Source organism: Chenopodium quinoa, unplaced genomic scaffold, assembly GCF_001683475.1.
Source record: "Chenopodium quinoa cultivar QQ74 unplaced genomic scaffold, ASM168347v1, whole genome shotgun sequence".
Lineage (NCBI taxonomy): Eukaryota > Viridiplantae > Streptophyta > Magnoliopsida > Caryophyllales > Amaranthaceae > Chenopodium > Chenopodium quinoa.
Window position 1 is genome coordinate 1674387 of NW_018745395.1, and position 72089 is coordinate 1746475.

General features: G+C 36.6%; 2 long non-coding RNA genes across 3 annotated transcripts; one reads left to right on the forward strand and one right to left on the reverse strand.

Annotated features, from left to right (window-relative positions):
- The first annotated feature begins 28651 nt into the window (after nucleotides 1–28651).
- On the forward strand, nucleotides 28652–29974 carry LOC110712909. 2 transcript variants are annotated; one of them, XR_002509725.1, is made up of 3 exons: nucleotides 28652–28924; nucleotides 29236–29294; nucleotides 29710–29974. It is a non-coding gene; the product is annotated as an uncharacterized LOC110712909 (long non-coding RNA). The 2 variants fall into 2 exon arrangements; XR_002509724.1 differs by lacking the exon at nucleotides 28652–28924 and having other exon boundaries at nucleotides 29187–29294.
- A 6732-nt stretch (nucleotides 29975–36706) lies between these two features.
- On the reverse strand, nucleotides 36707–38213 carry LOC110712923. Its single transcript, XR_002509731.1, has 2 exons — nucleotides 37051–38213; nucleotides 36707–36938 (listed from the first exon to the last, which is right to left on the reverse strand). It is a non-coding gene; the product is annotated as an uncharacterized LOC110712923 (long non-coding RNA).
- Nucleotides 38214–72089: the final 33876 nt, after the last annotated feature.

A 72089-nucleotide genomic window follows, 5' to 3' on the forward strand; every position in this document is an offset into this window, starting at 1 on the left:
GTGGAAAGTAAGGACGGAAAGTTTGGCCCCTTACGAAACCTATCTGGAAACCCTTACTAATTAGTTAGAGAAGGTAGAATACACATACCTACCTAGAGAAGAAAATCAATTTGCTAATTCCTTGGCAAGACTAGCCTCAATGGTTAGGATTCCTACGGAAATCGAGCAAATGCCTCTAACTATAGAAAAAAGGGACAAACCAGCATATATATTCAGGCTATAGAAGATGATGAAATAATCCAAGACGAAGAAGAAGAAGAAGAATAACCGTGGTACACGGATATACTCTTGGCTTCCCAATATGTACTCATAGACAACGAGCTACATAAAGGGTACCTAAGGGTTGAGCTCTCTTATGTGTAGGAAAAAAGGATGCCTAAAGAGAAATGAGGTTAGTCCACGAAGGAATCTGTGGCACTCACATAAATGGCAAAATGTTAGTCCAAAAGATAATGTGAGAAAGATATTATTGGACTGCAATGAATAGGGATTGCCATCAATACGTAAAAAGATGCCCTAAGTGCCAAATCTACGCCAATTTACAACATGTTCCTCCATCCTTGCTCTACACCTACACATCACCATGGCCATTCTCTACATGGGGAATTGACGTCATCAGCAAAATCACTCCCCCAAGAACAGGAGGACACGAATATATCCTAGTAGCAATTGATTACTTCACAAAGTGGGTCGAAGCGCAATTATACGCTAAACTCACTACAAAACATGTAGCACTCTTTATCGAGAGAAATATTATTTGTCGATACGGAGTCCCACATGAAATGATAAGTGACAATGGAACTCACTTTCAAGCCGAATGTGAAGAATTGCTACAAAAATATGGCATTCAACATCATCATTCTTTGCCTTATAGGCCTCAAGCAAATGGAGCAGTCGAGGCAGCTAATAAAAATCTAAAGACTATCATCGAAAATATGACGGAAAATTATAAGGATTGGCCTGACAAACTTCACTTAGCATTGTGGGGTTATCACACGTCAATTCGCACATCAACAAGAAATACGCCATTTTCCTTGGTATACGGAATGGATGTCATACAACCTGTCGAACTAGAGATTCCATCTCTACGCATCGTGTTACAGAGAAAACTCGATGAAGTTGAATGGACTAGGGTAAGATATAAAGAATTAATTCTACTCGATGAAAAACGACTAGAAGATCTACATCACACTCAGTGTTATCAAACTCGTATGGCTAGGCATTTTAATAAGAAGGTCAAGATAAGAAACATCAAAGTAGGAGACTTGGTGTTAAAAGCATTAAGGAAGAATGTTTTAGATCCGAGGGGAAAATTTAGACCTAATTGGTTTGGACCCTACATTGTCAAAACAATTCTGTCAGGAGGTGCAGCAAAATTAACTGATATGGATGGAAATGAGTTCTCGAACATGACAAATCTTAACCAACTTAAGAAATACTACTATAGACACCCATTTGTGTCTCCCCAAAACTAAACCCAGTGATGAGTACCTTTTGCGTCGAATCATAATTGAATGAAGTGAAAGTGTGGAAAGTTTAGTGTTGCGGATAGTTTTAATTTCTTTTCTCTTCTCTTTGTTTTTGAAAACCTATTTTAAGAAAACAGTCAATCTAGTTTGGTTGGTCCATGATATGGGTCCAATAGTGATGTAGTTGGATGGGGCTTGAAAAGAGCTTTTCAATGATATATTGTAAGCCTAACTCCAATGATATTGAGGAGGTTATGGCCAAATTACTAAACTGGGCCCGGTTTGAGTCTTATATGCGGCCCAATGATCTAGAGGAGGGCCTAATATGAATTTATCATTCCTAATGCAATTAGGAATGGTTTTAGTCTTCTAGATTCTTCTAGAAGGTTCTTTTCATTCATAATTCAATTTGCATTGATAAATTGACTTTTGTTGACTTTTTAGAGTTTTAATCAGAATAAAAGAACGTTTTGAGGAAAATACGGTTTTATCCTCCTGTACGGCAATTTCTGTCTGATTTTAAGAAAATGCATCAATTTATTAGTCAGCGCCAAACGCCAGCTTTAGCGCCTGACGCTACGCTTGGCGCCTGGCGCTAGCCTTAGCGCCTGGAGCTAACGCCAACATTTGGCGCTAACTCGGGTTTTCGCGCCAGATCTCTGTTTTTGATGTTTTATCTTTTTGGCTGATTTTTTCTATAAATAGCTTTCTAAAAACTCCGTTTTGATTCACCAATTCTCACCAACTCTCATCAAGATTTTCTTGATTACTCTCTCTCTCTTTTTTCTAAACTAGCCTTCTCTCAAATATAAAAATTCCGCATTCGCAAGACTTAGATACACCTAGCCATATTTGAAGTTGCCTTCGCCCTAGACGTGAAAGGTTTAATTTCTGAGGGTTTGGTCCCAATTTTCTCTTTCAATTATTTAATTTAATTGTTCTGTTTATTATTTTCCTTGAAGTTACTAACGTGTGTATTTTGTTATTAGAAAGAGGTACGAGGGAATTGGTACTTGTAATCACGCTTAATTAGATAATTAATAATCTTGTTTAGGGTTAATTTGATTATAATTCAAGTGATCGCCAATAATAGATTTATTTGTGCATTAATATTCAACCAATATAGATTAAACGGGTTTAGGGTTAATCCTATTGATTTCATGTTAGTTAGAAAGCGCACATGAATACGATCTGAATAAAGTAGAGGCCTATTATTAGGGCAGGTTCAATCTCTTTTAGGTTGGATTTGTACCTTCATCCCCGAACCCTATTTGGTTCAAGACCTCATGGAGTTGACGATCTCTTGGATCGTTAAGGGGTGTAACCTTCGCCCTATGAACGGTTTACAAGTTCCTAAAACTTGTTGGCGACTCTTATGCTCTATCTTCTTTCCCTTCGGACGCCACCGTACTTTAGTGTATGATCACAGTGGGGTTCAAGCTAGGGGATTAATTCTTGAAATATTCCCTACAGTTTTTTGGCGACTCCACCGGGGAGGATTTCTATTTCAATTCCTGAATTTATTTCGGCAATGATTTAGAATGAGTGGATGAGGCTCGAAACGTTCTAAGTATTTCATGTGCGTAATTTTGATTAACATTATTGTCATATGCATAAAAAAGATCTCATTGGAAAGACCATCCGTAATTAGTTAAAACATAGGATTTTACACGTAGGAAATTTGAGGAATATCTTTCACAACTAGGACCGAAATAACATTGCGCGAAAACTGAAAATTTTTATCGAGCACAGAAAGCTGCTGAGGCATGTAGGAATTAGCGTCAGCGAACAGAAAATTAGCGCCAGAATTTTGACTGTAGCGCCAGACGACAGTTCTGTCTCCAGGTGCTACAGCCAAAATCCGGCGCCAATCTATGTTTGCTGGCGCCAAAATCTTTCAATACCGAGCCAGAAATATGCGTTCTAATTTCGACCAGTTTTTCGCATTGTTTGCTCGATCCTACTCCCTGATTGAGTTTTACTCACTTTTCTGAAACCCATATGTGTTCTACATATGGACATAACCCTCTGGGAATTCATGCCCCATCTAACTGATTGAACTCTTTGAGCAACAAAGGGTACATCCGAGATTGTTGAATTCACCAAACCATGGAAGCGAGTTTTTTCTAAAAGCCGCGGTGTCCCATCCATTCGCGTCAACCCTTCACGGTTAGGCTTCTGCGCGGTGCATTCGGACAATTAACCATGGACCCTCTATTGACTAACCCATATCCCGAACTTTAGAGAACTAGAGCCATGGTTAGGTTGCAAACTCATTGCATCATATCGTGCCTAATTGACTAATTGTGCATTATTTGTTGTGCATATACTATGTTTTCTTAACCGTTTGTTGACTTGTGTTAAGATTAAATAAATTAATGACTAAAAGAACTTGGCCTAATTAATTAATTAATTAATTAATTAATTAATTTGAGTAAATAAAGTCTAATATTTTAACCAGAATTGACCTAGTACGACTTTAGGCATACCCCTGTTGATTAATAACACCGAAAACAGTTTCAGATCGAAGCTCCAGCAATGGCGCCAAAGTCTGAACTTTAGCGCCACTTAGTGGAGTGTGGCGCCTGGTGACAGCTCTGTCGTCTGGCGCTACACTGCAAAGAGAGGCGCCAGTCCTGTCGTTTTGACGACAGTTCGGATTATTGATCGATTCATCACCTTATGTCTAATTAACCTGTTTACTAATTAATTCGGTTAAATTTTACTGTCAGTAATACTTTGTCAAGTCATTAATTGAGTCTAGGCACCAAGTCCCATGGTCTTACACAAGAGTCCAAGCATGTCACTTACACTCAACGCACACACCAATACATACTTTGATCATGTCTAAAGAGTCTTGTATGCGCGTTTTTTCCGTCATTTTTTTAGGGGGGTAAGTCAGATATTAATCCTCTAATTTAAACACCCTACTTGCTTCCTAAAAAATATATACAATATTTTTGCCAACATATGCACCAATTTTTTTATTTTTTCCTCTTTAAAACCGTAAAGTCAAGTCGATTTGAGTCAAGTAATTAAAACGCAAAATGGTTTAAATAACAGCGCGTGGTCAAGAAAGGAAGGACGGTTAATCAAAGACAATCTTTTCGTACAAGTCCAACTTTTCGACAAACCCATTGCTCGTAAGAGGAAATCTAGGACAGTAATGGCAACACAAGAAGAAGACAATGAGCTTAGGAACCAACTGGTTACCGTGACTAAGGCACTGAAGCTCCTAACACTTAAGATTGATGATCCCGTGAAACAACAACAGATGGACCTCATGCAAGAGAGTCTAAGCAAGTTATCTAGCGACTACAAATTTCAAGAGATTAGTTCACAAGGGGTCTCAGTGGACAAAGATCTTCTTCCGCAGAAGTTCAATGCCAACAACATCCCGAAATTCAAAGCAACCGATAACCCTTATTTTCATTTAAAAGCCTTCGAAACAATAATGAGTATTAAGGGTATCGACAAAAAGGTGTTCCCCTCTCTGTTCTCACTATCTCTCGAGACCGTTTTCCAATAATGGTTCTTTTCTCTCGAGAAAGAAAAGACCTCCACCTGGGAGTCCATAGCAAACGCTTTCGTTGATAGATACAAATGCAACATTCAAGTTGAGACTGACCATAGGGAACTTGAAATCCTCAAGCAGAAGGAGAACGAAGGCTTCACCTCCTTCTTTAACAAATGGAGAGAAACCTCAGCTAAGATGATTGAGGTACCGAGCGAAAAAGAGTCTGTAAGGTTATTCATCAAAAACCTTCAAGAAAAATACTCCAAGCATCTCAAGTATTAAAATAATCTCCATACCTTCAAGGCTGTCTACAACATTGGAATTAATATTGAAGACGACTTGGCTTAGTTAAAAGCTGCTAACAATAAATCCAACAGTGGTTGGAAAGGAAAGAAGAACGACAATCCTTCTTCTTCCAAAACCACCCACTCAAACAACGTTAGCAATTTTAACCTAGGTGAAGTCCTTGCTATGAATAATCAAGGACAAAAGAAACCATTTAGGAGGAACTTTACTCCTATTGGCATGAGTTATGACACCGCATTTGATCGATTAAATGCAAAAGGTCTTATAACTCCCGTTGGACCATTTGGGGACCCACCAGTCGAAAAGAGGTCGGCTAACTGGAACCCCAATGCACATTGCAAGTATCACCAAGGTAGGGGCCATCTCACCGAAAATTGTTGGAAGCTTAAAGAAGTTATCCAAGACTTAATCGACAACAACAAGCTACCACTGCCCCCTGCCAGTAAAAAGCCAAGTATTGATAACGCGCCTCTCGCTCATTCCTTGGCTATATCTGATGAGGAAAATGAGGTCGACCCCTCGTCTCTCATCAAACCCATTAAAGAAATCCATGCCATTGAAGAAGAGGAGGAGATCTTTTTCGATGCCATGGATAACCTTCCAGAACCAGCAAGTAAGGAAGACATACAATCGCTCACACTGTCTATGATGGAAGGATCGCATTTGCTACGTGAAACTCTCAAGGCTATAAAGGAAATTTAGAAGAAATATGACAAGGTTCCACTCTCGAAAGATGAACCCAAGAGAGAATTCACACCCATGGGAACGACTTATGAGGCAAAGCGTTTTCCTTTACAAGTCACCGAAAAACCCAAGAAGAGTAATAGACTTTACACTCCAATTTGGATCCCATATATACAAATGTTCGAAATGCTCTCCGAGAATGGAGAGATCAAACCTCTCGAACCAAGACCATTCGAATCATTGAAAAGGACAGATAGATATTACTGTCAGTATCATCAATCAGGGGGTCACACTATCGAAAACTGTTTTAAATTTAAGGATTTAATTCAGAAGATGATTGATGAAAAGAAACTAGTCCAAGTTCCACAAGTAGATGATGCAAGTATTAATGGAGTTTGGGACAGTGATGAAGAAGACGTTTATTTAAAAGACGTGATAGGACCTCCACCTTCAGTATTAATCTCCATGGATGACTTTTGCGCTGAAGAAGATTCATCAATAGACGTCCTCACAAGATCCGGGAGAATGCAACCTCCCGTTTCAACACAACCCATGCCAACCAAACAACAAGTTCCCATACCTATCAATGAAGATAATGATATCGTCAAGCAGTTCAAGAAAACAAAAGTTGAAATGAACGTGTGGAAACTTCTGGCAACATCCCAAGAATATAGGGTGGCTGTAATGAATGCCTTGGACAAAATAGGGATAGATTCTGACACCACTCCTGAAGGGTTGGCTAACTTCCTCACGAATGATCTACCTAGTCCCATCAATTTGATCACCTTTACTGACAAGGATTTACCTCCAGAAGGTGACAAACACTATAAGGCATTAAACCTCACAATAGTTTGCAAGAGAATGAACGTCCCTATGACTCTTGTAGACAATGGATCAACCATTAACGTGTGTCCACTTAGAACTGCGAGGATGCTAGGTATAAGGGATTAAGATTTAACTTCGTCGACACAAGGAATAAGAGCCTACGACAACACTCGTCGTCAAGCTCTTGGTAAAATTACCATGAATGTAATGACAAGAGCAATAGAACATGCTACTACTTTCCAAGTAGTAGACATTAAAGCTTCATTCAATATACTGTTGGGACGCCCTTGGCTTCATGACCTAAAGGTCGTCCCCTCATCTCTCCACCAACAAGTAAAAACCATAGTTGGGGGAATTCCTATCACCATCGATGCTTCACCTATGAGGATCAAGTCTATAGAAAATCCAATAATTAATGTGGAGCACGATGAGGATGATGAAGATTTAGGGGGCTTTAACGAAGAGGTCTCCTTAATCAAGGAGGATGAAAGGACCCCTCTTTGCCATGACCCTCATTCCAACATGATTGTAAATGCTATTCTAAAGAAACAAGGACATTTTCCTGGGATGACCCTAGGAAAGAAGAAAGGAATAGCAAAACCGCTGGAGTCACATGGCCTCCCTAAATTAGATACTTTCGGACTTGGTTTCGAACCGACTCGGAAAGATCTTAAGCGAGCCAAGGAAAAATCAAAGGCACGTAGGGACGCTCGCATTCAAAAGAAAGCAATCCCAATGGATCAGTACCCTCTTACACTTAATGGTCAATTCATAAAAGAAGGAGAGGACTATCCATGCCATGAATTTCCCAAACCATTTGTCGTAAACGGCATAAAGCAACCGGGATTTGAAATCTTCTTGAATTGTTATTTCACAGATGAAATCCCAACTCCTGTCCATAAGGAGAAAGCACCCCGATGCTTTGACTTTAACGTCATGGGATTATTATTTGGGCGAGAAAAGGATGAGCCAACTTACAAAGAGGATAACTCGTCGCTCATTCAAACAGTCCTACAAAGCGAAAGCTTCGATCCCTCGAAGCTAATCACTCCAGCGGAAGGATCACTACAAGGGTGGCGCAAGACCATCAAAGTGACTACTCTAAGTGGAAGAAATATCCATCACGACAGGGCAAGGACCGATGTTTGAAGAGTCGTCTGAGTCAAAGTCTGAGTCGGAGTCTCTCCCTATAGAGCCATCTAGGTCTTCAGTAGTAGCACCTTCCCCTTCTATCTCTTCTCCTAGAATAGTTAGTGATCAAGTCTCTGAGGACATATCACTCTTTGATGTAATGATCTCAGAGTACAATAATATATCTTCTTCTCCTTATTTCTTGTGTTCTTCTCTAACCCAAGATGACGAGCATTTCTTAATTAACAATGAAAAATACAAAGAATTTATTAAAGCAATGGAAACACTTGAAAAGAAAACACAGGTAATTGAAGAAACTAAGACGGTTGATATCTCAAATGACTCAACCAATAAAAGAGAAGTTAAAATCGGACTAACACTTAATGAACAAGAAAGAACCAATTTAATTAACTTATTTAAAGAATTTATCGATGTATTTGCTTAGTCATACGAAGATATGCCAGGCATTAACAGAGAAATAGCTCAACACACTATACCACTAATTCCAGGAATGAAACCAGTAAAACAAAAGTTACGTCGAATGAAACCCGACGTAGCACTTAAAATAAAAGAAGAGGCCCAAAAACAAATAACTGTAGGTTTCATCAAGGTATCTAAATACCTTGAATGGGTCGCTAACGTCGTCCCAGTTCCAAAAAAAGATGAAAGGGTAAGAATGTGAGTCGAATATCGAGATCTAAATAAGGCAAGTCCAAAGGACGACTTCCCTTTACCACACATCGATATTCTGGTGGACAACACGACAAATCACGCACTACTCTCGTTCATGGACGGATATGCAGGTTATGATCAGATTCTCATGGCAGAAGAAGATATGGAGAAAACAACCTTCATAACACCATGGGGCACTTACTACTACACGTTAAATGCCATTCGGGTTGAAAAACGCGGGTGCTACTTACCAACGTGCACCGACTGCCTTACTCCATGACATGATGCACAAAGAAGTCGAAGTATATGTCGACGACATGATTTTAAAATCAAAAGACCGCCTAGGCCATCAAGTAGCCTTAAGGAAATTTTTCGAAAGGCTAAGAAAATACAACATGAGGTTGAACCCATCTAAGTGTGCTTTTGGAGTCACCTCAGGCAAGCTTTTGGGTTATGTCATAAGCTCTAGAGGAATAGAGATAGACCCAACAAAAATCAAAGCAATCATGTTAATGCCACCGCCCAAAACCGAGAAACAGATTCGAGGATTTATTGGCCGGTTGCAATACATAAGTAGGTTCATATCAAAATTGCAGACAATATGTGAACCGATCTTTAAGAAACTTAAGAAGAATGTACCTGTAATATGGGATGACAAGTGTCAAAAAGCCTTTGAAAATATCAAAGCCTATCTTGCAAATCCCCCCGTATTAGCACCAGCACTTCCCGGAATACCTCTTAGGTTGTACTTAACAGTTACCAAAGAGACAATGGGAGCTATGCTAGCACAAGAAGTAGAAGGCAAATAAAACGCGATCTACTATCTAAGCAAGAAAATGCTCGAATATGAAGCACGTTATACACCACTTGAGAAGTTGTGCCTCGCCTTGGTGTGGGCCACAACCAAGTTAAGACATTACATGCTAGTGCATACCGTTTTTGTAGTCTCCTGATTAGATCCACTCAAGTATCTATTCGAGAAATCTACACTCAATGGAAGCATATCGAGATGGATAGTCAATTTAGCCCAATTTGATGTAAGGTTTACGCCGCAAAAAGCTATCAAAGGATCTGCGGTGTTAGACTTTCTAGCGGACTTTCCAATAGAAGACTCGACGCCGACACAAGACAATGAATTTCCAGATGAAGACTTGATGGTCACTGAAGATGATACTTGGACTTTATACTTCGACAAAGCCTCAAACCAAAAGGGATGTGGCGTTGGAGTATTACCAGTGTCACCTAAAGAAGAGCATGCCCCAATCTCCATAAAGCTTGACTTCGACGTTACCAACAACGCTGTTGAATACGAAGCATGCGTGGTAGGCCTTGAAACAGCTTTGGCATTGGGAGTAAAAAACTTACGAATATTCGGAGACTCTTCATTAATCATCAATCAAATATCCAAAAGGTGGAAAGTAAGGAGTGAAAGTCTAGCCCCTTACCAAACCTATCTGGAAACTCTTACTAATCAGTTAGAGAAGGTAGAATACTCATATCTACCTAGAGAAGAAAATCAATTTGCTGATGCCTTGGTAAGACTAGCCTCAATGGTTAGGATTCCCACGGAAATCGAGCAAATGCCTCTAACTATAGAAAAAAGGCACAAACCAGCATACATCCAGGCTATAGAAGATGATGAAGTAATCCAAGACGAAGAAGAAGAAGAAGAATAAGAAGAACCGTGGTACACGGATATACTCAATTATGTCACCAAAGGAGAATACCCTCCCCATGCGACAAAAGAGCAAAACGAGCCTTAAAACTCTTGGCTTCCCAATATGTACTCATAGACAACGAGCTACATAAAGGGTACCTAAGGGTTGAGCTTTCTTATGTGTAGGAAAAAAGGATGCCCAAACAGCGATGAGGATAGTCCACGAAGGAGTTTGTGGCACTCACATAAATGGAAAAATGTTAGTTCAAAAGAAAATGCGAGAAGCATACTATTGGACTACAATGAATAGGGATTGCCATCAATACGTAAAAAGATGCCCTAAGTGCAAAATCTACGCCATTTATGTTCCTCTATCCTTGCTCTACACCTACACATCACCATGGCCATTCTCTACATGGGGAATTGACGTCATCGGCAAAATCACTCCAGGAACAGAAGGCCACAAATATATCCTAGTAGCAATTGATTACTTCACAAAGTGGGTCGAAGCGCAATCATACGCTAAACTCACTACAAAACATGTAGCACTCTTTATTGAGAGAAATATTATTTGTCGATACGGAGTCCCACATGAAATGATAAGTGACAATGGAACTCACTTTCAAGCCGTATGTGAGGAATTGCTACAAAAATATGGCATTCAACATCATCATTCTTCGCCTTATAGGCCTCAAGCAAATGGAGCAGCCGAGGAAGCTAATAAAAATCTAAAGACTATCATCGAAAATATGACGGAAAATTATAAGTATTGGCCTGACAAACTTCACTTCGCATTGTGGGGTTATCGCACGTCAATTCGCACATCAACAGGAAATACGCCATTTCCCTTGGTATACGGAATGGATGCCGTACAACCTGTCGAACTAGAGATTCCATCTCTACGCATCGCGTTAGAGAGCAAACTCGATGAAGTTGAATGGACTAGGGCAAGATATGAAGAATTAATTCTACTCGATGAAAAACGACTAGAAGATCTACATCACACTTAGTGTTATCAAACTCGTATGGATAGGCATTTTAATAAGAAGGTCAAGACAAGAAACATCAAAGTAGGAGACTTGGTGTTAAAAGCATTAAGGAAAAATGTTTAGATCCAAGGGGAAAATTTAGACCTAAGTGGTCTAGACCCTACATTGTCAAAACAATTCTGTCAGGAGGTGCAGCAAAATTAACTGATATGGATGGCAATGAGTTCTCGAACATGACAAATCTTGACCAACGTAAGAAATACTACCCATAATTATTTGAGTAGGATACTCAAGAGAGCTATGTTTGGCCTGTTTCCTTGAGAAAGATACGTAGGCAACCCTTTACGGGTGCGGCCACTCTAATTTTTAAAATCTCGCATCCCTGAAATAATTAATAATTTGACAGAAGATCGACGAAATATCGGTGTCACGGAAAACGTTCCAGCGCCAACTGTTGAATGTTGGCGCCAGCCGACGAACATCAGCGCCTGCCGACGGCACTGTCGCCTGACGCTAGACTGCCACAGCCGGCGCCAGTCTCGAAATCACGTCGCCAATTTACAGTTAAAATCCTGGGAATAATTCAGTGTTTTTTTGAAAATTTTCGACTTCTGTACTCGAAAAATTTCTGGAAAATTAATTTTTCGGTTTTCATTGCTTTAATAAAAAAAATTTAAAGTAAATAATTCAATTAAAAAGCTAGAATTTCATTAAAAAAATAAATTACATTATTGATGGAATTTAAATAAAGCTTAAATAAATTAACTTTAAATAAAAAAAATAAACTAAGTCTAATAATTGGAAATTAAGCAATGCTCTTAATCTTCCTTCTCTTTCTTAGCCCTTTTCCAATTTTTGTCTGCTTCTTCATCCTCATCCATAACCCTAGCTAGTAGGTACCCTTTAGAGGACCTACATTCAATCTTGGAGTAAATAGTTTCCCCCTCAGCTAGGACTCCATGCTTCTTTTCTACCCAAGCTTTCTTTTCTGTGGTGTCAGCTTTCCTTTTTCCCTTATCTTTTGCAGTACTCTTCTTCCTAGGCATTGTAGGTGTTTTGAACTCAACTCTTCCACCTAAGCGTTCCTTAGCAGGAACCACTTTTTCACCTAGACGACTCTTCACATCAGTTTTACTCTTATTTTTCTTCACGTCCTTTAAAGGTCTCTTCAGAAGCCACTTTTTCACATCATTGGGCAAGGAAGGAGGAACCTTTTGGGTAATTACTTCCCATAAAGTTCTAGCGCTCCAATAAGCATCAAACTTTTCTACTTCCTGGGAGACAGGGAACTCGTAAGGAGGACGAAGATCTACGGAAGGAATAGTCTGAAGTAGGCCGTATTGTCTTTTTTACCCTGCAGGGATAGTAAAAAGTCATACGGGACAAGCTTGGAAGACGGCAGAAAGGTTGCTTGTTGACACCAAACATCCTTTCTATTTTCCACCAAGGGATGACCCACTTGATGGCAAAATTGCAAGATTCGAAGACCTTCTTCCATTCATGGCGCCCCATCTTAGAGAAGCGTTTCTTCCTCCTCACGAAGCAATTTGGAGTGTACTTCTCAATGTTGTCTAGAGGGCTAATTAATTCCAGTCTTTCCATTAGCCACATCTGTAAAAAAATTACAATGCAAATAAATTATTATTACTATACAAAAATATATTTTTGATTTCTGTAATTAAAAATATTATTTTTCTACCTGTAATAAAATTGGAGAGCCCCGAAAAGGTGCTTTTGGATTCCTCTTTAATTCATCAAGACTAATCATAGTCTCTCCAACTATTAAAGGCATTGGATTTCTCCCTGATTCAATTTGTTCTAATACAGTGGTTATAATTGATTGACCCTCATTATTTTTACCACTAGTAAGAAAAAATTGATTGAGCATACAAAATAAGAAATCACTTCTTCTATAAACATGAAAAGATTCGGAGTAAGGTTTATCAAAATAATAGCGAGCAAATTCTTTCAAGTTAACTATGTTACCATCTACTATTTTTGATAGATCTGTGTCTTTTAAATGGAAGAGGCGTTCAAAATCCTTATAATAATATGCATCTATTCTAGGGATTACTACAAGATCTATTGCAGGGAAACCTAAAATAGCACCAAATTCTTCTGGCAAAGGGCTAATTTCATCATACCCTATTCTAAAGCAATGAGTATCTACATCCCAATATTCTAGAGCGGTATGAATAAAATCTGAGTCAAGATCTACCCCTTTGATACCATAAATACCCCCCAAGTGAAACACATCTAATTCTTTTCTTTCTTTGGCATTAAGAGATTGACACTATTCATGGGTGTAATTGGTAAAAGTTTTGGTGACTAGAGACATGATATTATTTTTCTAAAAGCTAAGAAATATTTTATCTGCTGAAATTATGAAGAGAATCAGCTGGGTAGGGGGCTATTTATGCACAAAATCGGAGCAGTTTTATTCTGGGAAGGATTCGGGATCAGCGCTCTTTAGCGCCAGACGCCAACTCTTGGCGCCTAACGCCAGAGCCTGGCGCCAAATGCTAAGTGTAGCGCCTGGCGCTACACCAAAACGCGTGGCGCCAGCTGGCGCCAATACGCCTCATTGTACGCGCTTTCTGCAAAACCACGTTTTCGACTTAATTCGAGTCTGCTAACGACTTTACGGTTTTCTTATCTTTTTCTAAATATTATTTTATTCCTCTCTTTTAATTAATATAACTATTATATTAATTTATATTATTTTTTTAGATTTTATTTATACTAATTTCCGAGTTTTTATAAATTCAATATTTTATTTGACTTTTTCCTTTTTTTTTCATTTTTTCTTTTTGGGGGAGAAAGTCGGATACCCTCCATCAATAATAAAAATGACGGAATTTTTGCGCAAAATTTTTTGTCACAATTCCTTGCACACACAAACATGCGCATAATAAAATAATAATAAAAAATGAAAAAACATGATAAATATAAAATAAACTCATAATAGTATGTATATACAAACATGTCTAAAAAATGAGTCTAACTAAAAGGCAAAGTTCTACACAAAGTCAAAATAAATAATAAAAAAAACTACGGCACCGGGGGACGTAAACCCATCATCGCATAAAACTCCGTTGTATGAGGAGTAACCTCTCCACCAGTTCCGGCTCCAGCTCCAGCATCAGCTCCAGTCTCCGCGAAAGGAGGAAAGCTCAACGTAGGACCCGTCCACCCGAGATCAACTTGAGGCTGAGGCTGTGGAGGCTGCTGCGATGACGAGCCAACCTCGTACATCCCACCACCTCTAAGAGCCAAGGTAGCCTCTCCCTGGCCTACCGGCGCAGCATGTGCACCCTCAGAGGAAGAACCTGAGCCCTATACCCGAGCAGCCTCAGAACGACCGCCCCTACCTCCCGAAGTAGTGCGGCGACGTCTCGAGCTAGACCTTGTCGGGTCCCTCCGCACCTCAGGTCTCGTGCGGGTACGAGAAGGAATGGGCTGATCCTGCAAAAGAAATTAAAACCAGAAACAGGCAAAATAAAAGCGGTAATACAAGAACATATGAAGGGAAGGCTACCTCCTGAACAGCGTCGTCTCGACGAGAGGTAGCCACGTTTCTCATCCAAACAAGCTGGCTCCGGAAGGCATCTATGCATCGTGCCATCGCCGAAACCACCTCGAGTGAGAATTGTCAAAGAAATAAGCAGTAAACATGCATAACATATATGGACAAAAGTTGCAAATAAACAATCTTACCCGAGTCTAGTGGCGAGGAATCGACCGCTCTACGAAGCGCTCGTCCTCAGGAGCCGGAGGAATCATCTCCTCAATCGGCCCATATGTCCCCTGATAATGGATAGACATACGAGGTGGCACGAACTCAGTAGTATCGTCCTGACAAAGCAAAACAAAATCAGTAAAGCATTACTTGGGGGCTACTTAACGAAAGGTAAAAGCTGAAAAATCGTACCGCCACATCCTCAGCAGGTACAGGAACTGGAGCTAACAACGGCAGTAGCTCCTCCGCATAGCATCGCCCAGGGATCGTGTAAGATCGCCAAGGGGTACCAGCTCCCTCTGACATGCTCAACAACCTCGTGGTGTTAAACATGTGACGTGGTGGAGGAGCAGGAACGACAAATGTATCGAAGGAATGCTGAATAGCAACCCTCTCTCCAAGATATGCAGTCGCTCCATAGGTCCCCAAGAAATAGCGACGCTCAGCAGAATACTGCGCGGCTAACCCAGGGACTGCCAGGTCGAACCACAATCGATGCAGCACCTTAGCTCCAGCAAAGAGCGCCAGTCAGGCAAGAGTCTATCTAAGGCATCACAAAATGTCAAATAAGAAAAGAATCATATCGAGATGAGCCAATCTCGGACATATGCAGTGGACATCCTCACACGGCGGCTGCCCCACGAAGCACTAACTAGAAGCCTGCGCGGCGACGGTCTCGCCGGCGCAGCTGAGGGGAAGTACTCGTAGAACCAGATCTATAAGAAACTAAGGTCATCAACAAATGCTAATTAAAATGTAGAGCTAAACTTTACAAGGAATAAGGTTTACCTCTACGACCCTCCAAAAGCTGGACAAAGAAACATTCGACCCAAAGGATCGATGTCGACACGAGTCCCTCAATGTTCGAATGAAATTAGCATAGGCCAAGCTGGCCCAGTCATAAGACCCGATCCGGTGTAGATCACCGACGGCAGGAAGGTAGTAAAGCAGCGCCCTACTACCCTTGCCAGGGGAGAACGTCCCTGACAGCAAGATGAGTGCAAAGATGCGTACCCGCTACTCTCGGGTAGTCGCACCATCGTCCAAAGCCGCAGCTAAAGTCGAGCGGCGAATCCCCCTAGCACTGAACTGAGTCGACTCAACCTCAGCTCGAGCTTGAATAGCAATCGGACCCAACAGCTCCTAGACCTCTGGAGAAAAGACGTCGATCCTGCTGTCGAACGGCTGTGGCACGGAGCTAAACTCCAATCCTGTGATGAGACTGAAGTCGGTAGGAGTGACCGTCATCTCACCCCAAGGAAAGTGGAAAGTGTTGGTGGTATCCCAAAAGAACTCCACCAGAGAACGAACTACATGGTGACCCCCACTGAAGGCAACCATGGCCTAGGAAGTCTCGTACAACGCATCAAGCCCTCACGACTCCTATAGAAGTCTCGTCTGATCATCTCTGGCGATGTACATCTTGTACAGATTGCCCAAGCCGTCACATCTGGAACCATGACAGCGCGTCCTCCCAACAGTGATACCCCGTCTCACCCTCTCAGAAATGTGGTGGACGGGAGAAAAGTACAAGGTCTTCTCATCCCACTCGGGGAGTCGGCCAAGTGAAGTGGACGGCTCGGTATCGTCCTCTACGGGCTCATGCTCCCGTCGAACGTCTCGGGACTGTGAACCCGAACCTCGCTGTCTAGCCATGCTACATTGTGCAGAATTTTCATAAATTAAGGTTTTATAGTATCTAAGGTTCGCTTAGCCGCATGATAATATGTTCGCAAAAAAACAGAGTACGTAGTACTAAAGCAGAGCACAAATTCAAATTGAGCATAGCGGCATTTTTCAAGCAATCAAACAATTTCTTGCAATACTATAGTAATTATTGTGACAAATTGGACAAGAATTGCTAGCAAAAACATCAAGAACAAGCCACATTGCATTCCCGACCTTAAGAGGTTCAACAATGACAATTCGTTCATTTCTTCACCAAATTGAGTCAAACAAGTCTCAAATTACTCCCCAGGCAATATATAAATATAATTAAGCAATTTCATGGCATAAAATTTGACAAACAAAGAGAATTAAGCATTCTAAATTTCGAATTTTCATGAAATTTAAGAATAAAAACATGCAAAATTCATTAAAACCGGTGTGAGTTTGAAGAAAACTTACATAGATCGGGAAAATGGATGGAATGAGCTTTGATTTGCAACAAATTTGAGCGAATTTGGTTGAAAAACGAGCAAGAACGAAGCAAATGAAGTTCTGAGAATTTTCGAGCAAGAAACGCGACGAGCAGCAGCAAAAATGAAGAAGAGAAGGGTATTTAAGGAATACCCAACTCTGGCACCAAGCGCCAGACCTTGGCGTCAATCGATGGTTTTAGCTCCTGGCGCTAACTCCAGCGTCTAGCGCTACATCCAGATTATTGGCGCTGATGTTATGTCAGCGGCGCCAGAATGTTCAGCCACTCAGTACGGTTATTCTAACCTTTTGCAACAGGTTTTGGGTTCCTTGGCGCCATTTAGCCCCTCTAAGAAATTAGACACGATTTTTAGTAATCGGCTTGATTACACAAAGTGATCGACCTGATGAAAGATCGTCTCACTTGGCTTAAAGCGCCTAAGCATTGGCTCATCGCGAAAGGCACCGACGTACTGGTTCATTCGCAAAAGGCACCGACATATTGGCTCATTCATTCAGCAAAAGGTACCGACATACAAGTTCAAAAGAAGAAAAAGCGCCGACGTACAGGCATAGCGGAAGCAAAGTTCAAGCGAACTTTTAAAGATCGACAAGCGGAGATCTTCGGTAATTTCCTTTGGAAAATTATCACAATAAATGAGGATAGCTTCAAGCGAGGATATCTTCGGCCAAGTTTCCTAGATTGTGGAAAGTTGTCACAAACAACTGAAGGTGATTTCAAGCGAAATTGTCTTCGATCATGTTCCCTTAGACGTGGAAGATTGTCATAAAGCGGAAGAAGGTCATTTCCAGCGAACAATCTTCAATATTGGAAGCAGTTACAAGCGTAGCGGTTTTCAAGCGGGATGGCATTCTCTTGGAAGAAGGTCATCAAAACAGGAAATACAGCAACAAATCGGTTACTTCAGAGACGTGTGCTCGACGGTGCAAGATACACGTTTCTTAACTCTTTTATCTGTTTAACTAACGCTAGTTTGCAGGTATCGGCGTTACAAGAGTGATTTAGGATCACAGAACGTTCTGAATCATTCTCCGTCCTTATTGATACTTTGACTTTTGTTTTGGAAACTTGCGTTTCTCCAAACTCAGTCAAAGTGGGGGCTTCTGTAGACACCCATTTGTGTCTCCCCAAAACTAAACCCAGTGATGAGTACCTTTTGCGTCGAATCATAATCGAATGAAGTGAAAGTGTGGAAAGTTTAGTGTTGCGGATAGTTTTAATTTCTTTTCTCTTCTCTCTGTTTTTGAAAATCTATTTTAAGAAAACAACCAATCCAGTTTGGTTGGTCCATGATATGGGTCCAATAGTGGTGTAGTTGGAAGGAATTTGAAAAGAGTTTTCCAACGATATATTATAAGCCCAATTCCGATGAATATTGAGGAGGTTATGGCCAAATTACTGAACTGGGCCCGATTTGAGTCTTATATGCGGCCCAATGATCTAGAGGAGGGCCTAATATGGATTTATCATTCTTAATGCAATTAGGAATGATTTTATTCTTCTAGATTCTTCTAGAAGGTTCTTTTCATTCCTAATTCAATTAGCATTGATAAATTGACTTTTGTTGACTTTTTAGAGTTTTAATCAGAATAAAAGAACGTTTTGAGGAAAATACGGTTTTATCCTCCTGTACGGCAATTTCTATCTGATTTTAAGAAAACGCGTTAATTTATTAGTCAGCGCCAAACGCCAGCTATAGCGCCTGACGCTACGCTTGGCACCTGGCACTAGCCTTAGCGTCTTGCGCTAACTCGGGTTTTCGCGTCAGAACTCTGTTTTTGATGTTTTATCTTTTTGGCTGATTTTTTTCTATAAATAGCTTCCTAAAAACTCCGTTTTGATTCACCAATTCTCACCAACTCTCATCAAGATTTTCTTAATTACTCTCTCTCTCTCTCTTTTCTAAACTAGCCTTCTCTCAAATATAAAAATTCTGCATTCGCAAGACTTAGATACACCTAGCCATATTCGAAGTTGCCTTCGCCCTAGACGTGAAAGGTTTAATTTCTGAGGGTTTGGTCCCAAATTTCTCTTTCAATTATTTAATTTAATTGTTCTGTTTATTATTTTCCTTGAATTTACTAACGTGTGTATTTTGTTATTAGAAAGAGGTACGAGGAATCCAAGTAAGTGTTTTAATTGTTTACATTATTATTATGTTATAGATATCATGCTTAGGTTGTTATTATGATATTCCTAGTATCATGTTTAGGATAAAGAATATAATGTCGATTATGATTTCTATGATGCCTCCTATGTTCTTCCTAATATTTATGATTGTTAGTATCATGTTAGGATTAAAGCTTTGATTTTTATTGCTTAGTGACATGCTAGGGTTTGTTATTAATCTTGTTAGTATCATGCCTAGGATCTTGATATCATTATGCTTTAACATGATTATGAATATTATTATTTTTATTATGATTCTTTATTATGTTGCTTGATATATATTTATTGTTATTGCTTGATTACGCCTTTTATGCATGTTTAAAGGGAATTGGTACTTGTAATCACGCTTAATTAGATAATTAATAATCTTGTTTAGGGTTAATTCGATTATAATTCAAGTGATCGCCAATAATAGATTTATTTTTGCATTAATATTCAACCAACATAGATTAAACGGATTTAGAATTAATCCTATTGATTGCATGTTAGTCAGAAAGCGCACATGAATACGATCTGAATAAAGTAGAGGCCTATTATTAGGGCAGGTTCAATTTCTTTTAGGTTGGATTTGTACCTTCATCCCCGAACCCTATTTGGTTCAAGACCTCATGGAGTTGACGATCTCTTGGATCGTTAAGGGGTGTAACCTTCGCCCTGTGAACGGTTTACAAGTTCCTAAAACTTGTTGGCGACTCTTTTGCTCTATCTTCTTTCCCTTTGGACGCCATCGTACTTTAGTGTATGATCACAGTGGGGTTCAAGCTAGGGGATTAATGCTTGAAATATTCCCTACAACTACCCATAATTACTTGAGTAGGGTACTCAAGAGAGCTACGTTTGGCCTAATTCCTTAAGAAAGGATACGTAGGCAACCCTTTACGGGTGCGGCCACTTTATTTTTTTAAAAATCTCGCATCCCAGAATTAATAAAAAATTCGACAGAAAATCGACGGAACATCGGCGTAATAGAAAAAGATCTGGCACCAACCGATGAACGTCAGCGCCAGACGATGGCAACCGTCGCCTGACGCCAGACCGCCGCAACCAGCGCCAGTCGTAGATCTGTGGCGCCAATTTACAGTTACAAGTCTGGGAATGTTTCGGTGTTTTTCGGAAAATTTTCGATGTCCGTACTCGAAAAATTTCTGAAAAATTAATTCTTCGGTTTTCATTGCTTTAATAATATAAATTTAAAGTAAATTAAAAAGCAGTAATTTCATTAATAAAATAAATTACATTATTTATGGAATTTAAATAAAGCTTAAATAAATTATTTTTAAATAAAAAATAAACCAAGTCTAATAATTGGAAATTAAGCAATGCTCTTAATCTTCTTTCTCTTTCTTAGCCCTTTTCCAATTTTTGTCTGCTTCTTCTTCCTCATCCATAACCTTAGCTAGTAGGCATCCTTTAGAGGACCTACATTCAATCTTGGAGTAAATAGTTTCCCCCTCATCTAGTACTCCATGCTTCTTTTCTACCCAGGCTTTCTTTTCTGTGGTGTTAGCTTTCCTTTTTCCCTTATCTTTTGCAGTACTTTTCTTCTTAGGTATTATAGGTGTTTTGAATTCGATCCTTTCACCCAGGCGTTCCTTAGCAGGAATCACCTTGTCACCTAGACGACTCTTCACATCAGCTTTACTCTGATTTTTCTTCACGTCCTTTGTGGGTTTCCTTAGAAGCCACTTTTTCACATCATTAGGCAAGGAAGGAGGAATCTTTTGGGTAATGACTTCCCATAAAGTTCTAGCGCTCCAATAAGCATCAAATTTGTCTATTTCCTGAGAGATAGGGAACTCGTAGGGACGACGAAGATCACCGGAAGGAATAGTCTGAAGTAGGCCGTATTGTCTTTTTACCATGCAGGGATAATAAAAAGTCATACGGGACAAGCTTGGAAGATGACAGAAAGGCTGCTTGTTGACACCAACCATCTTTTCTATTTTCCACCAAGGGATGACCCACTTGATGGCAAAATTACAAGACTCGAAGACCTTCTTCCATTCATGGCGCCCCATCTTAGAGAAGCGTTTCTTCCTTCTCACGAAGCAATTTGGGGTATACTTCTCAATGTTGTCCGGAGGGCTAATTAATTCCAGTCTTTTCATTAGCCACATCTGTAAAAAATTGCAATGCAAATAAATTATTACTATACAAAAATATATTTTTGATTTCTGTAATTAAAAATATTATTTTTCTACCTGTAATAAAATTGGAGACCCCCGAAAAGGTGCTTTTGGATTCCTCTTTAATTCATCAAGACTAAGCATGGTCTCTCCAACTATTAATGGCATTGGATTTCTCCCTGATTCAATTTGTTCTAAAACAGTGGATATAATTGATTGACCCTCATTACTTTTACCACTAGTAAGAAAAAATTGATTAAGCATGCAAAATAAGAAAGCCCTTCTTCTATAAACATGAAAAGATTCAGAATAAGGCCTATCAAAATAATGGCGAGCAAATTCTTTCAAATTAACTATGCTACCATCTACTATTTTTGATAGATCTTTGTCTTTTAAATTGAAGAAGCGTTCAAAATCCTTATAATAATATTCATTTATTCTAGGGATTACTACAAGATCTAGTGCGGGGAAGCCTAAAATAGCACCAAATTCTTCCGGCAAAGGGCTAATTTCATCATACCCTATTATAAAGCAATGAGTATCTACATGGTATGAATAAAATCTGAATCAAGATCTACCCCTTTGATACCATAAATACCCCCGAAGTGATAAACATCTAATTCTTTTCTCTCTTTGGCATTAAGTGACCGTCACCATTCATGGGTGTTGTTGGTAAAACTTTTGGAGACTAAAGACATGATTTTATTTTTCTAAAAGCTAAGAAATATTTTATCTGCCGAAATTATGAAGAGAATCGGCTGGGCAGGGGGTTATTTATACACAAAATCGGAGCAGTTTTAATCTACGAAGGATTCGGAGTCAGCGCTCATTAGCGCTAGACGCCAATATTGGCGCCTGACGCTAGAGCCTGGCGCCAAACGCTAAGTGTAGTGCCTGGCGCTACACCAAAACGCGTGGCGCCAGCTGGCGCCAATATGCCTCATCGTACGCGTTTTCTAAAAACCGTGTTTTTGCCTTGATTCGAGTCTGCTAACGACTTTACGGTTTCCTTATCTTTTTCTAAATATTCATTATTCTTCCCTTTTAATTAATATAGTTATTATATTAATTATATTATTTTTCTGATTTTATTTAAACTAATTTCCAAGTTTTTATAAATCCAATATTTTTTTTATTTGGCTTTTCCTTTTTGAGGGAGAAAGTCGGATACCCTCCATAAAAAATAATAAAATTGACGGTATTTTTGCGCAAAATTATTTTTTCACATTTTCCTTGCACACACAAACATGCACATAATAATAAAAAATGAAAAACATGATAAATAAAGAATAAACTCATAGAATGTATATACAAAACATGTCTAAATAATGAGTCTAACTAAAAGGCAATGTTCTATACAAAGTCAAAATAAAATAAATAAAAGCACAGGAACAAACTACGGCGCCGGGGGACGTAAACCCATCATCTCATAAAACTCTGTCGTACGAGGAGTAACCGCTCCACCAGCTCCAACACCAGCTCCAGTTCCCTCGGGAGGAGGAAAACTCAACACGGGACCCGTCCACCCAAGATCAACCTGAGGTTGAGGCTGCGGAGGCTGCTGCGATGACGAGCCGACCTCGTACATCCCACCACCTCTAAGAGCCGAGGTAGCTTCTCCTTGGCCTACCGGCGCAGCATGTGCACCCTCAGATGAAGAGCCTGAGCCCTCTACCGCCTCAGTACGAGCAGCCTTAGAACGACCGCCCCGACCTCCCGAAGTACTGCGGCGACGTCTCGAGCTAGACCTCGCCGGATCCCTCCGCACCTCAGGTCTCGTGCGGGTACGAGAAGGAATGGGCTGACCCTTCAAAAGAAATTAAAATCAGAAACAGGAAAAATAAAAGCGGTAATACAAGAACATATGAAGGGAAGACTACCTCCTGAACGGCGTCGTCTCGACGGCAGGTAGCCACGTACCTCATCCGGACAAGCTGGCTCCGGAAGGCATATATGCATCGTGCCATTGTCGAAACCACCTCGCGTGAGAACTGTCAGAGAAATAAAGTCAGTAAACATACATAACATATATGTACAAAAGTTGCAAATAAACAATCTTACCCGAGTCTGGTGGCGAGGAATCGACCGCTCCACAAAGCGCTAGTCCTCAGGAGCCGGAGGAATCATCTCCTAAATCGGCCCATATGTCCCTTGATAATGGATAGACATACGGGGTGGCACGAACTCAGCAGCATCATCCTGACAAGGAAAAACAAAATCAGTAAAGCAATACTTGGGGGCTACTTAACGAAAGGTAAAAACTGAAAAATAGTACCGCTACATCCTCAACAGGTACAGGAACCGGAGCTAACAAAGGAAGTAGCTCCTCCCCATAGCACCGCCCAGGGATCGTGTAAGATCGCCAAGGGGTACCAGCTCCCTCTGACATGCTCACCAACCTCGTGGCGTTAAACATGTGACGTGGTGGAGGAACAGGAACGACAAAGGTGTCGGAGGAATGCTGAATAGAAACCCTCTCTCCAAGATATACAGCTGCTCCATAGGTCCCTAATAAATAGCGACGCTCTGCAGAATACTGCGCGGCTAACCCAGGGACTGCCAGGTCGACCCACGGTCGGTACAGCACCTCAGGCTCCTGCAAAGAGCGTCAATCAGGCAAGAATCTATCTAAGGCATCGCAAAATGTCAAAAAAAGAAAAGAATCATATCGAGATGATCCAATCTCGGACATAAGCAGTGGACATCCCCACACGGCGGCTGCCCCAGGAAGCACTAACTGGAAGCCTGCGCAGCGACGGTCTTGCCGGTGCAGCTGAGGGGAAGTACTCATAGAAACAGATCTACAAGAAGCTAAAGTTATCAGCAAGTGCTAACTAAAATGTAGAGCTAAAATTTTTAGGGAATAAAGGATACCTCTACGACCCTCCAAAAGCCGGATAGAGCGACATTCGCCTCGAAGGACCGATGTCGACACGAGTCCCGTAGCGCTCGGATGAAATCAGCATAGGCCAAGCTGGCCTAGTCATAAGTCTCAATCCAGTGTAGATCGCGGACGACATGAAGGTAGTAAAGCAGCTCCCTACTACCCTTGTCAGGGGAGAACGTCCCTGACAGTAAGATGAGTGCAAAGATGCGTACCTGCTGCTCTCGGGTAGTCGCACCATCGTCAAAAGCCGCTGCTAGAGTCGAGCGGCGAATCCCCCTAGCACTGAACTGAGTCGACTCTATCTCAGCTCGAGCTCGGATAGCAATCTGACCCAACATCTCCTCAACCTCAGGAGAAAAGACGTCGATCCCGCTGTCAAACGGCAGTGGCACGGAGCTAAACTCCAGTCCTGTGATGAGACTGAAGTCGGTAGGAGTGACCATCATCTCACCCCAAGGGAAGTGGAAAGTGTTGGTGGTGTCCCAAAAAGAACTCCACCAGAGCACGGACTACATGGTGACCCCCACTAGAGGCAACCATGGCCTCGGTGGTCTCGTACAGCCTAGTAAGCCCGCAAGACTCACATTGAAGTCTCGTCTGATCATCTTTGGCGATGTACATCTTGTATAGATCGCCCAAGCCGTCACAGCCGGAACCATGACAGTGTGTCCTCCCAACGATGATGCCCCATCTCACCCTCTCAGAGATGTGGTGGACGGAAGAAAAGTAAAAGGTCCGCTCATCCCACTCAGGGAGTCGGCTGAGCGAAGTGGACGGCTCGGCATCGTCCTCTATGGGCTCGTGCTCCCGTCGAACGTCTAGGGACCGTGAACCCGAACCTCGCTGTCTAGCCATGCTACATTGTGCAGAATTATCATAAATTAAGGTTCTATAGTATTTAAAGTTCGCCTAGCCACATGATACTATCTTCGCAAAAAACAGAGTACGTAATACTAAAACAGAGCACAAATTCAAATTGAGCATGCACGACATTTTTCAAGCAATCAAACAATTTCTTGCAATACTATGGTAATTATTGTGACAAATTGGACAAGAATTGCTAGCAAAAACATCGAGAACAAGCCACATTGTTTTCCCAACCTTATGAGGTCCAACAATGGAAATTTGTTCATTTCTTCTCCAAATTGAGTTAAACAAGTCTCAAATTACTCCCAAGGCAATATATAAACATAATCAAGCAATTTCATGGCATAAAATTTTGAATTTTCAAGAAATTTGTGAATAAACATATGCAAAATTCATTAAAACTGGTGTGAGTTTGAAGGAAACTTACATAGATCGGGAAAATAGATGGAATAAGCTTTGATTTGCAACAAATTTGAGCGAATTTGGTTAAGAAACGAGCAAGAACGGATTAAACAAAGTTATGAGAATTCTCGAGCAAGAAACACGAGCAACAGCAGCGGAAATGAAGAAGAGAAGGGTATTTAAGGAAAACCCGACTCTAGCGCCAAGCGCCAGACCTTGGCGTTAGTCAATAAGCGTAGCGCCTGGCGCTAGCTCCAGCGTCTGGCGCTACAACCACATTATTGGCGCTGATGTTATTTCAGCGCCGCCAGAATGTTTAGCCACTCAGTACGGTTGTTCCAACTTTTTGCAATATGTTTAGGGTTCCTTGGTACGCCAGTTATCCCCTCTAAGCAATTTGACATGATTCTTAGTAATTGGCTTGATTATATAAAGTGATCGACCTGATGAAAGATCGTCTCACTTAGCTTAAAGTGCCTAAGCATTGGCTCATCGCAAAAAGGCACCGACATACTGGTTTATTCGGAAAGGCACCGACATACTGGTTCATAATTCAGCAAAAGGCACCAACATACAGGCTCACAAGCAACAAAAGCGCCAACGTACAGGCATAGCGGAAGCAAAGTTCAAGAGAGATTTTAAAGATCGACAAGCGGAGGTCTTTGGTAATTTTCTTTGAAAAATTATCGCAACAATTGAGGATAGCTTCAAGCGAGGATACCTTTGGCAGCATTCCCTAGATTGCGGAGAGTAGTCACAAACAACTGAAGGTGATTTCAAGCGAAGTTGTCTTCGATCGTGTTCCCTAAGATGTGGAAGATGGTCACAAAGCGGAAGAGGATCGTTTCAAGCGAAGCAATCTTCGATAGTGTTCCCTGGCTTGTGGAATATTATCATGGCGAAATTGGAAGCGGTTACAAGCGTAGCAGTTTTCAAGCGAGATGGCATTCTCTAGCTTGTAGGAGGTCATCAAAACAACAAGGATACGACAACAAATCGGTTACTTTCAGAGACGTGTGCTCGACGGTGCAAGATATACGTTTCTTAACTCTCTTGTATGTTTTAACTAACGCTAGTTTGCAAGTATCGGCATTACAAGAATGATTTAGGATCGCAGAACGTTCAGAATCATTCTCCATCCCTATCGATACTTTGACTTTTGTTTTGGAAACTTGCGTTTCTCCAAACTCAGTCAAAGAGGGGGCTTCTGTAGACACCCATTTGTGTCTCCCCAAAACCAAACCCAATGATGAGTACCTTTCATGTCGAATCATAATCGAATGAAGTGAAAGTGTGGAAAGTTTAGTGTTGCGGATAGTTTTAATTTCTTTTCTCTTCTCTCTGTTATTGAAAACCTATTTTAAGAAAACAACCAATCCAGTTTGGTTGGTCCATGATATGGGTCCAATAATAGTGTAATTGGATAGGGCTTGAAAAGACCTTTCCGACGATGTATTATAAGCCCAATTCCAATGAATATTGAGGAAGTTATGGGCAAATTATTGAACTGGGCCCGGTTTGAGCCTTATATGCGGCCCAATGATCTAGAGGAGGGCCTAATATAGATTTATCATTCCTAATGCAATTAGGAATGGTTTTAGTCTTCTAGATTCTTCTAGAAGGTTCTTTTCATTACTAATTCAATTAGCATTGATTAATTGACTTTTGTTGACTTTTTAGAGTTTTAATCAGAATAAAAGAACGTTTTTGAGGAAAATACGATTTTATCCTCCCGTACGGCAATTTCTATCTGATTTTTAGAAAACGCGTCGATTTCTTAGTCAGCGCCAAACGCCAGCATTAGCGCCTGACGCTAAGCTTGGCGCCTGGCGCTAATGTCAGCGTCTGGCGCTAACCTTGGTTTTACGCGTCAGAACTCTGTTTTGATTTTTTTTATCTTTTGGCTAATTTTCTCTATAAATAGCGTTCTAAAAACCCCGTTTTCATTCATCAGTTTTCACCAATTCTCACCAACTCTCATCAAGATTCTCTTGATTATTCTCTCTCTCTTTTCTAAACTAGCCTTCTCACAAATATAAAAATTCCTCATTCATTAGATTTAGTTACACCTAGCCATATTCGAAGTTGCCTTTGCCCTAGACGTGAAAGGTTTAATTTCTGAGGGTTTGGTCCCAAATCTCTCTTTCAATTATTTAATTTAATATTGTTTGTTTATTATTTTCCTTGAAGTTACTAACGCGTGTATTTTGTTATTAGAAAGAGGTACGAGGCATTCAATTAAGTACTTTAATTATTTAATTGATATTATGATATAGAAATCATGCTTAGGTTGTTATTTTGATTCCTAGTATCATGTTAGGATGTTTTCCTTAATTTGATGTTTAGGGTGACAACAATAAATTCCTAGTATCATGTCTAGGGTAACTTTAATACCAAGTATGATTAAAAGTATGATGCCTTTTATGTTCTTCCTAATATTTATGATTGTTAGTATCATGTTAGGGTTAAAGATTTGATTTTTATTGCTTAGTGACATGCTAGGGTTTGTTATTAATCTTGTTAGTATCATGCCTAGGATCTTGCTATTATTATGCTTTAACATGAATATTATGATTATAATTGTTATGATGATGATTTATGATTATTTTGATTATAATTATTATAATTATTATCATTATGTTGGTTGATGTTATTTTTATTGTTATTGCTTGATCACGCCTTTATTGCATGTTTAAAGGGAATTTGTACTTGTAATCACGCTTAATAAGATAATTAATAATCTTGTTTAGGGTTAATTTGATTATAATTCAAGTGATCGCCAATAATAGATTTATTTGTGCATTAAATTCAACCAACGTAGATAAACAGGTTTAGGATTAATTCTATTGATTGCATGTTAGTAAGAAAGCGCACATGAATACGATCAGAATAAAGTAAAGGCCTATTATTAGGGCAGGTTCAGTCTCTTTTAGATTGAATTTGTACCTTCATCCCCGAACTACCAGTCATGGTTCTAGACCTATTGGAGTTGACGATCTCCTGGATCGTTAAGGGGTGTAACCTTCAACATATTTGGGTAGTTGATTGTGAAGAGAGAAGAGCAAGAAATCAGAATCTTATGGAAGTGAATTTATAATAATGATAAGGTGGCAGAGTTGATTAAAGGAAAAATTCTTGTTGGTTGATTGTGAATTAGTGCCCCTCCTCCCCTGACACTTATAGTATAATTTGTTGATTATATCTGCATCCTACTTTTGAAACTATAATGTCAACTAATCTATATCTTAACAGTTATCAGGCACTTTTACTAAGTCATCCAATGAAAGACATGGTGATATTGCAGAATACCAGCCATTTATAAAGTATGTATCTTGTTTCATACTCTGTTCTCTATATAGCTTTTTCTTTCATATAAGTTGAATTTCTCTTCTTGAACTAATTTATTTAGAATATTATGCTAGCTCCATTAGAATACATGATAAGTAATTACATGTGTGAGTTTGATTTCCTCACCCCTTAAAAAGTTTCACCTATGCCCCTTATGAACAGTAGTCCCGCGTGGGAATGGCACGTGCAAATGATGACATGGCAGATCACTTCTTTTTTTATTTAAAAAAATCCTCTCTCCTCTCTCCTCTAAGTCTTTCTCATCTCACTTTCTCTCTCTTGCAAGAGCTTTCTTTAAGCTTCAACAATGGGGATGACGCATCTGATCCTCTCATGGCTCTTAAGGTACAGAAAAGCAAGGTTCATTTGTTGCTTTAAATTTCCGTCAAACTTGGTGAAATTTCTAGTATAGAAAGAAAGATCTAGCTAGGATTTTATCTTAGTTTTAGCCGATTTAACCGATTTGAAGATATTGATCTTGATACTATTCCTCTTGTTGAGATGGAGAGATGTGCATCATAATTCATTAATTGTTTGTTGGCAATGTTTTGGATGCTCACTAATTACACTAAGTCACAAATTCACAATCGTTATATGTATCATAAGCCTTGCTTTCATCACCCTATTTAAAGTGATTTAAACTTATATTCACCAATTCTATATTATATTTTCACTTATTATAGCTCTGATTTAATCTGATAGTACTGAAAAAACCTTACTTTTACTGAGAAAGACCGATGTATTTTACATTATTTTGCAGTATATTGACAAAGCTAATGATCGAAAAGCTTAGGGGAAGAAGGATTTCATATATATGTTACCGGATGCCGTCAACCAACTGACGACATTGATGATTTATCTGGATTGAAGATCTATGATATTGGTATATCTAAGCTAGATTATACTTTTTAATTTATTTTTATCAACATTAATAAGAAAGGTGTTTTGATAAATATATATATCTTGTATTTGTATAGAACAAATTTTCAAATGAATGATTAAATTTAATTGTTGGATGTCTTAAATTATATGAAGTATATTTTTATGGCTTTGGTTAATTCTATTATACTGAATTGTACATACTAGATCATGAATTTCTTTTACACAGGAAATGTAGATTTTGATGTAAAAGATAAAATACAAGAATACAACAATTATACGTATACAGGAAAAAAGTTCAATAATATCGTCAAAAATAAAATACAGGAATAATACAGCTAGCAGGAAAATAATGCAATATATTTTTTTATATAAAAAAAAACTTTAGAGAACGGTTATCTAACTTAGTAGTTCTCTATTGTAATGCAATATAGAACTGTTGAGTACTCTAAACCGTTCTATTTTCCTTCATTATTGTACGATTATAGGAAGGAAAAAGAGAACGGTTGTGACTAACAACCGTTCTCTATTTGTTAGTATATAAAACGCCTTATTGACCTGTTCTCAATACTTTATACATCGCTTAGCAGAAGAGCGGTCCTAAAGCGTTCTTTAAAACCTATTACAACCGTTCCCTAAGCCCTTTTTTGTACTAGTGATAATTCATAATAGGCCCTCCTCTAGATCATTGCGCCGCATATAAAGATCAAACCGGGTCCAATTTAGTAATTTGGTCATAATTTCCTCATTATTCATCGGAATTGGGCTTATAATATATCATTGGAAAGCTCTTTTCGAGCCCTATCCAACTACACTATTATTGGACCCTTGTCACAGAACAAACTAAACTAGATTGACTGTTTTCATAAAATAAAATAGGTTTTCGAAAACAGAAAGAGAGAATTTTAATTAAAACTAACCGCAACACTAGACTTTCCACACTTTCACTTCATTCGATTATGATTCAACGTGAAAGGTATTCATCACTGGATTTGGTTTTAGGGAGACACAAATGGGTGTCTACAAGAGGAAACCCAAAAACCTGAAGAACCCGACATATAAAGTCCCACTTAACTCTTCCATAAGTTTTGTTTATGTCTAGCTTCAAGGCTGCATAAAAACATTTCCTAACTTTGGAAGCATTCATAAATGACAGGATCTCATGCACCATCAAGCAATTATCAGACATCAACCTACCATGAAGGGTCAAAGGATCTCATGAAGGGACAAAGACATTCTGAAAATCCGAAACTATGTCTGGAAAAATCCAACGCAAATGACGAGCAAGACACTTAGATATGCATTTATAAATGACATTACAGAGACCTATCGATCTAAATTGAGAAACAAGCTTAGGGTGATCTACTTTAGGGAGAAAAACTAAGAACATCCAATTCCAGTCCTTAAGTAAATAACCTTGAGCAAAATAGAGCTGAACCGCATTCACAACATGATCACCCACCTCAGTCCAATAGGTCTTGAAAAAGCTGAAGTAAAACCATAAGGACTTGGAGACTTACTATCAGCAATACTAAACATCACTTGCCTAATATCATCAACTGAAAATAAAGCTAGCAAGGACTGATGATGTCTGTTAGACAAAGAAGGGAGGTGAAGGGAATCCCCAAGGGAACCAAGAAACTGAAGGCCTATCTGAATGCCTACTATATAGTGACCTGTAAAAATCCAGAACCAAAGAACGAATGTCCCCCGCATTTGAAACCCAAGAGTCGTCGTTGTCCTTAAGTCCAAGAATAATGTTCTTTTAACATCGAGCCTGGACTGCAAAAAAAGCAACCGAGTATGCTCATCACCAAATGCATCACAGTTCACTTTTGCTCGTTGTCTCCAAAAAAGAGAGGCCGCCTGAGCGTCTTCAATATTTTCCATTCTAAAAGTGCTAAACAAACAACCAATACTCTGAGAATTAAGATTAAAATAAGCATTAGTGACATCTGCAACCAAAGCTTTCCAATCAATGCCTGTAGGGAATATTTCAAGCATCCCACAGTTGAGCCCCACTGTGATCATACATTTAAGTATGGTGGAGTCCAAAGGGAAGGAAGCTAGAGTAAAAGAGTCGCCAACAAGTTTTAGGAACTTGTAAATCGTTCACAGGGTGAAGGTTACACCCCTTCACGATCCATGAGATCGCTAACTCCATAGTGGTATGGAACCATGATTGGATATTCGGGGATGAAGGTACAAATCCAACCTAAAAGAGATTGAACCTGCCCTAAAAATAGGCTTATTCTTTATTCTTCTCGTATTCATGCACAATCAATAGGTTAACCCTAAACATGTTTAATCTATGTTGGTTTAATATTAATGCACAAACAAATCTATTATTGGCAATCACTTGAATTATAATCATATTAGCCTAATTAAGATTATAAATTATCTTATTAAGCGTGATTGCAATTACAAATTCCCTTTAAACATGCATAAAAGGTGTGATCAAGCAATAACAATAATATATCAAGCAACAATGATAATAAGAACAATTATCATAAAGCATAATAATATTAATCTCATCAAAACATAATATTAGCAAGATCTTAGACATGATACTAACAAGATTAATAACAAATCCTAGCATGTTACTAAACAATAAAGATATTTATCCCTAACATGATAGAAGAAAGAATAAGAAGTAACCTAAACGTGATACTATAAACATACATGATATTAAAAGTATTAGTTAATATCGTAAACATGATACTAGGAAGCAATAAAAACATCCTAACATGATACTATGAATAAAAATTATTAAAGCATGCTTTCTATGACAAAATAATAATAATTAAATTACTTACTTGGTTGCCTCGAATCTCTTTCGAATAACAAAATACCCACGTTAGTAATTTCAAGGAAAATAATAAACCAAACAACTAATTTAAATAATTGAAATAGAGATTTGGGACCAAACCCTCAGAAATTATCAACCTTTCACGTCTAGGGCAAAGGCAACTTCGAACTTGGCTAGATGTGTCCAAGTCTCGCAAATGAGGAATATTGTATTTTGTAAAAAGGTGTAGAAGGGCTTAGAAAGAGCAAGAAAGAATAAGCTTATAAGCTTTTAGAGATAAGAGAATAGAATTAGATGATTGTTGATTGTTGGTCCCTGTGACAATGGAGGTCTAGGACCCTATTTATAGAAAAATAGTTCGAAAACCGATAGAGAAGAAATCAAGTTCCATTCGGAATAAAAAAACCTCCTGTCGCGAACGACAGGAGCCAGCGCCAGGCGAAAGACTTTGTCTTCCGTTGACAGGCTTGTCGTCTTGCGCTGAGTCAGAAATAAAACGCGCTTTGTACGCGAAATCCTCTTCTTAATATGACTAAGCAGCAAATTCCACGTTTATCAAATTAAAACAGGGTTTATCATAAAACACTTGTTTTATTCCAAGTAAAACTCTTTAAAATATAATTATCAATCCTAATATTATTAGAATTTAAAAGAACCTTCTAGATTATTCTAGAAGATTATAGTCAATCCTAATAACTTTAGGAATAATAATCAAATAGGCCCTCCTCTAGATCATTGAGCCGCATATAAATTTCATTTCGGGTCCAATTTAGTATTTTGGCCATAACTTCCTCATTATTATTCATCGAAATTGGGCTTATAATATATTGTTGGAAAGCTCTTTGCGAGATCAATCCAACTACACCATTATTGGACCCTTATCATGGACTAAACTAAATTGGATTGGCTATTTTCATAAACAAAGTATATTGTCAAAAACAGAAAAAGAGACATTTTAATAAAAAACAACCGCATTGCTAGACTTTTCACACTTTCACTTCGTTCGATAATCAAATGACGTGAAAAGGTATTCATCACTGGGTTTGGTTTTTGGGAGACACATTTGGGTGTCTACAATGCCCCACGCCTTTTTATGAGAAACACACTAAGCTAGTAGACAATGACGAAGAACATAAAGCCTTTTTTATAATGAAAACATAATAGATCTAGGGATATGTTCTACAAAAATAGTCCGAACCACAGCAGCAACATCCATAAAGTGTAGGCATCGGTTTTTAATTTTGTAAGGCCGTTTATAACTACCATAAGACAAAGAGTCACACAAAGCTACATGATTAGAAAACAAAATATGTTGGTGATGAACAGAGGTAGCTAGCCAATCCTGAAGCCAGTGGGAAGTAGCCAATGCTTTATTTAATCTCTCAAAGGTGGGGTCCATAAGTGTTCTTCTATTAGTCCAAGTGAAAGACGGTCCAAAAAACAGTATTTCAAGTAACCCATTGTCCAATTTCCACTGTATGAAATCACGATGGTCAGGAATGTCCAGATTACCTCCGACCTTATCCGATAAATATTCAACCTGGTTAAAATTGCCAACTAACACAACATTCAGATAAGTAGCTAATATATCAAAAATTTCCGACCACACAGTCATACTATCAAAAACTTGAGGCGCTCCATACAGAAACATGCCATGTTTTGTTACCAAAATCTCCACAACTCGACACAATATTACATGTAGAGAAACTTAAAGAGGCCTAATCACAATCGGGGCAAACCAAAACACACAACGCCCACCATTGTGACCCGCTAAATTAACACCCATAAAACCTGAACATGACAGGGAAGATAACTTGTGCATTACAGAATTTACAAACACCATAGTTTCAGCTAAGAATACAATATCAACACCATAAAAGTGGACTAAGGACGCGATGTAAGGAACTTTAGAGGAGTCCACCTGACCCAATCCCCTACAATTCCAAGACAGAATCTTCATCTGTTGCATGGTGGCCTTAAACGGGCGGCCAAAGAACTAGAATGAGACATCAAAGTTGGAGAAAAAGTACCAATGCCTTTACATTTCTTAACAGTGAGACATGAGAAACACCTAGTAGAAGCAGCCTTCGCTAAATTTTCATCAGAGTAGAGCATTAAATTCTCACCCGAGGTCGATATCTTCTTAGGCCAAAATGAATTAATCCTTTTAATGGTGAAGGGATTCGAGGCCCCTTATGCAATGAAACTGACGAAGAGATAGAGGTATTTGGCCATTTAAGAGTGTTTAACCTCGAGGGTCGAGGAAATTGAGCAGATTGGGTAGTAGTATTGGAAGGTGATGGTGGATAGGTGTCAGGGCAATATTGTTGTTTACTGGAGCGTGTAAAGGTTTTTTTGTGGGCTAATATATTAGGTTACGATGGTGTTTGGTACAGTTCATTTGGAACAATGCAAGTTTAATTTAATATAGGTTGTTGGTTCTGCTTATGGTTTCTTTTTTTTCAAGGGTGAGAAAAATGGAGTAGCAAACTCACGGTATCTTTTGTTGGGTTGCATGTTATGGGGTCGGGGTCGGTCGATGTTTTTGAAAAAGCTCATGAGATTCACTACGGTTGTTCTATATTTCTCTGTTCTCTTTAGGCCAATATTCGTATTAGAGAGATTCTAAGCGAGCAAAGTAGCAGAGTTACACGACCCGTTCTTATCAAATAGGAGTAGCCCTTTAATGATTTAAAGGGCAAGTATTCTGTTTATGGCTAACTTGTTGGGTTTTGATGAGTCCAACTCATCGCGAAAGAAAACCCGAGCCAAGAGCTCACTCACAATTAATATAATCACAAGATATAATAAACTTAAACAACAAGAATTAAGGAAAGATTAACACCAATGACGCGTGCTTCGCTCGTAACCCGAGCTCTTACTTGGGAAAGCTTTTAGTATCGCTCGCGCGAATACCTCCTACAAAAATCCACCCGCAACTCGACCCCGACAAGGTCCAATGCTTATAGGTTAGCTAAGCCCGACCTAATACTCGAGTAATTCTATGTGTTTAAAGATTTTCTCAATGAAGATGCCTTTTCTAACACCTTACTCAACTGAACAATCCCAAGGTATGCCTTGGATATTTATAAGGAGTGCTTCCTTGTGAATTCAACTCATCTTTCAATGTGGGACTTTTTCACAAAAAGATCCCGCAAAGAAAGAATGTTAAATTCAATCCTTAGTTAAATAAACCAAGGAATAACAATGTAACAAGTGTCACATGGCTAGGTGAGGATCACTTCCTCACTTGCTCCCCAATGCAGCTCACATGCATTGTGATTTAACCATGTGGCACCCAACCTTGAGCCCCAAGTTAGGTTCGATTGGGCTGCCACCTTTTGGCCCGCATCCATGACCCGCACCCGGGTTCGCGACCCGTTTCCATATGACATTGCCACCGTGGCACACTGCCACGTGGCGCATTGCCATATGGTGGCTGCCAACATGGCACACCGCCACTATGGCGCGTTGCCATGTGGCACACCGCCACTTGGTGGCTGCTACGTGGCGCGCTGCCACTTGGTGGCTGCCACGTGGCGCACTTGTATTTGGCGCGCTTCCCTAGCCTTTTGCGCAACTAGGATTTTGACTTATTACTTGAAGCATTTTCTCGTCTCGCCAATTCCTAAATATTAGCTCGACTTTTAAGATTCGGTTTTGACGCTAAGCTTAGAATCCGACATCTTTGTTCACAATACTCGAGCGATTCATTAATTCCTTCTAAATTAATTCGTCGTGTCGGTTCATTAGTTGCTTGGGTGTGACCCAAAGGGTTCAGTCAAGATTAAGCTGTAATATTAATTACTCATTAATATTACTAATCGGAAGCGACCTCCACCTAGGCATTCTGATCACTTGACCTCACTGAATAATTAGCTTTCTAATAATTCCGGACCCTTTATCGGAATAATACACTTGTTCGAAGGACACTATTCCTATCATAACTCTATTATATTTAGAGCACAAAATAAATAAATTCTCTTGTTTGCAAATAATCCGTTTTAACTGAGATTGTCGTCCAAGGTCTAAGTAAAATCCGGATAATAACGGTTCCAAAACATGAATGTGGAGTTTTACTCTAACCAAGCATCTAATTAATCCTATATGGGGTTCATCAATACATAGAATTTTCCAAGCCAGAGCAAGCATTGGATTAACGACATTATTCTCGCATAAGTTTAGAGGTTCCTCACTGAGATGAACCCAAATATCAGCCTCGTTAAATTTCATATCTCTGATTGACTTACCCCGAGTCCAAGGTGTAAAGATCAAGAGAGCCTCTTGGTACGCTGCTGAACCTGTTGTAGCATTGCATCTTTATCATGAACATCCTCAAAAATAAAAAGGAAAATACTATCAAACTTCAGGACTATAATTTTCCCAAATTTAATCCACTAGTTCGAAACCCACCTTTAAATTCGGGTCTCTGAGAAATTCCTATAGTCTATGAACTTGCCCAGTACCAGAAGATGGAGAAAATAGGGATTAAGGCTTGAGGATAAGCGACTTCGGCTTGTTTGAGCGAAGGGTTGAGTTACCGTCATCTTAATTGAAACAGGAGAACAACAAAAATAGTGGAATCTTTATTAATAAGTAGGAATACCGAAAAGAACAAGGAAATTAAAGGAAAAAAGTGGTTATAAAACATTAAATTATTTTCTGGATCGATGATCGAAATTGTATGAAGATGATTGATGAAGTTGCTGAAGGTGGAAGACGGTGGAAAGCGGTTGGGGATAAGGCTCTAGTTTCCTAGAGACAGAAACTTGTGTGATTGGATTGGCTTACTCTCTTGTTTTTTTTGAAGTATTATGTGTGTTGTTTTCTGTACAATATCTTGCTCATTTATCTTACATGAATGACATTATTAATATACTTATTGATGAAGAAATGGATAATGTCATGTTGTGTTATTTATTATATTTTTTTTACGAGAATAAGAATACTATATTAATATCATTAATGAAAAGTCATACGAGCTATTCAAAAATAAAAATAAAAATAAATAAATAAATAAAAAGTCATACGACATTTACAATAATAACATAGATTTGTAAACCACATATTTAGAGAAAATAACAAAACCTTTATAAATAAAACCATAACTATTTTGTATATTTGGCATGTCTCACACTCCAACGCTTCAAACTTGATGCGAACAGTGATTTTCGATATTTTTGCATCTTTCCAACTAAAGACCTTCGCAATTTGCGCTAATATTGATACTAGAGTTGATGACAAAAATTTATATGAATCCAAATCACCTTCCCTACGATTAGAACCCTAATATAAAATTCCCATACATAACGAAAATCAAAATCCCAGAATATTTGAGAAAAACCCAGAAAATTAGAAATAAAACTCACTAATGTAGAAAACAAAACAAAGCAAAAAAATAACTTTCTCTAAGGAAAGTAAATGAAGATGGATGACAAATGGGACTTCAAATGACCACTTGTGCTAATCGACTTTAGTTTAGGGTAAAAGTTACCCCAAAACGTGGACCAATCCCATAGTGACACGTAGCCCAATCAAAGGGCGATACGTGTCCCTATAGGAAGATAACACTTATGCAAGCCCTACAAAGATCACTTGAAAAAGAGAGAAAACGGTCTCCTTACATCATGAGGTTCAAATCCTTGAGAAAACCGCAAAGCGACACCCCCCAAGGACACATGACCATGCCTGATTGCGCCGTCAATCAGAAAACGTCATTCGAGGGTATTAACCCTAAAAGGAACAAATCCCCACCACTATAAATACCCCAATAATTTAGGATGAGAGGGGTGGATTGTGACATAACATTCAATAGAGCATTAAAAACAGCTCCAACTTCTCTCTAGTATCTCTCTCTAGCTTTTTTGTCTCCCGGTTACTAACTTAACCGTTGGAGGCGAATATTCCGACAAAAGAATATTTGTGTTTTGCAGGTGGTGTCCGGGCCGTCTATCAGAAGAGCGTGACCAGTGTCCAAGGGGCGAAACAACTTTCTTAAGGAAAGGTGGAATGAAATAAAATTAGGGAACAACCCTAGAAAATTGGCTTTTTCAATAAGATGAATTGATGATCGGATGACAAAGTAACGAAAGTTAGAAAAGAATTGACAAAGAGATTCGAATTTTTCTACGAAAGACAAAAATGAGATCGAGTACCTCCCCTAGATAGAGATTCGACTTTATCTAAATGGAATTATGATTTTATTCGAAAAGATACAACAAGATGGAGTAAGACCGTTAGAGGATCGACTTTCTCTAAATGAAAATTTTGAAATCTACATCATAAATAAAGTGTTTCTAATCTTCAATATATTTGGAATCTAATTGAAATAAATTGAATTAAAGGGTTAGAAAAATGAGATAACCTTCAAGATTATACCTTTGTGCCTTGTCAAAAGGTAATACAATTAGAATAAGAATTTGTACAGTTTTGGTTATTTCGGAGGTTGTTTTATTAATACCCAAAATTAACTACATGTGTATTTATAGTCTTACAAAACGAAAAATAAAGAAAAATATGAGAATTAGCTTGACGTGTTGGAAATTAGTGTTCTAGTTTATTAGCAAGATTTACCTATACTTAATGTAGACATCTATTTTTGGCCTCCTATCCCGATAGGAAGTGCAATGACGACAAATAAACCATCTTTGTGTTGGATTAACGTGAAGAACACTTATGAATAACTGATTGAATTGTAAGAACATAAAAATAAGCTAGCCTAACCCAAAAACAAAAGCATTAAGGTCCAATCAACTAAGCCCGATCATAATTAGGCTTAAGCCCGAGCTTAAACCCTAAAAATGACGAATTTAGAGGCGCTTAGGTTAAAATTAATGATGTCGCAGATAAATCAGTGCGCATCTCTGGTAAAGGATAATTAGGTCGTTGGACTAACTACCCTCAACCAAACAATATTTATAAACCTACACCTACACTAAACAAGTTTAGTGGTAAGTAGAGGGTCGAACCACGGAGACGACATAAACACTATCAATACCACCACCAATTAAGCTAGGTCAAAGAGATAGGATGGATAGAACAATAAACAAAAATGAGATTAATATTAAGTTAAACTAACACCAAGGGAGAGGGTCAAACATGACAATGATCTTCAATAAAGTTAGGTAATGGAAATGAGTTTACATGCAAACCAAATATCTCATATAAGGCAATACCAACAATACCATCTAACCACCTATCGGGGTCAAAGGCTTTCCCAACTTAACACATGCTCATACTATCGTCATAAGCTGTGAAAGTTAAGGTTTTTGCATAGAATCGATCACCTAATGGATATCCCTAAGTTACACTATCGTCATAACTTAGTTCAATCCACCCAATTACAACACATGATTGGCCATTCACATGGAGTAATTAGTAAAACATGGTTACAAGGTATATTTAATCACATATAACCAACATTTGTCTAGCCTAATACATTCAAGATTCACCACATGCTATCACCAATCCCTTAGTAAAGGGAATTACTCACTAATCATGAACAACTAACACAAAACCCAGCAAGAAGAACAAAGAGAAGCAATTAAACTAAACAACTACTCTAATCAAGCAAGAAATTAAGAAAGAACAATAAATGAGATAGAGTTTAGAATGCTCATTGAAGTATTGAAAAGGAATCCAAAACAATGTCACTTTGCATCTTCATCTTCTTCAATCCACCATTGAATCTCTTCACTTTCTCTCTCTCTAAAATACCCTAAATTACTCTTAATCTACATTACAAAGTATAAAAACAAAGATTAAATCTAAATCTAAGCCTAATTTATGTGAAGATTGATGGAGAGATGTTAGGGTTTAACCCCTCAAAGAGGAGAGAGAAAACCCCCAAAGAAACCCACCATCAAAACTTCCCCAAAAATAGGAGAGAATCGGGCTAAAAATAGAACCGCAGTAGAATGGCGCGCCCGCGCCAATCTGGGTTTCGGCCTGGCAGCGACATTCAAATTCAAATATCCATAACTTCTGTTCTAGGAGGCTTCTTGTGGCGTGCGACCTATCGTTGGAAAGCTCTTCAAGTCTAGTTTCCAACGCAATTTGAATCACCGCAATCCGATGTGTAAATCAAAAGTTATGGCTAAAAGAGTGAATAAAGGTCAGTTTTGGAGTTCAGGCCCTTGCGCTCCCGCGCCTAACTTAGGCGCGCCCGCGCCTAAGCCGCGCCCAAATCGCGCCTACATTCTGCCTCCTTCAATATTTTCGACCCCAATGTTAGGCACGTCCGCGCTGGGTTTGGCGCGCCCGCGCCATTCTGAAAGCGCGACCCGCGCTGTCCGCATGGCCTTGCTTGCTTGCTCCTTAACTTCCTTTGTAGCTCTTCAAATGAACTCCAATTCTCCAAGCTCTTCATTCTATTAAAATCAACTCCAAAAGCCTACAAAACACGAGAAAAAGCACAAAAACATAATAAAGAGATAAACGGAGCAAAAGGGGTACAAACAAGGGACAAACGAAGAAAAATACCGCGATTAGAGGATCTAAATAGTGGCATAAATGCCACTTATCAAATTCCCCCTCACTTGCCTCTTGCTTGTCCTCAATTAAGAACAAAAGCAGAAAGAAAAAGAAAGAAAAATGATCTAATAACACTAAAAGGAGAGGGGTGAAAAAGAATATACACTAACTCACTTTCGTAGGAATCACGGTTGTTTTTAGCGTAAACAACAAGCGATTTAAACCTTAAAGTCGCCTATGAGGACGAGTGTGCTCTCGTAAGGGTTTCCAAAGAGTTTAACCCATAACTCTACACATAAAGCAACACAAACAAGGCAATGCATAGACAAATAAAATAAACACAAAAACAAGACGTTCTTAGTGGACTTTTTGGAACGAAACAAGCACCAATGAATGCACAACTTTCTAAACAAATAAGGGTATGCACGTTCCAAGATGTTTAGGGTTGAAAGAAACATAGACTAAGCTAAGCATAGAGAACTAAGAGCCGTACAATTCACCTTTCATCCCAAACTAGCTAGCCACGTTCTCTCCACTAGCTTCAAGTCAACCATTAGGTGGGCTTCTCATGGTTCCTCGAAGGAACCGGAAAAAGATAAAGAAATGAAAACGATGAGAAGGTTATCCCGACGTATTGGCTATGCACTCTCTCTCTATAAGCTTGACAACTATCTTCCTCCATCGATAAAGACTAAACTCTATAGGGTCTAAAGGTCTTTTATTGGTTGTAAGGGTATGCTTGGGGTGTAAGGTGGGAAAAATTTTGAAAAATTTAAAAATTTGGTGGTATTCCTCCACACTTATTCAATAAACACACACTAACAAGACTAAGAAACAGGACTCCCCCACACTTGAACGGAGCATTGTCCTCAATGCTCAAACACGAGGGATATGAAGTTTTTTTTTTTGGTCCTTACCTTATTTGAGTAAGGACGGCTTTTCATAAGCATTTGCTCTTATTTCACTGAATAGAAACACAGTTTACTGACTTGCTTGACCAAAGAACTACAACTTTCTCATTTGCGTTCAAAATCAACACAAAACAATTCTCAAACCAACATGCTTCACATAAACAAAAGGTTTAGGGGAACAAAAGGTCTTCGGTTTGTAACGTGGCTCAAAATCAAGAAAGGGAAATAGGCTCAACGGGTTAGCAAGAGGGGCAAATTTAAAAGAAAACCAATTTTGTAACAAAACAAAAAGAAGGATAAGAAAATGAAAAATGCCTATGTCCTCCCTTAAAGGGTTCGGTCATGATCTCGGGTAGATAGAAGTCAAACTCTGGATTGAAAAATGCATAACCAAGGATCCAAATATGCCACTCAACAAAGTTGATGAAGGCTAGAACAAATAAACCTCACACGGGATTTGTATAGCAATTACCAACCTAAGGGTTCATATCCACCATGGAGAGCGACACCGTCTTACCACAACCATGGATTAAGGCTACAAGTATCCCAAAGTTCTTAAAACCGCTACCTTAGCATTAAAATATGTTTAACTCAACCCAAAACAATCTCAAACCGTGCATACCATTACCAATTAGGAAGGAAAACATTGAAGGACACAAGTTCAAAGTAGTAAGACCAAAACAAGAACGGATCAAAACACATATGCAAACTTGCCTTGTTTTCAAAGGAAAATACGCTATACAAACAAATATTCACAAAACGAGAACAACTTGAGAATGTATATACAAATTGCGGTAGAAGAGAGCATGATCAACGACAAAGCCATGCATACCAAAAGTCAAGTCAATAAGGCACTCATGGCCATCCAAATATAGAATAACCAAAGTCAAAAATAAACCTTGGTATGTATGGGGGGTAAATCAAGCAATCAAGAGACCAAGAAAGGGAAGAAGGAAACAACAAAACCACAAACATTTAGCTTTCAAACCATATGAAAATAAAAGGGTAAAGCAACAAAAGAGAGGAGATGGAAAGAGTGAACCAAAATGTTAGGTGGGTGTAGAAACCCGCAAATTAAGTCATTTTCCTCATTTCCATTAAATTGCTCTTCTTTGATGCTTCAACTTCCATTTAAAAATATTCCTTGGTTTGCTACTTCTTATGGTTCTCGGTCCAAGGTCATGCGCAAAAGTATAGACATCAAGTACCTATATACAAAGATAAACAAGAGGAAAACAAAATTAAAAGATATAAAAGAAAAGTAAAAGCAATATAAACACGGGTTACTTCCCGAGAAAGTCTTGTTTAAGGTCCAAGATTGACCTTATTAGTAAATAACCGGACAAAGAACGCAAAAGCTTGTCATACGCATCGGAAAACATTTCAAGAAATAGAGCATATACGATGCTCATATGACAAGCAAGCACAAAGTTGAAAGAAACTCTACGCTTGAGGGGAGGGGGAAAAGAAAAATCAAAAGAATCAAAAGAAAAATCAAAAGAAAAATTAAAATAAGAAAAAGAAAAAGAGGGAACAAACTCATTTAGTTGCATTTTGGAAGGTGAAAGCTCATCATTGAAATCAAAAGTAAGGTCATGGTGGTATAGAGAGGCAAGGGGGTCCTCAATTGGTTTATTTTTAAGAAAATATGGTAGTGAGATGGGAAAAGAAGGAATATTGCTAAACTTCCTTGAAAAAGGGATGTAAGTTGAAGGGGTTTGAATTGGGATCGCACTCACCACCTCAATTACACCACCTAGCATTGAATCACAAGCTTTCTCTTCCAACTCATCTTCAATACCCTCAAAGATTTTCGATGTATTCTCAATCACCAATTGGGATATTTCACTCTCAACAAGAGCATGATCATCATTTTTAACATTCCCCAAGTCACCATGAATGAACATTGGTATCTCATCATCACCTAAACCAAACTTTTCTCTGAGCAACCTCAAATAAATGTTTAATTGCATCAATTTTGTATCGTCAATGGGTTGCGAAGAGTTTTGAGGCTCAAATTGGGTGGAGGGGTTGGTATTCACGAAGTCATGAAAAATCTCACCATCCATACTCCCTCCATCACTTTCAAAATCATCATCCTCAATCACATTCTCAAATTCCAAATGATTTGTCTCACTCTCTTGATTACCCTTAGGCTCACTCAAATGTGAGGAGGGAGAAGAAGGAAAGGCATCCTCTTGGGATGAGGCTAGTTGGGAAATTTTACTTCCCATCATTTTAATCCAAGCTTCCCTTTCATTCCTCTCTTCATCTTGTTTTCTCATAAACTCCTTAAGCATCTCCATACACTCTTCTTCCTTCGATCTCCCCACTAAATTACCCTCACAAAAAGGCTCATTAGACACATAGGGGAACTCATTAGGAATCGTGTATGAAAAAGGAAAGGAAGATGAAGAATTATGCATTTGAGAATTTGGGGTGTTTGAAGCATCATTGGAATTCATGCACATAATTGATGAACATTGAAAAATATCATGAACATTATCAACATTGGGATTCAACTCATCACAATTAGCATACAAAAGGGAAGGGTTACCATCATTCATCAAGGGATCATCATGGGGAACATAAGAATCATCATTAGAGTTTATGCAAGAGTTAGAAAAATCATGACAATTATCATAACTATCTTGCTCATTGCTATCCCGAGAAAACCACAAATAGAAATCCCAAGCCTCATCCGAAGATGTGGCTCGAAATTCACCATTAAATATGTTTTCAACCACCCCCCTAGTGTACTCATTCAAACCCCAATAAATTATCTCACAAGACTCCCATAAAGTACAACCAAGGTAATTAGAGAAGTCTTCAAACCTATTAAAGTATACCCAAAAGAGCTCATATTCAAATTGAGGCAAAGAAGGACATGACATTTCATTTTGGACAACTTGATCCATGACTCAATGAGGCAAAACAAATAGCAACCAAATAAGAAAGCTCAAATTTTTTTGGAATTTCCCTTTTTTTTTTCTTTTTTTTAAACAAAAAATAAACAAAAAGAAAAGAAAATATTCGCAAAGATCTAGACTTAATAAGGTAATACAACAATAATGGAAGCCGTCCCCGGCAACGGCGCCATTTTGGTGAAGGATAATTAGGTCGTCGAACTAACTACCCTCAACCAAACAATATTTATAAACCTACACCTACACTAAACAAGTTTAGTGGTAAGTAGAGGGTCGAACCACGGAGACGACTTAAACACTATCAACACCACCACCAATTAAGCTAGGTCAAAGAGATAGGATGGATAGAACAATAAACAAAAATGAGATTAATATTAAGTTAAACTAACACCAAGGGAGAGGGTCAAACATGACAATGATCTTCAATAAAGTTAGGCAATGGAAATGAGTTTACATGCAAACCAAATATCTCATATAAGGCAATACCAACAATACCATCTAACCACCTATCGGGGTCAAAGACTTTCCCAACTTAACACATGCTCATACTATCGTCATAAGCTGCGAAAGTGAAGGTTTTTGCATAGAATCGATCACCTAATGGATACCCCTAAGTTACACTATCGTCATAACTTAGTTCAATCCACCCAATTACAACACATGATTGGCCATTCACATGGAGTAATTAGTAAAACATGGTTACAAGGTATATTTAATCACGTATAACCAACATTTGTCTAGCCTAATACATTCAAGATTCACCACATGCTATCACCAATCCCTTAGTAAAGGGAATTACTCACTAATCATGAACAACTAACACAAAACCCAGCAAGAAGAACAAAGAGAAGCAATTAAACTAAACAACTACTCTAATCAAGCAAGAAATTAAGAAAGAACAATAAATGAGATAGAGTTTAGAATGCTCATTGAAGTATTGAAAAGGAATCCAAAACAATGTCACTTTGCATCTTCATCTTCTTCAATCCACCATTGAAGCTCTTCACTTTCTCTCTCTAAAATACCCTAAATTACTCTTAATCTACATTACAAAGTATTAAAACAAAGATTAAATCTAAATCTAAGCCTAATTTATGTGAAGATTGATGGAGAGATGTTAGGGTTTAACCCCTCAAAGAGGAGAGAGAAAACCCCCAAAGAAACCCACCATCAAAACTTCCCCAAAAATAGGAGAGAATCGGGCTAAAAATAGAACCGCAGTAGAATGGCGCGCCCGCGCCAATCTGGGTTTCGGCCTGGCAGCGACATTCAAATTCAAATATCCATAACTTCTGTTCTAGGAGGCTTCTTGTGGCGTGCGACCTATCGTTGGAAAGCTCTTCAAGTCTAGTTTCCAACTCAATTTGAATCACTTCAATCCAATGTGTATATCAAAAGTTATGGCTAAAAGAGTGAATAAAGGTCAGTTTTGGAGTTCAGGCCCTTGCGCTCCCGCGCCTAACTTAGGCGCGCCCGCGCCTAAGCCGCGCCCAAATCGCGCCTACATTCTGCCTCCTTCAATATTTTCGACCCCAATGTTAGGCACGCCCGCGCTGGGTTTGGCGCGCCCGCGCCATTCTGAAAGCGCGACCCGCGCTGTCCGCATGGCCTTGCTTGCTTGCTCCTTAACTTCCTTTGTAGCTCTTCAAATGAACTCCAATTCTCCAAGCTCTTCATTCTATTAAAATCAACTCCAAAAGCCTACAAAACACGAGAAAAAGCACAAAAACATAATAAAGAGATAAACGGAGCAAAAGGGGTACAAACAAGGGACAAACGAAGAAAAATACCGCGATTAGAGGATCTAAATAGTGGCATAAATGCCACTTATCAAATTCCCCCTCACTTGCCTCTTGCTTGTCCTCAATTAAGAACAAAAGCAGAAAGAAAAAGAAAGAAAAATGATCTAATAACACTAAAAGGAGAGGGGTGAAAAAGAATATACACTAACTCACTTTCGTAGGAATCACGGTTGTTTTTAGCGTAAACAACAAGCCATTTAAACCTTAAAGTCGCCTATGAGGACGAGTGTGCTCTCGTAAGGGTTTCCAAAGAGTTTAACCCATAACTCTACACATAAAGCAACACAAACAAGGCAATGTGTAGATCAAAAGTTATGGCTAAAAGAGTGAACAAAGGTCAGTTTTGGAGTTCAGGCCCTTGCGCTCCCGCGCCTATCTTAGGCGCTCCCGCGCCTATCTTAGGCGCTCCCGCGCCTAATTTAGGCGCGTCCGCGCCTAAGCCGCGCCCAAATCGCGCCTACATTCTGCCTCCTTCAATATTTTCGACCCCAATGTTAGGCACGCCCGCGCTGGGTTTGGCGCGCCCGCGCCATTCTGAAAGCGCGACCCGCGCTGTCCGCATTGCCTTGCTTGCTTGCTCCTTAACTTCCTTTGTAGCTCTTCAAATGAACTCCAATTCTCCAAGCTCTTCATTCTATTAAAATCAACTCCAAAAGCCTACAAAACACGAGGAAAAGCACAAAAACATAATAAAGAGATAAACGGAGCAAAAGGGGTACAAACAAGGGACAAACGTAGAAAAATACCGTGATTAGAGGATCTAAATAGTGGCATAAATGCCACTTATCAATCTCAATGAGTCGCGCTGGTATGGCGCGCGCAACTCACAAGGTTGCGCGCAACACCCAGCAGAACTTCTAGAGATGCGCTTGCGAAAGATTCAGAAATTTATAAAATTATGAAATCTAACCTTACCATAATATCGCGCGCAAGATAATCTGTTGCGCTGCCTATAGTAGCGCAACCAAATCACTTGCGCTGGTCAGTCGTGCGCAACCCATTTAAATGCGCGCAACACCTACTGTGGCAGAATGCTCAAAACCCTAATCGTCCATTCCCTATAAATAGGGGCTTAATACGAGACTCAAACAGATAGACGATTAACCTAAAATGCTGGCAGAAATCTTGTGAACTTGTGTGTAACCAAACTCTCTTGTCCTAAACACTCACCCCTTTAATATTTGTTACTACGGTGGAGATTCCCGAATAAGAAGGAGTCCATATGTGTTCTAAACGAAGATCCAGCAAAGAGAAGTGGTAAATTCCCGAGCACTTAGATGAATCACATTTATTTTTATTGTTTAAAATAACTTTAATTAATTTGTGTAGTTTCATCACTTTAAACGGATTTCTAGTTAATCAATTCCATATAGAATCTTGCATTAAATAAGAACAGAATTGAATAATTAAGCCAAGGCAAATCTTGTTTATTTTGTTTTTCTCACAAACTTGAATTAAATAAAGAATAACCACTTTGCAATGTAATTCCTACGTGATCAATATGTGTAAATAAAATCAACTAACTTAGTTTTAGGTATCACGTTGCATATATTATTTGGGAATGAAATTGTGAAAAAGGAAGAGCTAGTAGAGGCCGTAACTAGGGAAAGAATAGCGATTCCTCCCTAAAAGGAATTTTATTTTAGTACCCTCGCTCCCAAACTCATTTCTGGTACATGTGGACCAATTTGGGCATGGGTAAACTTACGTTTCGTGCTAATTACCCCTTGAACTTTACTTGGGAGAAAGGCATATCGAGGTTTATAAGTTTTCCTAAAACTCATTGGCGACTCCTACTTGTTTCTTACAAAAAAGCGTGATGAGAGTATCATTTCTAATTCAAGGTCTCCCAAACAGTCAGGAATTCAAATCCTAATACACCCTAACAAATGTAAAGTCCTAGGATTTTAAAGGGTCGTGGGCATCTAAGGAGAAGGATCCCTTACGATGGGAACACCCTCCTTACACTTAATCTATCATATTTGATCCTGAACTTGGAATAAGACCTATAATGTATTGTTGAAAATCTTTAGAAGCTTATTTTCTAAAACAATTAGAATAAGGTCAATGTATTTTTATAGATTTTATTACATGGACGACATAGTAAAATTAAGGGTGTCGGTTTTGGACCATATCTTCTTTATTTTAAATTGGAATTGGGCTTATGATGTATCATTGTAAAGGTTATTAAGGGATATCCATCCATTTAAGAGTTGCATAAAAATTATGAGGCTTGCAAATTAGATTTCTCTATTTCGGGACTAAGGTTATGAGAAGGGAAATTGGAATGTTTATGGATTTTAGGCTAAGAATAAGGGGTTGAGACTAAATAAGGAAATGTTTTGGGGTTTATAAAAGGCTAAAAATATTCAAGAAATTTTAGTCCTAGCTAGCATGCGACCCGGACCAAATTAAGAAGTGAAAGTTGATTCATGATCAACGGGTTTTATCTTAAAAGACACATTTAAGTGTTTACAATATATTGATTTTCTAACGTTTTTCCTTTTTTTTTTTGTCTAACTAATTATTGATCTTACAAATAAAATGTTAATTAAAAATATCATTGTGATTAAACTGCATCAGAAACACTTTTAAATCGCAAATTGATTGAACCAAGCTATTATAATACCATTAATTAGGCTTGGTTCGGTTTGACTTGAAGTACAATTTGATTTTGTTTAGTAAAATTACCAACAATATCTTATATTTTTTTTATTTATGCCAAAAATGCATTAAACAAAAACCACTGCAACCTGAACACAAACAGACCTAACTTAGGATTCCCTATTATAATAAATATTTATAAACATGTGAATAACAAACTTTTTGAAATGGTTGATATACTATATATATTGTGAATTATAAAAAAAACTCATCGTGTGCATCTAGATTTAGTCGAAAAATAGTGATTAATGTTTGGTGTATTAATTATATTAAAAATAGTTAACAATTCTTATGTTTCCTATGCTACAGTATATGTGATCATACTATAAGCATGACTAAGGCGGCTAACATGAGGGATGCGCACGCCATAGCTAGAAACGTTTGAAAATCTCTTTCTTAAAAGGCAATTAACATTGATAGAGACAAATATATAAATAAACATTTGGAAATTTTACAACAATTACCATTAAATGACCACTTTTGGGAATAAATACTATTTAAAATTTTATTTTTAAAACTCTACCACAAAGTAACAAAAACTTTTAGTAGCACTACCATATTTAATTTTTTGCGTCGGTAAAAATTTTCGGTTGAGTGAGCCTAGTTTATAAAATTTCAATCAATTGGAGTATAGAAAACAAGAAATTTCGATAATCAAACACAATTATAGGTTAATTATCTTTAAATTCGCATTGTAGTTGATTTAATTTCTTAGTTAAATCTTAAAATTAGGGTTTTATGATAAAAAAAATTTTGAATTAAGGGCTTTATGAATTTGAAGGATTTGGGGGCAATTTAAGTGTATAATCTAATTTAGAGTTAATGTAGAGAAATATTGTCATTTAATTTGGATTTTAGAATGAAATTTTATAAAATATGCCCCTAAAATAGAGATTCCCGCCAGAAACAATAAATGTGGTAGTGCTACTCAAACGTTTTGTGTTTTTGTGGTAGTTATTTTTTTTTGTAGTTGTTCTCAAAAGTTTAAATGATAGTTGTTGGCAAAATTTCCTAAATATTTTTAGGAATATGATTGTCCAAAAACTATTTATAAGATCTCAAAGTCTTTAAGAGAATTAGGGTGGCTAACGCGAGCGATGTGCATGCAATAACTAAACATTTCGAAGTAGCTCTTTCAATTGTTGGAAAATATATAATGATGGAATATATATATATATATATATATATATATAGTTAATGAGGACATTATTCTTAAAAGTTAATTTTTTAAAATAAAATTTAATGTTAATGAGGACAAATAGTAAATAAACATTTTAGAGGGTGTAATAGTCCAAACACTATTTCATAAGAGTTAAATCATTAAATCATACAAAGAAAAGTTTAGATGCAATTAACATCTTATCAATAGGCAATGTACGTAAACAAACAATAAGTGTTTTCTCATATTGTTTAAAAGACTACGATAGCTTACGTACACACATATGTCCGGAAATCTCTTTCAGTCTAGTTTTAAGCTATAACTTTAATTTATTAATTGTCGGTAACATTAATGAAGAAAAATATGTTAAAAAATAGGGGTATAAATTTCTACTCACTTTTTAACTTTTAAGAGTACATCAGAAAATTCAAATAATATTAATGAGGGTAAATAAGTGGATAAATATTTTCAAGGGCATGATTGTCTTAAAACTGTTTTAAAGGTAAGGAAGAAAAAGCGAAAAAAATAATCAAAAATTTGTGTCAAAAAAATAAATAAATAAGAAAAGCAAAAAATGTCAGACATGTGATTCGCATGCATAAATAAGAGTATATAAATTATTTAATATTTTTAGGGATATAATTGATATAACACTACTCATAAGCGCTTGGTAAACTTTAAAAAAAGTAAGGATAATTGGCATAATACTATTTATAAGTTTTTGGCTAAACTTTTAAAAAGGTAAGGATAGGGAAAAAAGAAGAATAGGGATAGAGATTGAATGGATCGGATATGATTGCATATGCAATGCCTAACTATTTTTTACCTTAGGGATGGATCATCAATCCTTATTTTTTGAGACAAGTTATGTGAATGTAAAATAATTTTTCACAAATTTTTTAAAAAGGCCGGTGTACAATATTTAGTGTATGGCGCGCGGCCCAATTTGAGGAATTATTGCCCTTTTCTAGTCTTCTCACGTGCCAGATTTTTTTTTTTTTTTTACTTTTTTATTTACCTCTTTCTGATTTTGTCCTCTCCTCCTGAAACACTCTCTGATTTTTTTCTCTCTCCTATTTTCTTTTCTATATTTTGGTCTCTATACAATTATAATCTCCTTATCCTTTCTCTTTCTCCTCTTCATTGCATTTTCATCTTACCTCTTCTCCTTTTGTTTTTCTTTCTCGTGTTAATTTTTTTAGTAGAATCAACTAAATTGGTTGACAAAAAATCTTTGAAGAAGAAAAAAGTTAAAGTGAAAATGTGTCTTAATTTAGTTGTTTTGATTCTTCGATTTTTAGGTTTTTTTATTTTTTTTGTTCTTTGTTTTTTATTTGATTCTACAATGGTGAAGAAGAAGAGTACAAAGAAGTCGTCAGAAGATGAAGGTGTGTTTTATTAATTTTTTCATGATTTTTTCAAAATGTTGATTATGTTAATGCAATTGAAAAAAGGCTGCAATTGCAAAGAAAAAGAAGAAAAAGAAATATGCTGAGGAAAGAAGAAACGTTGCAAAGGAAGCAGAAGAAGAAAAAAAGGGTAACTTTTATGCATGAAAAAGGTACCTTCCACGGGTAAAAGGGTAACTTTTATGTATAAAAAGGGTACCTTTTGTGGGTAGAAAAGGTAACTTTTATGCACGAAAAGGGTAACTTTTGTGGGTATAAAGGGTAACTTTTATAGATAAAAAGGGTAACTTTTATACATAAAAAGGGTAACTTTTGTGGGTAAAAAGGGTAACTTTTGTGGGTAGAAAAGGTAACTTTTATGCACGAAAAGGGTAACTTTTGTGGATAAAAGGGTAACTTTTATACATAAAAAGGGTAACTTTTGTGGGTAAAAAGGGTAACTTTTATAGATAAAAAGGGTAACTTTTGTGGGTAAAAAGGGTAATTTTTATACATAAAAATGAAAATTTGATTTTAAAATGGAAAAAAATACCTGATTTTTCGACTGATACTTCACTCGTTCTCTAAATCCAAAGTTATGAAGGCTCGGAAATTTGATAGGAATATCAATTAGAAACCTAAATCAGAAAAATTTGAGAGCGAAATATCACAATTTAAGAATGTAGCACCAAAAAAAAACAATTTAAGAATGTTAGGGTTTGAAATTTGATAAAACGAAAAATCAATTGCAGACTGAGAAATATAGATCAAAGGAAGCGAAACTCTATGAGAGATCATCCTAACAACAACCTTATTGTAATTTGAGGTTGAATGTGGTTGTAAATTTGGTAGTTTGTTGGAAGAGAGAGAGGAGAGAGAATAATACAGAGTATTGGGGATAATGAATTTATTGGTGGCACACGTGTGAGAATTGCTGATGTACAATAAATTACTGTACACCCGGGGCACACAAAAGGTTTTGATAATTTTTTTACTTGTGATTATTAATCTCATGTGATAGCATAACATTAATGAAAGTAAATCAAAATCTTTGCATTATTAGCTACTATCTTAATTATTTGACCAATTATTAGTGACAGTAAAATCTTAATGTTTTTTTTTTTTTTTTTTGTGACTAAAGTAGCAATAAATCTCTTTATAGACTGAAATATAAGATCATTACCTATTATTTTGATTTCATAATATATATTTCCCAAAATGATTTTATATCAATTAAATAACCTTGATGTGTAAAAGATGTAAATTAGTTCTTCTTTATAAATTGATTATCAAATTGGTTTCAATAGTATAGCTGTCTAAACCAATTACCTTTCTATGTAGTTTTTCTTTAAGCATCTTTGAATCATTTTGTTGTCAAACATGGTGAAAAAAAGAAGTGTGAAAGGGAAACCATCCACGCTACCGCTGGATATTTTAATCCAAATACACACCAAACTACCATCAAAATCCTTATTGAAATGTCATTCTGTATCTAAGTTATGGTGTTCTCTCATAGATGACACACATTTTGTTTCTACTCACATAAAAAATTCTCAAATAAACATAAAAAAACCTAGCTTTATAGTCCTAAAACCTCATAATGTCTTCAATTCTAAGCAGTTATGCACAATACGCAACTGCAAAAAAATTAGGAAGATCAATAAATTTAATATAGATGCGGATTAGATTGAAATTTTTCAACCAATAGGATGTATCAATGGGTTATTTTGCATGAGAAATTATGTATTAAAACATCAAGCATATAAGGTTTTCTTTTGGAACCCTTCAATAAGAAAAGCGCTACATATCCCTTCTCCCAAAATTCTAAACATAAGATCATTAAGATTTTTCATTATTGATTTCTCTGTTTATTTTGATCATGTAAGGAATGACTACAAGGTCGTAGCAAGTATTTTTCGAAAAGATGGCTTTTAGATTCCATGGTTCTTTGAGATCTTCTCCCGTATTACTTGCTCGTGGAAGAGAGTTAACATAGGAAATCCACCATGTCTATGGCTTCACGGAAGTCCAAAAAATTTTCTTAATAGAGTCAAATTTTGGGTAGGTATTGACCCCCTAAAAGTTTATAAAATAGGTAAGATTACTCATTTTGTTTCATTTGATGCACATACTGTAAGAAGAGTGCTCCCATCGTAGGGGATCCTTCTCCTTAGACTCCCATGTCCCTTTAGAAGCCTAGGACTTTACACTTGTTAGGGTGTATTAGGATTTGAATTCCTGACTGTTTGGGAGACCTTGAATTAGAAATGATATTCTCATCACGCTTTTTTGTAAGAAACAAGTAGGAGTCGCCAATGAGATTTAGGAAAACTCATAAACCTCGTTCATGCCTTTCTCCCAAGTAGAGTTCAAGGGATAATTAGCATGAATCGTAAGTTTACCCTTGCCCAAATTAGTCTACATAAACCAAAAATGAGTTCGGGAGCGAGGGTCCTAAGATAACGTTCCCTTTAGAGGGGAATTGCTATCTTAGCCCTAGTACGACCTCTACTAGATCTTCCTTTTTCACAATTTCATTACCAAACATTGTATGCAACGTGATACCTAAATATTAATTTAGTTGATTTTATTTACAAGAATTAATCACGTAGGAATTACATTGCAAAAGTCATTATTCTTTGTTTAATTAATATTCGTGAAAAGAATAAAATAAACAATATTCGCCTTGTCTTAAGTGATAAAACAATAATTAATTATCAAATTCTAATCTTGATTAAACGAAAGAACAATATGTGAATTAATTAATTAAAAGTTTGTTTAAAGTGATAAAATAACACTACTTATTCAATTAAAGTTATTTAAACAATAAAAGAAAAGTGAAAAAAGACCCCTATCTAAGTGCTCAGGAAACTAAACGTTCTTTTTTATGTTAAATCTCCGTTTAATGAGTTTATGGACTTTCTTTCTTCTTTGCACCTCCAAGGACTTCAATGGATTCTATTAGGGTTGGAAAGTATTTGGGAAGAGAGAAGAAAAGGTAGTATGATAGTAAGAGAAGTTGAGAGATTAAGGTTTTGAGAATGCTAGGGTTTTAATTCTGATTTTTTCTGTCCTCGTAATGCCGAACAAAGACCCCTATTTATAGGCGTAGGGATCTAGGTTTAGGGTTTTAGAGTCGTTCCTTCAGGTGGTGCGCTCAACTATCTGAGTCACGCTGGGTGCCGCGCGCATCTCAATGAGTCGCGTGCGCCAGGCGCGCGTAACTTATTGATTGCGCTGGGATGCGGTTTGCCTTATACGAAAAGGCTTTTTAAAACTTCCATAAATTTTTATTGCGAAGTTGGATTTAGACGTGTGAGATATCATTGGAAATATCTGAATGTCTACTTTCCAATTCCGTTAGAATTAGGATAAAATTTGTTATGGATCAAAAGATTCGGCAATTGGAGTGCATGGGTGTCAGTTTTAGGGCTCGGTGTAGTGTTTTGATCATAACTTCTTCGTTTTAACTCGGAATTGGGCTTATAATATATCGTAGAAAGCTCATAAAAAGGGATATCCATCTGTATAGGAAATGAACGGAAATATGATGGTTTTTATCTGTTTGGCTCGGTTTTCAACAATGTAAGATCCATTGGATCGATTCATTGCATTTGCCGCATTTAGGTCTGTTATTAATCAAGTTTAAACATGTATGAGCACGTTTTAGGCCTAATTAGTAGTCAGACAAGGCTCTAAGATTACTTGGTCTCAAATATGAGTTTTAACTTACTTCATAATGCATTTCGTAGTCCATAAACACTTCAACTTTGATCTAACATGAAGAACGAATTTTTGTAACATCATCGCACTTCCTTTCGGGACAAGAGGCCAAAAGAAGGTTACTACAGTTAGCCCGCACTTTGATCGAGTCTAGAATAGAAGATGATCAAAGTAGTCAAGGAAATAAATCCGAGACTCATTCTGTGAAGTTCTCAAAGAATAGAGAATCTTTCAGAAATGTTAGGATGTCGAAACGATCCTTGACTCGCTAAGTGTTTGAGACAAGTAGCTATTAAGGCAAGAAAAAGTATTTTCTAGTCTTAGTGCGCTAAAGAATCTAGATTGATCCTTTGCAAATGTAGAACACTTTCACAAGTAAAGGTGTTCTGGGTGATGTCATTTCATGAGAAGAAATCGGTTTAAAAAGGATCAAAAGGGGATAATGTCCTCCCAATCATGTCATCGTTGGTCTAAAGTCCCTCGATACGTCATTGAAACTTTATCCTGGTTTTAACAATTTGAAAAGATGATAAAAAGTGTTTTGGTTTTCGCAGCCTAAATGTTTCGGCTTTCGCAGCCTAAATGTTTCGGCTTTTGTAACCTAAATGTTTCGGCTTTCGCAGCCTGAATAAAGTTCTCGACAATTCTCTTGTCAAAACACAATACTCGGTGTCCACAAGATAAAAATACATGTCTCAGGACTAGAGGCATATATCCGAATCCAGTGAGAGAGAAGAAAATCGGCAACTCTCTCAGCAGTTTTGTCCACAAGATGAGTACACGTGTCTCAAGACTGGGGGCACGTGACTACATAGGTGCGACATCGTCTCGTCGCTCTTTATTTAAGGGGTGGACGACACCCTAACTGTCCAGTAAGCTAGTAAGCTCACTAAACTACCGTATTTGCTTCCAATCAAGAAGTGTATGTTCCTGAATGGTTCGGCGTGCCTATCGACTCGTGAGCTAATGCCTAAAGTAAAGTAATTCTCTACCTTTTAGTTCCGAGAGGTAGATCTCGCAAAGCTGAGGAAGAAGTGAAATTTTACGCAACACCTACGCCACACAATTTTACGTTGTATGATAACGCCTTGCATTTTTACGCTGCATGATGACGCCTTCCTTTTTCTATGTACGTGAAAAAAGAAGAAAATCCGGACATTTATAACGTTAGTACAATAAAATGACAAATATGTCTATGGGAGTTTTTACATAAAGCACCACTACGGAATGTCTTAAGACACTCTTACAAAAAAAGTCCAAAACGTATGCTTAGGGAAGGCACAAAGCGCGGTGTACATGCAGGATGATGTAAAAAACTATCAAAGAAGAAAAGAAACTACTGGATGCAAAGCAATTTTAAAAAGATTTCGATAATTTGTGCGTTATTACGTCTAACAACGTACAAAAACGTTGGAAAAAATTCAAAACGGATCGATTTCTTGTCTTTTAAGTGACCAATGTTCGCGCGCAACATAGTTAGTCATGCTAGCCAGGCGCGCGCAAGAAACTAGGGTGCACTGGGATGCCACGTGCAACTTGATAAGTTGCGCGCAACATTTGAATTAGTAAAAGAGTTGGAGAAGCGCGATCTGCAGCTCACTTTCTTCTTCTCCTCTTTCTCCAATTTTGATTTCTTCTTAATTTTTGGTTGTTGTTTAAAGCTAAGGAAAGTAAATATTGCTCCTTTTATTTTATCAGACTTTGATCTTGGTCAATAAAATGGAGAAATCGAATGAAGAATCCTCACTTGGAGTTGGGGTTTTCAATTCGACTTGTTTTCATAAATTTGTTTGTTTGTCGTTGTTTTAAGAAATATAATGCAACAAATTTCATGCGAAGTTGTAAAGTATCGATCCTGTATGAGCATGTCTAGTATATATGTGTTATTTTCATAAAATTATGCTTGAACTTTATTTCTCTTTTTTGCTCACATAGACTATACTTGATAATTTTTAATGTAAATTGAAGTGTTTAGAACAACAATTATGCATTAAAATTATAAATGAATTTTTGAACTTTGATAATAGCATGAATTTGTTGTTGCGACTCATATTTATTTTTTTCATGCGTAATTTACAAAATTGGCTTTATCTTTGATAAAAATAACCGATGGTTATTATTATTTACTTACAAAACTGTGATTTCAAGATTTGCACAAAACTAGTTAGTTTATGAAATTCTTGAAGAGATCATCGAACTGGTGTAGCTTGGTTATATTTCAGGTTCATAAGCCCCCATTTTATATTCGAATGTTGTAGCCCCCAGTGTTGGGTGACTTCGATGATTTGCTTGTTGTTAATAATTAGACCCTTTCATGTTGTTTGAAATGGGTCTAAAATCCCTGTGTTTCTTCTTATTATGATAACAACTAGGATTGGAAACAATTAAACTAGTGTGTTTAAATCGTTTTTGACCATTCATAGTTTTAACAAAGGAAATTTTCTAAGCCTAGTAATACTGGTCATTCATTAGAACAAGTGAGAGGAAAAATGAAATGTTGTTCAAATTTTTCGTTTATTCTTGCTACTTTTGAATTCTTTCTTTTGAGTTCAAATTTTGTCACTGTTTTGAAGCTCGAGAAAGTAGATGTTATCCTCCTTGCAAAATTCCAATGTGTGCGACAATGGAGAATAATTTTAAATGAAGACTCCTTAATTTAGAATTCAGGAGTCTTTTGTTTACATTCTAACTCATGAAATTGTTTATCTGATGTTAATAAAGTGTTTTGATACAATTTTCATGATGAATGATTGAGTACTAAACTTTCGTATGAGCAAGTATTTTTTTTTATGTATCATGTATCATGATTTTGTTTCTTTGCTCTATACTAGTCATACTCTTTAACCTTTATAGTAAATTGAATAATCGAAACAACAATTATGCACTAAGATTAGTTTTTGAAACTGAACTTGAAAATGGCTCGAATATATAACCTGTTTAATGGCCAAGTTCAGTTGCAAACTTAGTTTTCAAAGGAATAAAATGATTATTAAATCATTCTGATGCATTTGAAAATTATAAGGCTCGAGATTTACGTAAACCACTTGTAGGTTAGGCGATTCCCAAAAGTAGCTCGAATGGCATGAATATCTCATTTTGTTTTTTTTCTTTTTTGTGGATATTAGAGCCCCCATGTGTCGGGTTATGCGCATTCTTGCTATTTCACAAGTCATGGAGCCCCCAATTTGGGGTAGTTCTAATGACTTGCTATTGTTTAGGCCATTCATATGATATTGAGATTGACCTATGTATATGTCCTATTTTTGTTTTGAGATATTTAGGACAATGACATAGCTTTCACATTTTGGTTAAAGTCATGTTCAAGAAAGAAAGTTAGTTAGTTCTTTGCTTGTTTATAAACCAAAACAATTGTGTTTAAGGTTTAGTAATCTTACCTAATGTCTAAACGGTTGTAAAGATCATTGCGGTGATTTTATTCTAAAAGTTGATTTAGAACATCAAATATTTTCTTTGTTCTTATAAATCTTTGATTTTGGTCTTGTAGGTGGTTTGTTTACCATTTCTTAGCCAATATTCGCTGGAGAATTAAGCAAGAATAAGTTCGAGTCAAGAAGAAGTTGAATATTAATTCATTCCTTTTGGAAATATTTATGTATATACATGTATTATCCAAACGGTTATTGAGAATCTGAAAATTTATTTATTTGAGAAAACAAAAATTTAGGAAGGAAATTTTGAATACTATTTTTATCAGAAACATGTTGTTTCGAACTAGAATTCAAAAGTTAAAAAGGGGTCCAATAATTATATTATTTTTAAAAATGGACCCAAAATGGAAAGAAAAGTCTAGCTCGTAATTGAGTGTGACTTTTTTTCCAAGACTGATGAAGATAAGTTGTAATTTGCAACTTATTTAAATAAAGATATGAAAATGTGAGAAAAACTTCGTATATCTGATTTTGTTTATGTTTTTCTGCTTGTCCTAATTGTCATATTTTGCTAATTGAAAGTGAATTTCTTTCAATTAATTAAGCACCACAGTTTGAAAATTAATGTTTATCAAACCTAGGTTTGGTGAAGTGTTAGAATAATTAATAAAATCATTTTGAATTACTTTTTAAAATATGGTCTTATTTTAAAATGAAAGTTAAGGTGAGACCTATATTTTTAATTTGAAGCCCCTAAGTGTAGACTTATGTGGCTTTTGGAATTCATGTATACTTATGGTAGGGGATGTTTCTCATATTTGTTCAAAGCCCCAAGATTTGTATTTTCAATTTGTGGAATATTGCATATGTTTATCATAAAATTGTTTGATCAAGTAACATAATTAATTATCTTGGTCAAATAATAGGAAGTGGTATTCTTCCCTTTGTCATTTAAAGTTATTAAGATGGTTCGTAATAAGCTTTGCATGACATTGATTTCGCAGCATAAATAGCATGTTCAAATTTGTAAATAGATAGAAGTGGGGATGTCCAGGCTTTTTTAAACCCCCTGTTTGAGGCAAAGAGCGAAAAAATTATACTATTTTTCAAGTATTTTAGTTGCCAAATGGGAGGGATCATCCCGACTTACCCCCTAAAAAAGAGATGAACAAAAAAGACGGATTTGTATAAAAAGCAAGGGGAATCCAACTTTCCTATAGAAGAATAAAGAAAGAGAATTGGACATGTTTTTGAATAGCAAGGATTATTAACTTAATAATTGAATCATTGTGATGACTTGGCAGTGACGTATACGTGTGATAGCGATAACGATCATTTTTTCATGTAGCGATCATGTTCAATCAATGTTCCTCGCTTAGAGAAGATGAAGATATCCCACGCAGGCGGACATATTAGTTGCTCAAGATAAGTGAGAAGACCAATTCTCAAGAGTTGTAAAAGACATCTAAAGTTGACGTCGAGGCTGTCGATATATCAAATTAATTTATTGTATTTACTCTTTTTCTTTCTAGGAAATGTATAAAGAACCTAAATTACCTTGGTAATAAATAGCCCTATTATTAAAAGAAAATAAGATGATTGTTTTTTTTATAAAGTGATAATCATCTCATTTTTCTTTGGCAAAAGATATGGAAAATATCGAATTTAGTTTGATTCTATTGCTTTACTAACATGATGTAATCAAGCCAATGGATATCAAATCATCCAAATCATTTGAATTTTTTTTATATGAACTTGTTATCATAACTCAACACTTCATGCATTTTATATATGGGCATGACTAGTCAATAGTATGTTCATATGTGCAAAGGCCTAAGATTGGCCATAATTTCATGGAATGATGATTTTGGTATATGGTTATGGTCTACCTCAAGGAGGGCCTTTCCAAGGTTGTAACGTGGCTAGGCTTGGGGTTATGAAGAATGGACAGGCTAAAGTATACTCCCAAAATTCTTTACTTTTGGTGCTTATCAAATTTAACCTTTCTGCTTATTGTGACAACTCCTACATTAGGTGTCTTTTCCTTGTCCCCTCTGTCTTTTCCTTTATCTTCTTTTTTTTTTTTTTACAAGTTTTGTTTTGGGTTTAGAACAATTTCTTTTTTTTTCTTTTACATTGGGCTTTTGGGTTTATACTAACTTTGTGTCCCCCTCTTATGTTTTGTTCCCCTAATTTCTTATTTGTATCTCTTTGCACCATTCCCATCCCAACGTATGGAATAATGTAGGTTGAATAACTAAGGCTCAATTGACGAGGCTCAAAATGGCCGCCAAAAAGATGGATTTTCTCTAAGGTTAAGAACATGGGATTATATTTGTGGAGTTTCAAGTTGCCACCTGTGTTGGTGAAATAATTGTATCCTTTCTTTGTGGGACAAAGATGGGCCTCTTTTCATTCAATACATTTTGTAAGCCAAAGCTCATCAAGATTTTTAAAGTGTTGAGTATGTATGCCTTTTGATGTTGCCTGTTTGTATGTATACGTTTTATTTAATTCGAGTCAATAACAATAAAGAGATTGAAAAGAGAACAAGATAGACGTACTTGAAAATATATTTTTTATTTATTAATAAATGAGAGTACAAAATAAGTAGATTTGACAGCATGAATCTCTTAGTCTATCATAAAAAACAAAGGAAAGAAACAAAACAAGACCTAGGGTGCTACATCTTGAATTGTTGACAACTTCTTGAGATTACGTCTTCGAGCTTTGTCCGTTTCCGATGTAAGTGAAATCCTCTCCAAAGATCAAGTCCATCTATATGATTCATGGTTTCATTTGTCAAGTCCCTTTCAATTAATGTTCCTACAGTATAGACTTTTTGACATGTGTCTAAACCAAGGTATTGTAAATGTCACTTGTATGGTGGAGACATATTGTCTATGAACTTTGGGACAAGTTCATGATCTGGAGGTCTTTGTGAAATAAGAGCAACCTTTGATCGCCACCTGGAAAAGAAGTCAATGAAGCCTTCTTTTCCCTGACTTCTTTTCCCCCTTACTTAAGCAATTCAAGATCGCGCAAGGTAGTTGTGAGCTTGATGTTATTTCCATATTGGGTTAAAAACGCTTTACAATGTCATTATCAGTGGAAGTTTGTTTTGTATCGAGGTTATAAAACCATGATCTAGCAGTTGGGTCCAATGAAAGAGGAAAAGTACATGCATATAGGCTTGGCTCAACCCCTTTCAATGCCATAATTCCAATAAAACTCATTAAGTGAGTCCTAGGATTGTCTGTAACCTTAAAGGTTGGCAAATCCGTAGTCAAGAACTTTTCTGGGAGAGTCTTGCCACTAGGTTGTGGTGCAAGCTCATAATTGAAGTACTTATTCCCTAATTTAGCTCAAAGGACAGGTTTCTCCAAGGCCTCTACTCTTCGGCTCTGCTTTTTCTTGCAGAATGTTTTTTTTTTCTTTTTTTTTTTCTTTTACTCTAGCCTTTTTTTCTTTTTTATGAGTCTTCATTTGGGCTTCTTCTTCTCATAGGGCCTTTAGGTTTTGGAGTTCCTCTCTAAGTTTCTGTAATGCTACTTTTGTCACCCATGATTGGACCCGTATGTAAATGTGGAAGATGATCTAGTAATGTGTATCACGAGAAATTAAGCGCGTTCACTTAAACCTTTTCTGCCAAGCATTTAAAAAATGAATCAAATTCAAAATGATTGTTTTATTTCTTTTTTTAATCCTTGTAATACGAATTCACTTTAAGCAATTTTGTTGATGAAGAATGTCAAAAAAATTCATGAACAATGGAATGTTATGATTTGTGTTGACTTCAACAAGGTAATCATCTAAGGATTTTACTTTAAATGAATTGTTTTCGAAAAAGGTAGAAGAGAAAGACAAGAAAGTTGGATCGAAAATGCTCATCAAATTTTCAGGAATATAAATCAACCCGAACGTACTCCTTAAAATGATCAAATATACTATGTTATTTGTTGATCATTTAGATTGCAATAGAGATCTATATCATTTTTTTTCAATTATGATTCTCATGTTGCTCATCTTTAAAGGATAATACATTACTATTTGCTTAAAATGAATGATGGCCTCTGAATGTAAAATACAAGAAATAATTAAATTATTTTCTCGGTTTTATTATTCATTATCTTCTTTCTCTTTTTTTCTTAAGAATAATATTTTTCTTTTGTATCATACTTTTTTTTAAGAACGATTTTTTTTCTTCTTTCGTTCTATTTCTCTCTCTCTCTTTTTTTATTTTTTTTATTTTTATGTGAGGAAAACATCCCAAGTAAGGTTCTCGGGATTTTATTTTTAAGCCATAGAAGATGTAAATAAATTATACTCTTAAATCAAGGTTGATTAATTACAACTAAAACATGATGAACATGAAAATAGGCACGTTTAAGAATAAACATATTAATGACGTCCTATTAGGGGATGCGAACTTTTAATGACGAACCTCATAAGAAGTAATGTCATTAGTTCGGTTATAAAGTACGTAAACGAATTATTATAATAAAAAATAGTATCGTGCGCAATTTTTCGTCTTGCACTAAGTTGGAAAGTGCATCTTCAAAAGTAGCATCTACCACATGCGTTTTTTTTTTCGCGAAAACGCAAAAAGAACGATAAAAAAACATTTTTCCGATATATTTTTTTTTTGAAAAAATGAAAAACGACGATCAAAGTAAAGGTAACTAAGTTAGACAACATTGTTAGCCAAAGAGATATTTTTAGCGCCTACTTAACGATTAACCCTGAAGCAGTAATATCGTTTTCTCCGTATGATATTGCTCGTAACGAGTCAAAGCCAACGTTGAACAGTGGGCGCGCGTATGACACAAAGTTGCGCGAAGGTGCCGCGTGCAACTTATGAACTTGCGCTTGGAGGGCGCGCGCAACTTTGACAGTAACGCGTGCCACCTGGTAGGTTTGAAAATTTCTTTTTCCTTTTTTTTTTGCGAAAATGCAAAATGAACGATAAAAAACATTATTATTATTATTATTATTTTTTGTCGAACCATAATTTTTGCGAAATTTTTTATTATTTTATCTCTAGGTTAGAAGTTGGAATTAGTTAGATTAGACACAAAGCACATATTCATGTAGTCACATAAGCACATAAAAGGAACCGTCAAAGAATACAATGCCATTCTAAGGTCAAGGCTTGGGTGTCCAAAGGTACCATATCTTAAGGCACGATGCACGAATCAATCGCTCAACGTGTTGACCCATGATATAGCCCTCCCAACATTTTTTTAGGGATATGGGTGGGATGATTGTTATTGATTTTGGGATAGAAGCCTAGTGTTAACAACCCCTAGTCAATGAGACAATCCCCGGCCAATGGTTTAAGTGTGCGATGATTATGCATGATGCAATGTTGCTTGTTTGATTTTTACTTTTTTGAAAAAGGAAGATATTATGCGTTCTAGTCTAGCTCTCTAAATAGCTAGAGATTATCCAAGTTTGTTCTCGTTACAATCCATAGGCAACCTAGTGTTGGAAACCTTGAACCATAACTACAAACTAATCTTGTAACCTCTAAGTCCCTAGCGGAGTCGCCACTGTAAGGAGGGTGTTCCCATCGTAGGGGATCCTTCTCCTTAGATGCCCATGGCCCTTTAGAAGCCTAGGACTTTACACTTGTTAGGGTGTATTAGGATTTGAATTCCTGACTGTTTGGAGACCTTGAATTAGAAATGATACTCTCATCACACTTTTTTGTAAGAAACAAGTAGGAGTCGCCAATGAGTTTTAGGAAAACTCATAAATCTTAGCCCTAGTACGGCCTCTACTAGCTCTTCCTTTCTCACAATTTCATTACCAAAAAATGCATGCAACGTGATACCTAAAGACTAAGTTAGTTTATTTTATTTGCAAGCATTAATCATGTAGGAATTACATTGCAAAAGTCATTATTCTTTGTTTAATTAATATTCGTGAAAAGAACAAAATAAACAATATTCGCCTTGTCTTAAGTGATAAAACAACAATTAATTATCAAATTCTAGTCTTGATTAAACGAAAGAATACTATGTGAATTAATTAATAAAAAGTTTGTTTAAAGTGATCAAATAACACTACTTATTCAATTAAAGTTATTTAAACAATAAAAGAAAAGTGATTTATCTAAGTGCTTAGGAAACTAACCGTTCTTATTTTTATGTTAAATCTTCGTTTAATGCGTTTATGGACTTTCTTTCTTCTTTGTACCTCCAAGTACTTCAATGGATTCAATTAGGGTTGGAAAGTATTTGGGAAGAGAGAAGAAAAGGTAGTATGATGGTAAGAGAAGTTGAGAGATTAGGGTTTTGAAAATGTTAGGGTTTTAATTATGATTTTTTCTGTCCTCGTAATGCTGAATGAAGACCCCTATTTATAGGCGTAGGGATCTAGGTTTAGGGTTTTAGAGTCGCGTCTTCAAGTGGCGTGCGCAACTATCTGAGTCGCGCTGGGTGTCGCGTGCATCTTAATGAGTTATGCGCGCCAGACGCTTACAACTTACTGAGTTACGATGGGATGCGGTTTGCCTTATACGAAAGCGCGTTTTTGAAAACTTCCATAACTTTTGATTTTAAATTCGGATTTAGACATGTCAGATATCATTGGAACGCTTTGAATGTCTAATTTCCAATTCCATTAGAAATAGGTTAAAAAATTTTATGGATCAAAATATATGGTAATTGGAGTGCAAGGGTGTCGGTTTTATGTCCCGATTTAGTGTTTTTGATCATAACTTCTTCGTTTTAACTCGGAATTATGCTTTATATATACCGTTGGAAAGATCTTTGAAAGGGATATCCATCTTTATAGGCCGTGAATGGAAATATGATGGTTGTTTTATCTGTTTGGCTCGGTTTCTTACAATTTAAGATCCATTGGATCGATTCATTGCATTTGCCACATTTTGGTCCGTTATTAATCAAGTTTAAACATGTATGAGCATGTTTTAGCCTAATTAGTAATCGGACAAGGCTCTAAGATTACTTGGTCTCAAATATGAGTTTTAACTTATTTCATAATGCATTTTGTAGTCCACAAACACTTCAACTTTGATCTAACATGAAGAACGGATTTTTGTAACATCATCGCACTTCCTTTCGGGACAAGAGGCCAAAAGTAGGTGTCTACACATACTGAGTTGTTTAAATACATTGAATTGCCTGAAAATGCAAATAAATTCGCTGATGCAAGCTTTCCTGTTATATTGGATCAGTCAATTGCACTAATGGAATTATCAAGCCCTAATTATGCTCAAATATGGGTAATGGAAGGTTTAAAAGGTGCGGCACAGTCATGGACCAAAAAAAATCAAATTAAGTTGTTTTGTATGTGCACGTACTTGTATTTCAAGGAAGATGGTCAAATTTTTTTTAAAAGAACAAAGATGGGGGGTCAATAGTTATGATGCAAAAATCTTGCAAAGACTTATAAGATTTATCAATAAATTTGTTTAATTAATAATGTTGAGAAATAATATTAAGCACTACTATAAAACAGGTGAATTCCGAAGGAAATTTTTCGTCGAAAACTCCCTAAAATCCGTCGAAAACATGTTTCCAACGGAATTATGTCAAAAACTGTTGTCAGAAATAGCTTTGTAGGGGACAATTAGCCAAATTGGTATAAAAGTTAGCACCCTTGTGACATATCGGTATAAAATTTATCGCCGACGACATATTGGTATAAAAGTTAGCAATTTGTGACAGATTGGTATATAAGTTAGTCACCGGTGACATATTATTATAAAAGTTAACAAATTACGACAAACTGGTATAAAAATTAACAAGTTGTGACATTTCACCCTACTTTTCTTGCCGAATGATTTTTTTTTAAATAAAGTTGTTGTTAATTCTCATTTTATGATAGATAATTCTCTCCTTCATGCTCATTCACCTAAGATAATTGACAAATAATAACAAAAAAAATCGTGAGTTAAAAAAAACTCAAAAAATGAATTAAAAGAGAAATTTTTATAATTTAGTGTCTCAAAAGTTAAAATTGCCATGTAGTAAGTTGCGATATTTAAGAAATTGGGAGAAAATATATTTATATAAAATAGAATATTTGGAAAAAACAAAAGCTCGATATAGTCTTGAAAGTATTAAATCAAAGAGTTTGATCTTGTAATTTTTCTTGATTAATTCTTTTGCATAATCTAGAATATTTTTCTATATTTTCCTTTTTTCTCTTTTTTTTTATTCTTCAACTTTTTGGGGGGCTTTTAATAGTTTCCAAAAATATTACAATAAATATTTAAAGCAAAATAAAAGGTAAAGGAAAACAATAAATTTAAGCAACAACAAATAAGAATAATCTTTTGTACAATATACGCTTATTATTCTCAAAAGAAAGAGGGTTAAATGTCATCACTAATAAACTTTTATACTTATATGTCATCACATGGGAACTTTTATACCAATACGTCATTGGTGACTAACTTTTATGCCAATCTGTCACAACTTGCTAACTTTTATACCAATTTGTCGCTGGCGATAACTTTTATACCAATATGTCACAAGGGTGTAAGTTTTATACCAATTTGGCTAATTGGCCGCTTTGTAGGAAAAACGACCTTTTTCAACGGAATAAGGCATTGAAAGAGAATTTCCAGGGCCGGAAAATTCTGACGGACACAATTCGGTCGAAAAATTGCAACGAAAATTCCGTCGGTATCCTATTAAAAAAATCACGCCGCAACACCATCGCCACAACGTATCACCACCTCCACCTCCAACGACCACAACCAATACCCTCACGGCCACACCAACTACCCGAAGAACCCCAACAAGCCATCCTAACCAGTTCTAACCACCCACCCTAACCAAAGCTGATCTACTAGACTACCACCTTAACCCACCCCACTTAACATTAACCAACCTAAATCCAGATCTACTACCCAAACAACACCCAGATCTACAACCCTAACCAAACATCCACCCATAAATATACCTTAAAATTGACAAAAAAAAATGAAAAAAAAAACACAAATCACAGCCACTACCAAAAACAAAGGAAACTTACCTTAAAACTGAAATGGGATGTAATTTCTTATCGAATTTGGTTAAATACGACCAAATTCGACAAAACCTCTAGGTTTAGAGATTTTATGGTTGAATTTGACCGTAAAAACCATCAATTTGAATGAAGACTATCAGCAAAGGAAGAACAGGAGAGGCGTGAGAACCCGGCGGCGCCGTCTTGAAAGCTTTCTCGTCGTAGCATGGCTTATCTTCAGTTTTGGAAATTTTCTTTAGGCTGGGAATGAAGTACGAGAAGTGAGGAAGAGAGAGAAGGAAAGAGGATGAGAATTGAGAAAGAAAGAGAGAAGTGAGGAAGAGGAGAGAAAAAGAGAAGTGAGGAAAGAGAGTTTGGGGGCGAGAAAAAGAGGACAGAGGAGGAGATCGAAGGAAAAGGGAGAAAAGAGAGATTAGGGGCAGAAAAGAGAAGTGGGGGATTTAAGGTTTTTCATTTTTAAAAAGGTGGTTTTTTTTTAAAAAAAAGTTATGTTCCGACGAAAAGTTCCATCGGAAATTTCTGTCGAAATTAAAATCCATCGGAAAATGTAATTTTCGACTGAATATTCCGTCGAAAAGCCCATATATTCTGACGGATTTTTATTTCGTCATAAAGTTCCAACAGATTTTAAAACCCGTCGGAATATATGGGTTTTCCAAAAGAATTATGTGTCCGTCGAAACCATGCCGTCGAAAATAGACCTATTTCGAGTAGTAAAATATTCAAAAGAATGTGAGAGCTAATATTTTATTTATTTAATTTTACTTTTGAGTTTATAAGTTAAAGTGAAATTATTTTGATGACATACAAAGTTATAATAATTTTTATAGAATGAAAGTTTCGTAAATTTCCATATTTCTTAATTAATTTAGATCTAGTTCATTTCACCTAAAAAAAATATTCAGAAAAAAAGTTTCAGTTTGGTAAAAAAAACCGATTAAGTAAATATAATTTCAAAAGTAAAATTAAGGTCATTAAAAATCAGTAAATTTACAGGAAAAAATAAAATAGAGAATTAATAAAAATAATTTTAGTTTAATTTAAGTATTTAATGTTCAGCAAAATAATTTTAATTTAGCAAATATAATGTGAAGTGAAGAGGACCTAAATCTACCTCTACAACACTTAATATGATATTCATGAAACTATGATACCCCAAATATGGATTCAAATCCCCATGTAAAGCAATTGCAACTCATATATATAGAGAATTAAAAAATAAATACAAGCAAGTTTATCTAAAAAAATTTAATTAAATCAAGAAATGATATTTGATGTTGAAACCCTAATATTTACTTTAATAGATATATTAATCAAGTTTCTTTGTTATCAATCCAGTGAAATTATTTTTATTAATTTTCAGACTTTTTTCAAAAAAAACAAAAAAATATTATGTAGTTAGTGAATTTAATTTTCTAATGATCGTAATAAAATTCACAAGTGATGCGTGAGAATTGAGTATTAACCAAGATCGCTTAGTTTAGATAACTTCTTTTATCTTCAATTACTAGTAAGAAAATTTATCAACTAAGATATGTTAAATTACATATTTGATTCTGAACTTGGATAAATAATTAAAGATATTTAACAGTTTAAAATACATAATTAGTTTGTAGATTAGATGGACCTAGGTCAACGTCTGATGTGGTTATGTTCTAAATATTGTGAATGATCTAGAATTAATATTAAGAAAAAAAATACAATTAACGTATATTTATAGCCTTCAATGATGGATAAATACTTCCTTAGCGAGTTTATCATTTAATTATTGGGTAATAAAGTAGTTTCATATATACATTATTGTAGACACCTGATTGTGTCTCCCAAAAACCAAACCCAGTGATGAATATAATTCACGTCATTTGATTATCGATCAAGGTGAAATGTGAAAGATTCTCGTGATTCCTCTGTTTTTAATAAAAAAATACTTCTTTCTATTTCCAAAAATCATTTATTTCGTACTCTATTTATGAATAACGTGCATTCTAGTTTAGTTTGATCCATGATAAGCGTCCAATAATGGTGTATTTGGATGGGGATTTAAAATAACTTTGCAACGATATATTATAAGCCGAATTCCGATGAATAATGAGGAAGTTATGGCCAAAATACTAAACTGGGCTCAAACCGGATTTTACCTATGGCCTAATGATCATGTGGAGAATCCAAAGGTTTAATACCATTCCTAAAATAATTAGGATTTATTAAAAGCTTCTATAAGTTTCTAAAAGATCTTAATTATCCTTTTTAAAAAGATAAGATTAAAGAGTTTGAAAAATTGGATAAAACTTTCTTTTTTTAAGTCCTAATTCTATTTGAAATGAAAGACGTTCAAAGATGTCAGATATTGTTTTAGTGCCTTATAATTTTTATCCAAATATTAAATGGTTGGATAGATATTGAAATTATCTTTCCAATGATATATTATAATATTAATTTCGATCTATAACGAAAAGATATGAAAGAAATACGAAACTCTATCCAAAACTGACATTGTCCCACTATTTCGGCCATATCTTTTATTCTAAAATATATTTTAATATGATTCTAGTTGGGATAAAAAGTAGACTTCAAGAGCTTTCCAACTACATATTATATTTGTTATTTTTTGGATCAAAAGTTATGATAAAAACAAAATCCGCAAAAACTGCTAATCGTCGAGTTTAATTTTATTTCGATTTGAATTCAGATTGTTTTCTATTCCTTCGACCCTCATTTTTCCTTATAAATAGAGGTTATATCACCCCTTTTTCAAGCATCAACAAGCTTGATCAACAATAATCATCTAATTATATTATATTTTCTCTCTTGAGCAAAAGCTTATTCTTTCCTCCTCTTTCTAAGCCTAGCCTTTTTACTAACACAATACCGCATTCACGAGTTCTATACAGACCTAGCCAAGTTTGAACTTTGAAGTTGTCTTCGCCCTAGACCTGAAAGGTTGATAATTTCTGAGGGTTTGGTCCCAAATCCCTATTTCAATTATTTAAATTAGATGTTTGATTTAATACTTTCCTTGAAGTTACTACCGTGTGTATTGTTTTGATAGAAAGAGATACGAGACATCGAAGTTAGTAATTTAATTGATTAATTATTCTTTTGATATAGAAATCATGCTTAGATTATACTAATTCCTATTATAACGTTAGGATGTTGTTTATTGCTTTCTAGCATCATGTTTAGGTTGCTTCCTATTTTCTTCTATAATGTTAGTATCATGTTAGGGATAAAATTTTAATTTTTATTCGTTATTGACATGCTAGGACTTGTTATTAATCATGTTAGTATCATGCCTATGATCTTGCTAATATTGTGCTTTATTGAGATTGAGAATATGATTATGATGATGATGATTTGTTGTATCAATATTATGTTGCTTGATATATATTATTATTGTTATTGCTTGATCACGCCCTCTCTTGCAGGTATAAGGGGAATTTGTACTTGAAATCCCACTTAATAAGACAATTAAAAATCTTGTTTCGACTAATATGATTTTAATTCAAGTGATCGTCAATAATAGATTTGTTTGTGCATTAATATTCAACCAACATAGATTAAACAGGTTTAGGATTAATATAATGATTCTATGTTAGTTAGAAAGCGCACATGAATATGAAAAGAATAAAGTATAGGCCTATTTTGAGGACAAATTTAATTTTTTATAGGTTGAATTTGTACCTTCATCCCCAAATATGCATTCATGGTTCTAGACCACTATGGAGTTGGTGATCTCATGGATCGTGAAGGGGTGTAACCTTCACCATGTGAACGGTTTACGAGTTCTTAAAACTTTTGGGGACTCTTTTGCTTTAGCTTCCTTCCTTTTGGACGCCAACATGCTTAAGTGTATGATCACAATGGGGGATCAAGTTTGGGATGCTTTAAAAATTCCATGGACCCTAATAGCCTAACCCTTATCCTTGAACTTTAGATATAACTAGAGCCATGGTTAGGTTGCAAGCTCATTGCATCATATTATGCTTACTTGATTGCTTGTGATTAAGTCTA